Source organism: Rhinopithecus roxellana, chromosome 2 (assembly GCF_007565055.1).
Source record: "Rhinopithecus roxellana isolate Shanxi Qingling chromosome 2, ASM756505v1, whole genome shotgun sequence".
In the NCBI taxonomy this organism is placed as follows: Eukaryota; Metazoa; Chordata; class Mammalia; order Primates; family Cercopithecidae; genus Rhinopithecus; species Rhinopithecus roxellana.
This window is the reverse complement of record NC_044550.1, coordinates 37,423,787-37,491,662: the sequence shown is the minus strand read 5'-3', so window position 1 is coordinate 37,491,662 and position 67,876 is coordinate 37,423,787. Positions and strand designations below refer to the sequence as shown.

At 43.8% G+C, this 67,876-nt stretch overlaps 1 protein-coding gene across 2 annotated transcripts; it reads right to left on the bottom strand.

The window, feature by feature from the left end:
* Positions 1-21,342: 21,342 nt before the first annotated feature.
* On the bottom strand, positions 21,343-64,070 carry PPEF2 (protein phosphatase with EF-hand domain 2). 2 transcript variants are annotated; one of them, XM_030921281.1, is made up of 17 exons: positions 63,776-64,070; positions 58,317-58,429; positions 53,490-53,617; positions 53,278-53,335; positions 51,278-51,453; positions 49,228-49,342; positions 47,859-47,905; positions 45,875-46,041; positions 44,443-44,481; positions 44,205-44,354; positions 38,756-39,139; positions 35,909-36,094; positions 34,713-34,855; positions 29,432-29,538; positions 28,003-28,166; positions 26,269-26,356; positions 21,343-22,395 (listed from the first exon to the last, which is right to left on the bottom strand). In XM_030921281.1, the coding sequence occupies exons 10-17, from the start codon at positions 44,352-44,354 to the stop codon at positions 22,142-22,144; spliced, it is 1,476 nt and encodes a 491-aa protein (XP_030777141.1). In that variant the 5' UTR covers positions 44,443-44,481; positions 45,875-46,041; positions 47,859-47,905; positions 49,228-49,342; positions 51,278-51,453; positions 53,278-53,335; positions 53,490-53,617; positions 58,317-58,429; positions 63,776-64,070; the 3' UTR covers positions 21,343-22,141. The 2 variants fall into 2 exon arrangements, with proteins under 2 accessions (XP_030777141.1, XP_030777133.1); XM_030921273.1 differs by lacking the exons at positions 21,343-22,395; positions 26,269-26,356; positions 28,003-28,166; positions 63,776-64,070 and adding an exon at positions 28,290-28,330 and having other exon boundaries at positions 44,445-44,481; positions 58,317-58,371.
* Between the last annotated feature and the right edge of the window lie 3,806 nt (positions 64,071-67,876).

The following is a 67,876-nucleotide window of genomic DNA, read 5'->3' as shown; positions in this document are numbered from 1 at the left end:
TCCGGCCACTGCACTCCAGCCTGGGCGACAGAGCGAGACTCCGTCTCAACAACAACAAAAAAAGGATGGAGGGAAAGTTAGATGATATTTTAAGACTGGATTTCGGGAAACAGGGTTCTGGTTTCTATGACCCGCCTTGGAAAGAATGGTACTGAGAGACAGGAGGACAGGAGAAGGTCAGAGGAAAACTCGCTTCTGAGGCCTTCATTTTGGGATATTGTCTTCTGAGTCCCAACAGATAGTTATACAAATTTCGAACTATTCAGAACATCTCAACCTTATGTGAAAGAAAAATAAATCTCAAGACCCCAAAATCACTAAGCTGACGGGAAAAGTCAAGCTGGGAACTGCATCAGGCAAACCTGCCTTTTATTTTATTTCTAAATAAGATAGCTACAAAGATTTTAAAAAGCTACATACCTCCTTCACAATTTGCCCGTTAGGAAATTTCTTGTGGGTCCCAAGATCTTTACTCTAAAATGTTTCTGTTGAATTTTACCCTGGCAAGGTACATTGACAGCCTATCTTCACAGATGCAGGACAAAGGACAGAACTCTTAAGCCATCTCTGTGCTTACCTGAGACAAATGCATGTCTGATTGCTTCCACTGATGTAAAAATGCAGATTTGCTGAGTTAGACGAAGATGTAAGTAATTTTCCTCTACGGCCCTCTCATGTGTAAACTGTGTATTCGGTGATGTCCAAAGTCTCAAAAGAATGCAAATGTTTCTTTGTCTCTTAACCCATACCTTTTACAATTTCTTTCTCTTTCCCCAGTATCTGCCCTTTACCTTTTAAATATTGAAGCCCTTAAAATCATCTTTGGAGAAGGCACAGACCTGGCCCCTGGGCATGCATTCTTAATCTTGGCAAAATACATTTTCTAAAATTTCTTTTTTTTCCCCTAGGTGGGGTCTTGCTGTGTCACTCAGGCTGGATTGCAGTGGTACAATCTCAGCTTACTGCACCCTCCACCTCCTGGGTTCAAGCGATTCTCCTGCCTCAGCCTCCTGAGTAGCTGGGATTACAGGCACATGCCACCACGCCTGGCTAATTTTTGTATTTTTTGTAGAGACGGAGTTTCACCATGTTGGCCAGGCTGGTCTTGAACTCCTGACCTCAAGCGATCTGCCTGCCTTGGCCTCCCAAAGTGCTGAGATTACAGGCATGGGCCACAGCGTCCGGCTAAATTTTCTAAGTTGATTGAGGCCTGTTTCAGATACTTTTTGGTTCACAAATTGGCAACCATGGAGGAAGTCAGGTGGAGATGACTTTGACCTTTGGCAAATCTCCTATCTGTCCAGGACTATCTTTATTGCTCAAACTAGTAGGTCAATTTGCTGAGACCTGGGAGCTGCCTCCTCCAGATAATCCCTGATCTCCCAAAATTTGGTTGAAATCTAAGGTTTATTTTGCTCTACAACTCCTTTTCTGGAGTTTTACTCACTTTCAACAAGGAAAGTGAACTTTTCCTGCTTCCATAATGATGGACAGCAGGCAACTCCTTTCTGGAGTTTCAACTTGCTTTGAACAGGTAAGGCAAGTTTGAGGTTTTTTTCTGCTTCTAGGATGGCAGACAGCAGTCTTCAGCCTGAGCCCCATTCCTAGGTAAGTAGTTGAATTGGGGTTTTGTCTTGAAAATTCTCCTTAATGGCTAAAGTTAAGATTAACAATCAGCTGGTCTTAATTTCTCCTTACCATTAGAGCACTCAGTAATCTAATATAAATTATAAATCTAATATGTTAGATTTATTTTGGGTTTGATCAACTATCTGACTTGATCGAATCCAAAGGAAAGTTCCAAATTATGGGGAATAAGGCCTCTGAATTGGCTACATTCCTGCAGCTGAAAATAAAGGAAAAAAAAGGGAAAAAGTAAAAGCAGCCAGGCCGGGCATGGTGGCTCAAACCTGTAATCCCAGCACTTTGGGAGGCCGAGGCAGGCAGCCTAGGAGTTCGAGACCAGCCTGGGCAACATAGTGAGACTCCATCTCTACAAAAAATACAAAAATTAGTGGGGCATGGTGGCATGTGCCTATAATCCCAGCTATTCAGGAGGCTGAGGTGGGAAGATTGCTTGAGCAGGAGAAGGGGGTGGGGGAGGGTAGGGAGGTGAAGACTGCAGTGAGCCAAGATGGAACCACTGCATTCCAGCCTGGGCGACAGTGAGACCCTGTCAACAAAACAACAACAACAAAAGAAAAGTAAAGCGTGTCAAACAAATACATCCCTTATTGGGGCAGGGGAAAGGGAAAGTGTAAATGTGACAAAGTGGCCAGGAATTCCCAAAGTCAAGTTTTAATCCATAATCATTTTAAGCGATTTTGATGAAAGCATTAACATTTTGCCAAGTTCTGTTTTCTCTCTACTTCGTGGAAGAGCTAATTCTAAATTTATCTCCCAGGTAAAGATTAATTTAGGAAATTTCCTTGTATAGTTGAAATTGTTTTTATTTCAAAATTCAAAGGACCCAGCTGGTATTTGGTGAGCATTTCCTGCATGAGGCACACCAAACCCCTTTGCCCTCCAGGTCCTTCCCGGGACAAGTCAGCAGTCCACAGGTTCCTAAGGTGGCCCTTGGCCCTGAAACCAAGGGGTAAATTTGATCAGGTCTGTCTGACTTGCTTGCTTTCTGGTCACTTGCTTTTTGTTATCTGTTTTCCTTTTTCCATGAAGCTGAAGGCCAAGGTAGCTGGAGGCCTTGCCACTGAGTGCTGAAACTTAACCTTCACTACTTTGTGGACAGTGTTCATAGGTCACCATGGTAAGAGGAGCAAAAAAATCATTGTTTCTCAGGAATCTGGGCCAGCTCCTGTCCAGTTCAAACTGGTGGAGACCACCAACGCTTCAGCTGGGCCTGCGCTAGTACTCAAGAGGTGGCCTTTGATGTGGCAGGGCCAAAAACTCCACCCTCAGATCATGCTAACACCACCATTTTCTGTACATATGTCCTATGAAATGCCATGAGCCCTGACTATACTTGTGCAGAACAAACCTGTTAACATCTTTTTTTTCCCCCGGTGCCAATCACCTTTCCCCATGCCTTAGACCATCCCACTTCCCTAACGCATAAATATCCCTAAACTTTATCTTCGGGCAGGGGGATTTGAGAGCTGTTCTCCTGTCTTAGTGCTCGGGCTTTGTGAATAAATCTTTCCTCTTTTGTAAAACCTGTGTTACAGTGATTGATTTATTGCACATGGGCAGAATGGACCTGGGCCTGGCCAATAGTAGCCCTTGGTTCTGTGCTCTTACATAAGGGCAAATTCTCATTCTTGGGGTGACCATAATTCCAGTGGTTAAAACTGCTGCTTAGTTTCGACACAAGAGTTTTCATTTTGCTGGGCCGGACGCCGTGGCTCACGCCTGTAATCCCAGCACTTTGGGAGGCCGAGGCGGGCGGATCACCTGAGGTCAGGAGTTTGAGACCAGTCTGGCCAACATGGCGCCACTGCACTCCAGCCTGGGGGACAAGAGTGAGACTTTGTCTCAAAAAAAAAAAAAAAAAAGGAAATTTCATTTTGTAATAAAAACCGTGGTGTCTTATGATGTTTTGTGATGATTATAGCTGTGGCCTTTTTGTCTCCAAATATAATTTTTGCCCTGATTAAGTGGGGGAAAATTTTCTAAGTTAGAGGTTTACAATGTGATTGTACATTAGATTTACTTTTTTTTTTTTTTTTTTTGGTTATTTTGTTTGTTTTTGTTTTTTTTTTGAGATAGAGTCTTGCTCTCTTGCCCAGGCTGGAGTGCAATGGTGTGATCTCAGCTCACTGCAACCTCTGCCTCCCGGGTTCAAGCGATTCTCTTGCCTCAGCCTCCCAAGTAGCTGGGATTACAGGCACCCACCACTATGCCTGGCTAATTTTTGTATTTTTAGTAGAGATGGGATTTCACCATGTTTGCCAGGCTGGTCTCAAACTCTTGACCTCAAGTGATCTGCCCACCTCGGCACCCCAAAGTGCTAGGATAATAGGCATGAGCCACCATGCCTGGCCCTGTTAGACTTATTTTTAAAAATAATTGTTGATGCCTGGGTCCCACCCTCAGACATTTTGATTCACTTGATCTGGGATGGGACCAAAGCATCAATAGTTTTTTAAAAAACACTCACCTCCCTAGACCCCTCTAGTGTGGAGAAACACTGTTCTAAGGGACTTGAACCCTGGAGTCCATATCCTTTCATCTTTGAGTTTTGAGACCCCTGAGAGTTTCTGCTGCTGGTTTCTAGGGTACCTTACTATTTGTAGGGCCAGCGGCAGGCACTTTGGTCTCTGCAATATGGTTCCTTGTAAGAATGGGAATGTTGACAGGACGTTTTGCTCTTTTGAGTGCAGTTAAGGATGGTCCAGTGATCTTATACGTACCCCTAAAAGCTTAGGAAACAAACACATTACTGCAGGGCTACTGCAGACTCCTCTGAGGAAAGATGTACAATAATGACAGCCCAAAGTCTAAACTTGCATCAACATCCGGTACAGAAAACAACTGTTAGCAAAGAAACTCATTAGCATCCTATTTGAGCTCTCTTGCAGGGAATAATCTTTCACTAGGCTGGGAAACACTTTGAGAACTGTTGTTTTACGTGTGATGTTGACTGTGCAGCTCACACAGCATGGTTGAGAGCTCTCAGCTCTATTTCCAGTGGCTGGTAGGTAGTAGTGACAACTAAACAAAGACTAGAATTCCAACAATGCTGTCTGCCCCAACTCAACAGGCATGACAAAGCAGCTTTCGATACACTCTATCAGTAAAGATGGTAAATACACAGGGAAATATTTGAAATAGGAATACCCTACCCACTCCCAGAGTGTAAGGAAGACAGGCATCCAGTGGGCAAAGCAAATGCTCCCTATTTAGGCCGGAGAGCCTGTCTTTAGCCAGAACATGAAATAGAAATGGGGAAGGCGAGGACTACGTTGATGTAGTAAGCATTTACTTGGGAGACTTGACCTGAAAAAAGGAGCAGTCAAAACAGGAAAAAGTCAAGGACCTCTCAAATAACATCCTATTTGCTATAGAGAGAGACAGCCCTAATTTGATAGAAAGGGCTACTACCCAAGGTCAAGGTGTTGTCTGCAGGTGACTAAGATTTGCGTGGGCACAAAGACAAGGAATATAGAATGCCTATGTAAACTGTAAAGTGTAATACCAATTTGATGGTGGTGGTTCATTACCTAGAGGACCTTGCTACTCAAAGTGTGGTCTTTAACCAGCATCATCAGCCTCACCTAGGAAGTTGCTAAAAATGCTATTGAATGTGCTTTTATTTTTTTTTTAATTGTAGTAAAATGTGCATAACAAAATTTACTGTTTTAACCATTTTTAAGTACAGTTCTTCTGTGGCATTAGGTACATTCACATTGTTGTACAACCTCATTACTCCATCTCCAGAACTTTGTTAATCATCTGAAACTGAAACTCTGTACCTTGAATGTGCTTTTTTTTTTTGAGACCGAGTCTCGCTCTGTCTCCCAGGCCGGAGTGCAGTGGTGCAATCTTGGCTTACTGTAAACTCCATCTCCCAGGTTCAAGTGATTCTCCTGCCTCAGCCTCCCAAGTAGCTGGGATTACAGGCATACACCACAACACCCAGACAATGTTCGTATTTTTAGTAGAGACGGAGTTTTCCACGTTGGCCTGGCTGGTCTCTAACTCTTGATCTCAAGTGATCTGCCTGCCTCAGCCTCCCAAAGTGTTGGGATTACAGGCATGAGCCACCATGCTCAGCCCCACATGTGCTTCTAAACAGGATCTCCAGGTGGTTCATATGCACAGTAAAGCTGGGAAGCACTGTTCTAGAAGACTTCTCGCCATGGTAAACCTAATAGCATACTGTGTGGTAGACACTGTACTAAGTATTCTGCATGTTTTATCTCATCTAACCCTCCCAGCAACCTGATGAAGTAGATACTATCATGAACTCACTATACAGATAGGGCAACACGTAAGCATTGTACTTAAAGTTGTACAACTTGAAGGGATGGAACTGGAGCTGGGTCTGTGATTCCAGAGTGTGTGCTTTACTCCCTCTGAACTTTTTCTTTTACTTTTTCTTCTTCTTTTGTTTTTTTTAGACAGAGTCTTGCTCTGTCGCCCAGGCTGGAGTGCAGTGGCATGATCTCAGCTCACCACAACCTCCGCCTCCTGGGTTCAAGCAATTCTCTTGCCTCAGCCTCCTGAGCAGCTGGGATTACAGGCATGCGCCACCATGCCCGGCTAATTTTTTTTTTTGTATTTTTAGTAGAGACAGGGTTTCACCATATTGGCCAGGCTGGTCTCTAACTCTTGACCTTGTGATCCGCCCGCCTTGGCCTCCCAAAGTGCTGGGATTACAGGCGTGAGCCACTGTGCCCGGCCCTTTTTCTTTTTTTTAAGACAGGGTCTCACTCTGTCACCCAAGCTGGAGTGCAGTGGTGCAAACCCAGCTCACTGCAGCCTCAGCTTCTTGGGCTCAAGTGATCTTCCTGCCTCAGACTCCCATGTAGCTGGGACCACAGGCATGTGCCACCATGTCCAGCTAATTTTTGTATTTTTTGTAGAGAGGGAGTCTCACCATCTTGCCCAGGCTCCCTCCAGACCTTTTCTGTGCCCAGAAATATCCCAGCAGGTGTCTTGCGTTTGAGAATGTGCATTGAGGAAGAAAGATGCCTGAATATGGAGAGGGAAGAAGTAAAATAAGATCCCCACTGCAAATAAATGTTTTTTCTGTAGTTTTACATAGCTCTTGCATTCAGTAAAGAGATCTGGAGAATCTGGGACTGTGCTTTCACAGTATTATTTCATTTTGTCTCCCCAGAAATTCGAGTCTCCTAATCAAGATTTTCTTTCCTTTCTTAGGCATTTCAGCTGATCCTGTTTCTTTCTTTTTGGACTCTTTTGGAAAAACAGAGAAATCAAACAGGAATCTGCTGCTGGGGAATTCTGTCTTGGATGGGATAGGGTGGCCGGGCTCACTGTTCTACCACTTCAAACCCCAAGGTTTCAGCATGACTCAGGGGGTGCAAACTCCAAAAGGTCTGACTTGGAATGTGACTTAGGAACTCTGGCCAGTCTCCCTTGCTCAGATCTGAAACTGGGAAGTTTACAAAACCCAAAACCTTGCATAATCAGAAAGAATAAATCCCTATACGGAAGAGAAACACAATGGAAAATTCCACTGGAGATATCTGAAATTGCCTGACTCTTGTGTCAGCAATTGGGAGGTGAGATGGGGTCAGATGGCCACAAAGAGTACACAGTTGGACAAGATCTATCTTTCCTGGAATTTAATTCCTGGGGGGCACTTCTGGTCATTAAAAGTTGCTTGAAAACTGTAGAAACTAAGACCCAGTGTTGTGTTTGTGTGTGTATGTGCAGTGGCACAATCATAGCTCACTGTCACCTATTATTCCTGGGCTCAAGTGATCTTTTTGCCTCAGCCTCCAGAATAGTTAGGACTACAGGTGCACCACCACCACCACACCCAGTTAATTTTTTAAATTTTCTTGTAGAAACAGAGTCTCTGCGTTGCCCAGACTGGAGTTGAACTCCTGGCCTCGGCCTCCTGAAGTGCTGGGATTACAGGCATGATCCACTGTTCCCAGTCCTGGTCTTCTTAATGATTGTTTCAGAACTACTCATGATCAAAGATCAGTTAGACAAACGGTTCTCAATCCTGGCTAAGGCCAGAATCAATCACCTGTAAAATTTATTTAAGAATCCGGATGCGCAGGACCCATTCCCAGAGATGTGGATTTAATTGGTCTGGAGTGACCCAGGCCCAGGTATTTTCCAATGTGTGTCCAAGGTTGAGAAACACTGAATTAGACAAAGTAGGGCAAAAGTGTCATTTATTTTTGTATTTGCTATGCCTAACACAGTATCTGTCCCTTAGTTAGGTATTCCATAAGAGTTCATGGAATATGTATGTGAATAAATGAACTAGTGTCATTACATAAACAACTATTAGCACTTAGGTTGCACTTTATGGGTTTCAAAATACTTTTGTATGTGCTGCTCTCATTTTAGTCTGTTAAAAAGGTAAACTGAGGCACAATAAAAAAAAATCTTTTTAAAGTTTATTTGAGCAAACAATGAATCACGAATCACACAGCTTCAAACCAGAAGCGGTCTAGGGGCTTCGTTAAGGAAGTATGAAAGAGGGACAGGCTTTTTTTTTTTTTTTTGAGGCGGAGTTTTGCTCTTGTTGCCCAGGCTGGAGTGCAGTGGCACGATCTCAGTTCACTGCAACCTCCACCTCCCGGGTTCAAGTGATTCTCCTGCCTCAGCCTCCTGAGTAGCTGGGACTACAGGCACCCACCACCACGCCTGTCTAATTTTTGTATTTTTAGTAGAGACGGAGTTTCACCACGTTGGCCAGGCTGGTCTTGAACTCCTGACCTCAGGTGATCCACCCACCTCTGCCTCCCAAAGTGCAGGGATTACAGGTGTGAGCCACCGTGCCCGGCCCTAGGGACAAGCTCTTATACCATGAATACCTAAGTAACACATAGAAAAGATTTGATATGTTACAGCTATGAAGTTGCCTTATTTCTATACTACTGGAAAGTCCCTGCTTAGATAAGTTTGTTGGCTACTTCTGATTGGTGGAGCTTAAGTTGTGTTTTTCTTTAACACAGACATTTACAAGAAATAAGTTTTTCTTATGTCTGCAAATCAAGCAAGGTTAAGATCACTTATGAGGCCTAGCTGGCTTTGCCTGCTCAGTGATTCTTTAGGCCTGGTCTCTGCTCAATGATTCTTCAGGCCTGGTCTCCATTTTGATTTACTTTAATAGATTTCATGACTTCTCTGAAAAATATCATTGTATGACGCCCGTTTTACAGATGGGGAAGCCGAGGCTTAAAGAGATTAGGTGATTTCCACCTCCACCTCAAATCCAACAAAACTAATAAATGGAACTCTTTGTTTATTTAACTCTTTTCCACTCATAAGGTTTAAGGACTATGGATGGTTCTCATCTGGCTCCAGTCATGCCCTGAGAAAGTTTGTTTGCCTTGGCAAGTATGTCATTTATTCTTCCCAACTTGAGGTCTAAAAACTGCTTATTATAGAAAAATTCAAACAAAAAAGGTTAGAAAATAGTATAATTAACCTTCGTGTAATCATCACCCAGTTTCAACAGTGATCAACTCAGGGCCAGCCTCATTTTGTTCACACCCCTGCCTCTATTTTGAAACAAATCCCAGTACCTATTTCAGTATGTATCTCTAAGAACTTTAAAAAATAACCTCTGGCCGGGCGCAGTGGCTTATGCCTGTAATCCCTGCACTTTGGGAGGCCGAGGAGGGTGGATCACCTGAGGTCAAGAGTTCGAGATCAGCCTGGCCAACATGGTGAAGCCTCCTCTCTACTAAAAATACAAAAATTACTGGGCATGGTGGTGGGTGCCTGTAATCCCAGCTACTCAATAGGCTGAGGCAGGAGAATCGCTTGAACCTGGGAGGCGGAGGTTGCAGTGAGACGAGATCATGCCACTGCACTCCAGCCTGGGCAACAGAGCAAAAACTCTGTCTCAAACAACAACAACAACAACAACAACAAATAACCTCAATGTCATCACCATACCTAAAAAACACGAATAAATTCTTAATATCACCAAATATTCAGTGGGTATTCACACATCTCTTAATGTCTTTAAAAAAAAAAAAGTTTCTGGCCAGGGGCCGAAGGCTTACGCCTGTAATCCCATCACTTTGTGAGGTCAAGGTAGGCAGATCACCTGAGGTCAGGAGTTCGAGACCAGCCTGGCCAACATGGTGAAACCCTGTCTCTACTAAAAATAGAAAAAATGAGCCAGGCATGGTGGCGGGTGCTTGTAATCCCAGCTTCTAGGGAGGCTGAGGCAGGAGAGTCGCTTGAACCCAGGAGGCGGAGGTTGCAGTGAACCGAGGTCGTGCTACTGCACTCCAGCCTGGGCAACAAGAGTGAAACTCCATCTCAAAAGAGCGAAAACAAAAACAATTAGCCTGATGTGGTGGTGCATGCCTATAATCCAGGCTACTCAAGAGACTGAGGCAGGAGAATCGTTTGAACCTGGGAGGCGGAGGTTGCAGTGAGCTGAGATTATGCCACTGCACTCCAGCCTGGGCGACAGAGCAGGACTCTGTCTCAAAAAAAATTAATAAATAAAATAAAAAAATAGTTTCTTTGCTGTAAATTTGATCAGAAAAAGAAATAAAAAATAAACAGTTTCTTTGATTAGTGATCCAAATAAGTTTCCTACATTGCAATTGGTTGCTATGTCTCATAAGTCTCTTTTAATCTATAGGTTTCCCTTCGTCTCTCCCTGTTGCCTCCTTGTAATTTATTTGTTGAAGAAACCATTTGTCTTGCCAAGTCTCCACAGTGTGGATTTCGCTGACCGCAGCCTCCTGGCATCATTTAGCACATTCCTCTGGGCCTTGTAGGTCCTATAATTTAATAGGTAGATCCAGAAGCTTGATTCGATTTGGGTTAATTTTTTTTTTTTCTTTTTTCTTTTTTTTTTTTCTGAGACAGAGTCTCGCTCTGTCCTCCAGGCTAGAGTGCTCACTACAACCTCCGTCTCCGGGCTCAAGTGGTCCTCCTACCTCAGCTGGGACTATAGACGTGTGCCACCACGCCCAGCTGATTTTTGTATTTTTGTAGAGAAGGGGTTTCACAGTGTTGGCCAGGCTGGTCTCGAGCCCCTGAGCTCAAGTGATCTACCAACTTCGGGCTCCCAAAGTGCTGGAAATACAGGTGTGAGCCACCACTCCCGGCCAATTTTTTTTTTTCTCAAAACTTCCTAGGTGCTTGTAAGGTTTTACATAAAGGGACACATTTTGGAAACAAAACCAATTGTGAAGGCTAGGCAGCTAATACACATAAAATCATGGTCCAGAATTAAGGAGGGACCTGCGTGATTGTGACCATGAAGTGCCCAGTTTAGGCTGGGAGGACCCCTTTTCTAACTCTGGGTCCAAGTTTAGCCCTGCACACCCCCATCAGACATCCCGGCCCCTTCAGCTCTGTGTGTTTGCTCCTCTCTTGTCCCTGATTTGTACCATTTGGTGCCAGCATGGGCAGGCATTCATTCTATGGGGACTCTTCCCCGGGAGTCAGCATTTTCCTGTGACCCGGTAACATCGCTATTTCTAGCTAGTTGGTGATAAGGTATCAGCATTTTCTAGCAGCTACTGTTGCCGCACAGAGAATTTGCTCAGAGCGACACCTAGTGGCTCTTAAAAAATAATGTATTGAGGTGTAGTGGCCCTTTTCTTTTTTCTTTTTTTTTTTTTTTTTTCTTTTTTTTTTTTTCTTTTTTTCTTTTTAAGACGGAGTCTTGCTCTGTCTCCCAGGCTGGAGTGCAATGGCGCAATCTCGGCTCACTGCAACCTCCGCCTCCCGGATTCAAGCGATTCTCCTGCCTCAGGCTCCTGAGTAGCTGAGATTACAGGCCCCTGCCACAGCGCCCAGCTAACTTTTGTATTTTCTAGTAGAGACGGGGTTTTGCCATGTTGACCAGGCTGATCTCGAACTCCTGACCTCAGGTGATCCACCCGCTTTGGCCTCCCAAAGTCCTGAGATTACAGGCGTGAGCCACCATGCCTGACCATGGTCCTTTTTTAAAAAGACATCAAACTAGTTTGATTTTAAAATGTGTATTTTATCGTAATTTTTAATTACAAAAGTAACTCATCATCATAAGAAAAACCCCAAAAGATACTGAATAGTAATAGCTTTGGCAATCAGATTGGCTTCCAGAATTTCATTCAAGTCTTTCCTGGTGCACCATTTGAATACAAAATGAAAATCCCACCAGAACTCAAATACCAAGAGTGACCACAGTGAATCATAGATCACGCTTCTTAGTGGCTGCATAGTATTTCCTGGACCATAGGGGTGGGGATAATTGCTCACCCCATCTCTTATTAGTGGACTTTGTGGGTAGACTTCGGGTTTTTTGCTTTTACAAACAATGCTTCCAGGAAATATTTGTACATATGGCCTTTGCATTCTTGATAGTACTTCTGTAAACAGTCACATAGAAAATGGAATTCCGAGTCAAAGAGAATAAGCATTTTTTGCACCGATTTACACCGCTACCAATAATGTGCCTGTTTCTCTGTGTGCTTACAACCCCAGAATATTATCACTTAAATGAAAACCTTTGTGTATGTTGGCTTTTAATCTGTTTAAAAGAAAAAATGATTTTTTGTTGTTGCGGTGACTAGGTTGGGTTCTGTGTGGTGCAATTTTTTTTTCTGACCATTAATCTTCCCAGAGACATTTCATACAGAATTTGTAACTGGTAGCTGAGCGCGGTGGCTCACGCCTGTAATCCCAGCACTTTGGGAGGCTGAGGCGGGTGGATCACGAGGTCAGCAGATCGAGACCATCCTGGCTAACACTGTGAAACCCCGTCTCTACTAAAAGTACAAAAAAAATTAGCCGGGCATGGTGGCGGGCGCCTGTAGTCCCAGCTACTCCGGAGGCTGAGGCAGGAGAATGGCGTGAACCCGAGAGGCAGAGCTTGCAGTGAGCCGAGATTGCGCCACTGCACTCCAGCCTGGACGACAGAGCGCGACTCCGTCTCAAAAAAAAAAAAAAAAAAAAGAAGAATTTGTAGCTGGTGGTGGATTTTAACATAGAAACAAGGATATTTGGACCCTTATTAATATTTGTGAACTCGAATTATATTTATGGAGTGCCTACGGTGTGTCAACGCAGACACACGAAACCTTCCCTGTCTTCTGAGGGAACTCACAGAGCAGTGGGGGACGCCAGCTTGCACGCCAGTCACTTCAATGAGTGGATGATTCAGGCTCTAGCTCGAGGAACATAAGGCAAGCTGGTATCCGAAAGGAGGCAGTGAGGAGGAATCAGTCAAGGGAAGGCGGCACAGAGGGGAGGGCGCTGAAGCTGGGTCTTGAAGAGTAAGGGCCAGGCCCACAGGAAGGAGAGCCAATCAGGGAAAGGAAACAGAATGTGTGTGGAGTGGTGTGTTTGCAGGCTGCAGGAAGATCCAAGTGTCTAGAAAGAGTTTTGAGACTGCACATATGGCGCAGGCTGGCTCACAGAGTTTGTACTTTATCTGCAAGACAAAGAGATTTTCAAACTCTAGATACTTTTATTTTAAAAGAAAACACGGCCGGGTTCAGTGTCTCACGCCTGAAATCCCAGCACTTTTGGATGCTGAGGTGGGCGGATCGCTTGAGGTCTGGAATTCGAGACCAGCCTGGCCAACAGAGCGAAACCCTGTCTCTACTAAAAATACTAAAATTAGCCGGGTGTAATGGCATGAGCCTGTAATCCCAGCTACTCGGGAGGTTGAGGCAGGAGAATCGCTTGAACCCGGGAGGCGGAGGTTGCAGTGAGCTGAGATCACACCACTGCACTCCAGCCTGGGAAACAGAGTGAGACTCCGTCTCATAGAGAATATTACCTCAATACTCTAATAGAGAAATCAATATCATTTGCCATAAATATAAGCATAAAAATTAATTTACAGAACAGAAACAAAAAACCAAGTGAGTATATTTAAAACAGTTTAAAAATTAAATGAAATCCAGGCCGGGCGCGATGGCTCACACCTGTAATCCCAGCACTTTGGGAGGCCGAGGCGGGCGGATCACCTGAGGTCAGGAGTTCAAGACAAGCCTGGCCAACATGGTGAAACCCCATCTCTACCAAAAATACAAAAATTAGCTGGGCGTAGTGGCAGCTACTTGGGATCCTGAGGCAGGAGAATCGCTTGAACCTGGGAGGCGGAGGTTGCAGTGAGCCGAGATTGCACCATTGCTCTCCAGCCTGGGGGAACAAGAGCGATACTTTGTCTCAAAAAAAAAAAAAAAAAAAAAAAAAACCAAAAATTTAAAATGAAATCTAATAACTAATCTGTTTACAAAAAATTCATGTCCAAAATTATCTTCATCTGTGAGAAAAATAAACCAGTTTATGATCAGTCGGTAGTAATAAAGAGATTCAGCTCTGTATCATTTAGTTTAAGACCAAGATGAGGGTTATGGCAATGACAATTCTGTGTCTTTTTGTGTGTGTTAATTAGCACCAGCCTACCCATCCCCCAACACCCCCAGAAATCTCGACACACTGATGTAGGTAGGTAGAGCTTCTCCCTGCTCCTGAAAACCAGAGTCGCAGAAGCTCCAGGTGGCCACTGTCGCTCAGATGACCTAGATCCTAAAGCCAGGAACTGAAATCCAAATCTTCTGACTCCACATTCTTATACCAGGCCAATGCCTGGTATAAAAGTTAAAAGAAAAAAATCTTTCTAATTCATATATCTCTCCAAATACAGAACTAGGCTGCCTCTAGGAGCAGTGACCTCTACCCTGGAGCATTTCCACAAAGCCTGGAGGACACCCGTATCTTTCGAGGTTTTTCTCCAGGGAAATGCTTTAGAGGTTGTGCTTAACGTCCGAAATTCCTTATAATTCTTAAGAGTCTCTGGCCGGGCGCGGTGGCTCAAGCCTGTAATCCCAGCACTTTGGGAGGCCGAGACGGGCGGATCACGAGGTCAGGAGATCGAGACCATCCTGGCTAATACGGTGAAACCCTGTCTCTACTTAAAAATACAAAAAACTAGCCGGGCGACGAGGCGGGCGCCTGTAGTCCCAGCTACTCGGGAGGCTGAGGCAGGAGAATGGCGTAAACCCGGGAGGCGGAGCTTGCAGTGAGCTGAGATCTGGCCACTGCACTCCAGCCTGGGTGGCAGAGGGAGACTCCGTCTCAAAAAAAAAAAAAGAGTCTCTGAGTCTGTGACTGAGAAATATTTCAAGACACTTAACACAGGGATTAAAAACTTTATCCCTTTGTTTTAATAATTAAAATACAGATTAAAGGAGGTTTTGAGTTTTATGGAAATAAACACTCAAATTCAAAATAGTGGTCTTTATGGCTGAACGCAGTAGCTCATGCCTATAATCCCAGCAGTTTGGGAGGCTGAGGCGGACAGATCACCTGAGCTTGGGAGTTCGAGACCAGCCTGGCCAACACAGTGAAACCCCATCCCTACTAAAAGTACAAAAAAAGTAGCTGGGTATGGTGGCGGGTGCCTGTAATCTCAGCTACTCAGGAGGCTGAGGCAGGAGAATTGCTTGAACCTGGGAGGCAGTGAGCTGAGACTGTGCCATTGCACTGCAGCCTGGGTAACAGAGCAAAACTCTATCTCAAAATAAATAAATGAATACAACAAAACAATGTTCTTTAGAGAATTATGAAACCCTAATTATGTCTGCATGTGAGTTCTATGTCCAGCATTAGTAGTAATTGTTTTTTTAAAAAAAAAACAAACCAAGGCGAGGCACGGTGGCTCACGTCAGTAATCCCAACATTTTGGGAGGCCAAGGCGGGTGGATGACTTGAGGTCGGGAGTTCGAGACCAGCCTGACCAACATGGAGAAACCCTGTCTCTACTAAAAATACAAAATTAGTTGGGCATGGTGGTGCATGTCTGTAATCCCAGCTACTTGGGAGGCTGAAGCAGGAGAATCACTTGAACCCGGGAGGTGGAGGTTGCGGTGAGTCAAGATTGGGCCATTGCACTCCAGCCTAGGCAACAAGAGTGAAACTCTGTCTCAAAAAAATTTAATTAAATAAATTAAATGAATAAAAAACCAAAACCCAAAACACTAATTTACAACTTGAAGACATGTCAAAAATGCTAAAACAGAGAAATTCTTTTATGACTATTAGCATTTTCTCAGAAAAGATCGTTTCTGGGAAGTATGATCCCTTCCTGAAATTATCCTTCTCTTTTGATTAATACAACCAAACTTTAATTCCTTGGATTGTCAATGTTTTGAGTTATCTACTGCTGCATAACAAATAGTTTAAAAGTTAATGGTTTAAACCATCTATGATATTTCACAGTTCTGTGGGTTAGCTGGGGTGATTCTTCTGCCCCATGTGGTATCAGCTAGCCTCCCAAAGTGCTGGGATTACAGACATGAGCCACTATGCCTTGCCATTCTCAGTTTTAATTTCTAATACAATAAATATCAATAGATATAAGCCACATCAGGAAAAGTTCTTTGGCATCTTCAATACTTACTGGGAGTAAAAGAGGATCCTGAAATGAAAACATTTGAGAAGCACTTCAATAGAGGCAAAAGAAGAATTGGGGACACCGATGAGAAATAGTATGGACTAAGAAATAATTGGACTAATGATTTTAAGGTGGTAGCAATGGGGAGTAAAAAGCGGCTCAATTTTCGATGTATTTTGAAGGGAAAGTCAACAAGATGGATCAGATGTGGGAAATGAGGAGAGAAGTCAAGTATTATTCCAAGGGTTTTGTTTCAGTTTTTGCTTTTGTCTTTCACCTGAGTGAACTGGTAGGATGGCATTGATACTAATTAGGAAAGACCAGGGAGGAAGAGATGTAGGGGAAATACAGTAAACTTCTTCGGAGAATGTTAAGTTTGAGATGTTCATTAAATATTTAAGTGTTAGGGGAGTGGTCTTGGGTGGAGATACAATCTTCAGAGTCTTAATCATATGGATTGCTTTTAAAACCATGAGACTGGATGAGATCAACAAAGGAGTGAATGAAGATAGAAGAAAAAAGAGGTTGAAAGACTGAGCCTGGCAGGGCGCGGTGGCTCACACGTGTCATTCCAGCACTTTGGAAGGCCGAGGTGGATGGATCATCTGAGGTCAGGAGTTCAAGACCAGCCTGGTCAACATGGTGAAACCCCCTTCTCTACTAAAAATACAAAAATTAGCCAGGCGCAGTGGCGAGCGTCTATAATCCCAGCTACTCAGGAGGCTGAGGCAGGAGAATCGTTTGAACCCGGGAGGCGGAGTTGCAGTGAGCTGAGACTGAGAAAGCTGTCAGGTAGTTAAAAAAAAAAAAAAAAAAAAAAAAAGGAGAGAATGGTAATTTGGACTGTTAAATGCTACTAATAGGTCAAGTAAGATAAAGACAAATAGATCATTGGTATCTGAGGTACTGTGTGCCAGAGAGGGGAATAACGTGAGCAAAAGGCTCAAATCAGGAGCAGTGTGGTGTACTAGAGCGTAAGGGACAAGGATGAGATGGGAGAGCAGGCAGGAGTCAGCTTGTGAAGGGCCTGGCATTCCATATTAAAGACTTAGACTTTATGCTGTGGGTTTGGGGAAGCCACTTTAAGCTGAAAAGTGACACAGTCCAATTTGCATTTTAGGTAGATCATTCTGGATGCTTAGGAAGGGTGGGGAGGATAGAGGATGGAACTGAGCCAAACCGAGCAAGGGTCTCAAGGAAGTGGAGGCTGTAGCAGGAGAGGGCCAGAGAGAGTGAAGGTGTGCATTTCAGCCATGGATGTGGGGATGGAGAAGAGAGAGTTGATTAGGAATATTTAGGAAGCAGAATTCTCAAAACTTGGAAACTGCTGCGACTGGGGGAGTGAGAGAGGTAGAAGAATTAAGCTTGGGTAATAGACTGCATAGAAAGTGGGGTACCAACCTGAAATACAGAAATTAGGAGCTAAAACAGTTTGGGGGTGAAGAGATTGTCACATTTGGACATGTTATATTTGAGATGTTCATGAGAGATGTAGGTGGAGATGTCTAGAAGGCAGTTGGATATTCAGGTGTAAAAACCAAGGGAGAAGATCTTTAAAGAGTGGTACTGATGTAAAGTCTCAACCAGTAGATATGTCCCAGCTTTCTAAAGAAAAACTAATTATAGTAAATTTCCAGTTTAAAAAATTTAATAATTCTTGAAGAACTTTGTATGTTCTAATCTGTTTGCATCAAGAGTTCTCGGGTCTATTAATATAATTTGAGGGTATTTAACAGTTTAGTCATCGAAATCTGAAAATGTTTGGTTTTCAGTGCAGATAGCAGTAGGATGGTCTTACCAAATAATTGCCCTTTATGACTGCAGGGTAAACCAATTAGATTAATGGCACTAAGCCCGGCTGCACATTAGCACCACCTGGGGAGTATTTCAAACATACCAATAAACGTCTCTAATAATCAGAAAAATGCAAAGTAAAACCACAAGGAGCTATCACCTCACTCATGTTAAGTCAACTCTTATCAAAAAGATCAGTGACAAGTATTGGCTAGGATGTGGAGAAAATAGAACCTTTCCCGGGTGTGGTGGTTCATGCCTGTAATCCCAGCACTTCGTTAGCCCAAGGCAGGTGGATCTCTTGAGCTCAAGAGTTTGAGACCAGCCTAAAGCAGAAATTTTGTCATTTGTGACAATATGGATGAACCTAATTTAGCATAATAATTCATATTATGCTAAATGAAATAAACCAGACACAGAAAGATAAATACCACATACTCTCACTCATATATGGAATCTTTTTTTTTTTTTTGAGACGGAGTCTCGCTCTGTCGCCCAGCTCCGCCTCCTGGGTTTACACCATTCTCCTGCCTCAGCCTCCCGAGTAGCTAGGACTACAGGCGCCTGCCACCTCACCCGGCTAGTTTTTTGTATTTTTTAGTAGAGACGGGGTTTCGCTGTGTTAGCCAGGATGGTCTCGATCTCCTGACCTCGTGATCTGCCCGTCTTGGCCTCCCAAAGTGCTGGGATTACAGGCTTGAGCCACCGCGCCCAGCCTATATATGGAATCTTAAAGTCTAGCTCATAGAAATAGAGAGTAGAATGATGGTTACCACAGGCTAGAGACAGGGGGATAGATGGGAAAAAGGGAGGCACTGGGTCAATGGGTACAACATTTCAGTTAGACAAGAGAAGTTCTGGTGTTCCACGTACAACACAGTGACTATAATTGTTAATAATGTTTTGTATATTTCAAAACAGCTAAAAGATATTATTTTCAATGTTCTTACCAAAAGAAATTATAAACATTTGAAGTGATGGATATGTTAATTAGGCTGATTCGATCATTCCATATGTCTGCATGTAAGGAAAAAATACATTGTACTCCATAAATGTATATAATCATTATTTGTTGGTCTAGTGTGGTGGTTCACACCTTTAATCCCATGCTTTGGGAGACCAAGCAGGAAGGATCGCTTGAGCCCAGGTGTTTGAGACCTGCCTGGCAACATAGCGTGACCTTGTCTCTACAGAATTTTTTTTAAAACTTAGCCAAACATTGTGGAAAACGCTTGTAGTCCTAGCTACTCAAGCGGCTGAGGTAGAAGGATCACCTGAGCCCAGGAATTTGAGGCTGCAGTGAGCTGTGAGCTATGATCACACCACTGCCCCCCATTCTGAGTGACAGAGTGAGATCCTGTCTCTAATCATCATCATCATCATCATCATCATCATCATCAATTAAAAAGAAAGCAAAACTGAAACATACCAACATACCAGGTTCAAGCGAGCCTCTCACCTCAGCCTCCTGAGTAGCTGGGACTACAGGCATGTGCCTCCATGTGCAGCTAATTTTTGTATTTTTAGTGGAGACAAGGTTTCACCATGTTGACCAGGCTGGTCTTGAACTCCTGACCTCAAGTTATCCACATGCCTCGGCCTCCCAAAGTGCTGGGATTACAGGCGTGAGCCACCTTGCCCAGCAGCAAGATATATTTTCTATGCTGTGGAACACATTTACAATAAACTTAGTGGATAAAGAATCTGAGCATGGCTTTACTGGATCCTCTACTTAGGGTCTCGCAAGCTTTATTCAAATTGTTGGCCAGATTGCATTTTCATTTGGAGGCTCAACTAGGGAAGAACCTGCTTCCAAACTAATACAACTCATTTGAGAATGTATTTCCTTGTGAATGTATTTTTGAAGATCCTGGCTTTTTGTAGCCATTTGTCGGAGGCTTTTGGCATATCTTACAGGGCACCCATCATTCCTTATGCAAGTTTCCTTAACATAGCTGCTAGCTTGTCCAGCCAGCAAGGAAAATCTCTCTTGCTTCAGTCTACTAACATGGAATTTCATATAATGTAATATAATCACAAGAGTAACATCCCATCACCTGTGTCATGGTTTCTCAGTTAGAAGCAAGTCACAGGTCCCACCTACACTCACGGGGAGGAGATCACACAAAGGCACAAACACCAGGAGGTGGAAAATCACTGGGGTTAGGGATCACTATAGGGATAGGGTCTGTTTGTCACACAAGAAAGAGCTATAGATTGTGTATAGACAATTCAAACAGATAATATAGTCATGGGTATAACTGGAAAAAATCCTGGGTGGAGGCAGAAATCATGGGTTCCAGTCCTGGCTGTGTTAGTAACTTAGATCACACATATCCAGCAAGTTCTCTAAACCTCAATTTCCTTAGTTTATAAATAAAATGAGACAGTGGAGACAGTTTTGGATATTAATCACATAAATCCATAGTAAAATATCATGGAAGCACTATCATTCACCTTTAGCAGAAGTTAGAAATGATCCCACTAAAAGCTTATGAGTTTATGGTAAAATCGGTACCCCCAGTTCTGAAGAGCAATCTGGCAGTATGTATCACGCCATTAAAATGTTCATACTTGTGATGGTTGACTTTACGTGTCAACTTGTCAACTTGATTGAGCCACAGGATGTTTAGATATTTGGTTAAATATTATATGTGGGTGTGTCTGTAAGGATGTTTCTGGATGAGATTTAACATTTGAATCTGTAGGCTGAGTAAAGGAGATTGTCCTTACCAAGGTGAGTAGACCTCATCCAATCTGTTGAAAGCCTGAATATAATAAAGGGATGAATAAGAAAGAATTATTTTTCTCTGTCTCACTGCCTTTGAGCAGGGACATTGGTTTTTTCCTACCTACTCAAACATGAACTGAAACTGACTCCATTGGCTCTTCTGAGTCTCAAGCCTTTGGATTTAGACTGGAACTTACACTATTGGACCTCCTGGTTCTTCAGCTTGCCAGCTGCAGATCTTAGGACTTCTCAGCCTCCATAATCATGTAAGCCAATTATTTATAGCAAATACTTATGTAAATATCATATTGCTTCTGTTTCTGTGAAGCACCTAGACTAATACAACATCCTTTGTCAAAGTAACCCCATTCCTGGGATTTTATACCACTAAAACGTAAAATTCAAAAGATATGTGTAAAACAAGCTGTATGCACTATGTTATTAACTGCAGTGTTATTTCTTTCTGTTTTAATTTTACTTTAAGTTCTGGGATACATGTGCTGAACATGCAGGTTTGTTTTACATAGGTATACATGTGCCATGGTGGCTTACTGCACCTATCAACCCGTCATCTAGGTTTTAAGTCCTGCATGCATTAGGTATTTGTCCTAATGCTCTCCCTAGTGTTATTTCTAATAACGAAAAAGTGGAAATAATATACATGTTTAACAATCGGAGCATGGCTGCATAGATTATAGCACATCCACTTCAAAGAAAATTATGCAAGCATTAAACTAATAATCATGAAGAATACAGAATCACAAGGGAAACACACGGGAGAGGGTTTACAATCAGATATGCATTTATTTTTTTAAAAGCAGAACATAAAATTATATAAACACTACAGTAACAAGTAAGAAAAAGTAAATAATGAAGAAAATCCATATGTTTGGTTCATGGAATTACGATTTTTAAATAACTTTCCTTTACCAATATGACATTTTTAAGACAATAACTAAAAAGTACAAAATAGGCTGGGCACAGTGGCTCATGCCTATAATCCCAGCACTTTGGGAGGCCGAAGAGGGTGGATCACCTGAGGTCGGGAGTTTAAGACCAGCCTGACCAACATGGAGAAACCCCATCTCTACTAAAAACACAAAATTAGCCTGGTGTGGTGGTGCATGCCTGTAATCCCAGCTACTCAGGAGGCTGAGGCAGGAGAATCGCCTGGGAGGCAGAGTTTGCGGTGAGCTGAGATCGCACCAATGCACTCCAGACTGGGCAACAAGAGAGAAACTCCATCTCAAAAAAAAAAAAGAAAAAGTATAAAATAATAACAATGAGGGAGTTAAATTGTCAGTGGTTCTTAATTGAAGTAGACTTTAGAATTTAGAATTTAAAAACACTAAGTTCTACTTTGTGAAGATTGTGAGATGGGGTTGAGGCACTCATATACTTAAAACACATACATACACAACACCCCAACCCATCCCTCCACACTGAAATACACAGGTGATTCTGATGCATATAGATAGGTAAATTTTCAGCATAAAGTTTCACATGGAGAACAAGGGAGATAGTCTAGCAAGAAGCTGAGCATTGCCTATGAGGCACTTTGGGTGATGAAGACCAGGCTGTTCTTAGCATGCACCTGGACTGTTGCAGCCACTGTCTTTAGCATTTGTAGCTTGTGGGCATTCTGAGGTATCGCCCGCCAGGCAGGATTTCTCCACAAGGCGGAAGGCCTCCAGGAACTCATTAATATCGATGTGGCCATCTTTGTTGAAATCAATACTCCGGGCAAGGTCACAGATGCAGTCATCTGTAATGTCGATATTCATATGAGAGCTTAACAGCTTCCAGGTCTGCCTGAACTCGTCCAGTGAGATGAACCCTTATCAGAGGGAGGAAATCACTTCAGTGTGTTAGTCTATTTTTTAATATTCATTTTCTCTGACATTCTTTTTTTTATTTTTTTATTATTATTTTTTTTGAGACGGAGTCTCGCTCTGTCACCCAGGCTGGAGTGCAGTGGCCGGATCTCAGCTCACTGCAAGCTCCGCCTCCCGGGTTTACGCCATTCTCCTGCCTCAGCCTCCCTAGTAGCTGGGACTACAGGTGCCCACCACCTCGCCCGGCTAGTTTTTTGTATTTTTTAGTAGAGACGGGGTTTCACCGTGTTAGCCAGGATGGTCTCAAATCTCCTGACCTCGTGATCCGCCCGTCTCGGCCTCCCAAAGTGCTGGGATTACAGGCTTGAGCCACCGCGCCCGGCTTCTCTGACATTCTTACAAGGACACCTGCTCCCTACTGCTTAACAGAGAGACACCCAAAGCCTAGTATCTAATTTAAACTTCCAAGAGGATCACACAAACCATTGGCTCACCAAAGATTTTCAGCTGGGAACAATTTTGCTCCCCTCCCTCCAGGGGACATTTGGCAATGTCTGGAGACGTTATTGTTTGTTATGACTAAGATGGAGGTGAGGTGCTACTGACCTCTAATAAATAAAGGCCAGGCATGCTGCCAAACATCTTATAATGCACAAGATGGACCCCAAAACAAAGAATTATCTAGCCCAAAATGTCAACAGTACCACTATTGAGAAATCCTGCATTTAATCATCTCAAACATATACTAATTTATTCTGGCCATTAAAATCCTTTGGACTCCATACATCTATAGTCAATTGATTTTTTACAAGGGTCCCAAGATTATTTAATAGGGAAAGAATAGTTTTTTTCAACAATGATGGGGGACAAGCAGATATGCTCATGCAAAAAGAGTAAAGCTAGACACCTACCTAACACTATATAAAAAAAACTAACTCGATATGGATCAAAGACCTAAATGTAAGAGCTAAAACTCTAAAACTCTTAGAAGCAAACATAAGTGTAAATCTTTGTGACCTTAGGTTATGCAACAGTTTTATAGCTAAAAAAGCTATAATACCAAAAGCATAAACAACAAAAGAAAAAATAAATTGGACTTTTTCAAAATTAAAAACTTTTGGGTATCAGGCTGGGTATGGTGGCTCACGCCTGTAATCCCAGCACTTTGGGAAGCTGAGGTAGGTGGATCACGAGGTCAGGAGTTCAAGCCCAGCCTGGCCAACATGGTGAAACCCCATCTCTACTAAAAATACAAAAACTAGCCGGCCATGGTGGCAGGGGCCTGTAGTCCCAGCTACTCAGGAGGCTGAGGCAGAAGAATCGCTTGAACCCAGGAGGCAGAGGTGGCAGTGAGCCAAGTTTGTGCCACTGCACTCCAGCCTAGGTGACAGACTGAGACTCTGTTTCAAAAAAAAAAAAAAAAAAAAAAAAAACTTTTGGGCATCAAAGGACACTACCAAGAAAGTGAAAAGACAATCCACAAAATCAGAAAAAAAAGTTGCAAAGCATATGTCTGATAATGTCCTAGTACCCAGAATATATGAATAACTCTTACAACTCAAATAAAAAGACAAATAGCTCAATTTAAAAATGGACAAAGGATTTGAATAGACATATCTCCGAAAGAGATATACAAATGGCCAGGCCGGGCGCGGTGTCTCAAGCCTGTAATCCCAGCACTTTGGGAGGCCGAGACGGGCGGATCACGAGGTCAGGAGATCGAAACCATCCTGGCTAACACGGTGAAACCCCGTCTCTACTAAAAAATATGAAAAACTAGCCGGGCGAGGTGGCGGGCAGCCTGCAGTCCGAGCTACTAGGGAGGCTGAGGCAGGAGAATGGCGTGAACCCAGGACGCGGAGCTTGCAGTGAGCTGAGATCGCGCCACAGCACTCCAGCCTGGGCAACAGAGCGAGACTGTCTCAAAAACAAACAAACAAACAAACAAACAAATGGCCAATAAGCACATGAAAATGTTCAACATCATTAGTTATTAAGGAAATGAAAGTCAAAACTACAGTAGAACGGGTATAATAAAAACTAAAAAAAAAAAAAAACCCACAAAAAACAAAAATGGAAAATAACAAGCATTGGTGAGGATGTAGAGAAACTGGAACCCTCATACATTGTTGGTGGCAATATAAACAGGTACAGCTACTGTGAGAAATGGTTTGGTAATTCCTCAAAAAGTTAAACATAGAATCACCATATGACCAAGCAATTACACTCCTAGGTATACACCCAAGAAAACTGAAAACATATATTGACACAAAAAGTCACACATGAATGTTCATAGCAGCATCGTTCATAGTAGCCAAAAGTAGAAACAATCCAAAGTGTATCAACTAATGACTGGATAAATAAACTTCTGTCCACACAATGGAATATTATTCAGTCATTAGAAAGGAATGAAAAAACTGATACTGCTGCAACATGGATGAATCTTGAACACAGGCTAGGTGACAGAATCCAGACACCAAAGGCCATATTTTGCATGATTCCGTTTATATCAAATGTCCAGAATAGGCAAATCCATAGAGACAGAAAGTAGATTAGTGGTTGCCAGGGACTCGTGAAGGAGGGATAGGGAATGAGGAGTAATTGCTAATAGGTATGAGATTTCTTTCTGGGGTGATTAAAGTGTTCTAGGCCATGTGCAGTGGCTCACGCCTGTAATCCCAGCACTTTGGGAGATCTAGGCGGGCGAATCACAAGGTCAGGATATCGAGACCATCCTGGCTAACATGGTGAAATCCTATCTCTACTAAAAAAAAAAAAAAAAAAAAATAGCCAGGTGTAGTGGCACATGCCTGTAATCCTAGCTACTTGGGAGGCTGAGGCAGGAGAATCACCTGAACCCAGGAGGTGGAGATTGCAGTGATCCAAGACTGTGCCACTGCACTCCAGCCTGGGTGACAGAGGGAGACTCTGTCTCAAAAAAAAAAAAAGTTCTAAAATTAGATGGTGATGGTTTTACAGTCTTGTGACTTTACCAAGAACCACTAAATTGAATACTTTACACAGGTGAATTATGTGGTTTGTGAATTAGGCCTCAAATGAAACCAATAATAACATTGAAAAAAGCCTTTGGACCATTGGGGGAACAGGATGTGGGGGAACAGGATGAGGATGTACAGGACCTCACCTTACATTTTTTTTTATAACTTCCCGTGAATCTATAATTATTTCAAAATTTAAAGTTAAAAAAAACTTTTGGGAGTGAGGTTGCCAATGCTTTTCTATTCTAAGCACTTTTCATTACTGTGTGGCTATCTTTGATGGTACTGTAAAGGATATCACATCTTTCTTTTGTCTTTTCTTTTTTTTTTTTTTGGTGACAGAGTCTGAACTCTGTCACCGAGGCTGGAGTCCAGTGGCACAACCTCGGCTCACTGCAACCTCTGCCTCCTGGGTACAAGCGATTCTCCTGCCTCAGCCTCCCAAGTACTTGGGATTACGGACATGTGCCACCACACCTGCCTAATTTTCGTATTTTTAGTAGAGACTGGGTTTCGCCGTGTTGGCCAGACTAGTCTCGAACTCCTGACTTCAGGTGATTCACCCGCCTCGGCCTCCCAAAGTGCTGGGATTACAGGCAGGAGCCACCATGCCCAGAGGATAGCACATCTTCTAATAATTATTCTTCCTATAAGAAGCTCTCATTCAGTTTGTCTTCATTCTTCTCTGCCCCACTTCTTTCTCTATGGGCTGCTTATACTACTCAAGTACTTTCCTAGTTTCTGCCATTTACAAGCACTAATCTTCTTACCTTGCTCTCCAAATGCCTGAGTGGAGATGAATCAGGAAGGACATTAAGGGTTTGAGGTAAAATACTTGCAGTGCGTTAAAAGTGATAGAATAATGAGTGCCTTTACCTGAATGATCACTGTCTATGATCCTAAAAATGGTCTCCAGGTTGGATCGGTTTCGGTACAGTGTTTCCAGCAAACTTGATTGTATGTTCTGCAAGAAAAAATTCATTTTCCTTCTTTGTCATATGTTTAGGCTTGTTCCAATATATAATTAACACACAATCAACCCTGACAGTCACACATTCTTGAAAAAATCTGAAAATATTTTGCCATCCCTCCATTCCCTCTACCCAGTTCAGCCCACCAAATAATCTAGTGGTTTAAGAAGCACCTCACCCATGATGAAAATCTTCCAAAATTGACTGTGGTGATGGTTGCACACACAGGTTATGTATGCCTTGTCTAAAATGCTTGGGACCAGAAATGTTTTGAATTTTGGATTTTTTCGGACATTGTAATATTTACATGTATATAATGAGATATCTTGGGTATGGGACCCAAGTTTAAACACAAAATTAATTTTTGTTTCATATACACCTTATACATCTAGCCTGAATGTAATTTTTGTTTGTGTGCTTTGAGACAGAGTTTTGCTCTTGTTGTCCAGGCTGGAATGCAGTGGCCTGATCTCAGCTCACTGCAACCTCCACCTCCTGGGTTCAAGCGATTCTCCTGCCTCAGCCTCCCGAGTAGCTGGGATTAGAGACATGCACCACCACGCCCGGCTAATATTTGCATTTTTAATAGAGACGAGATTTCCCCATGTTGGTCAGGCTATCTCGAACTCCTGACCTCAGGTGATCTGCCTACCTTGGCCTCACAAAGTGCTGGGATTACAGGCACGAGCCATCGTGCCCGGCCGCCTGAAGGTAATTTTATAAAATATTTTTAATAATTGTGTGCATGAAACAAAGCTTGCATACATTGAACCATCAGAAAGCAAAGGTGTCAGATGTGGAATTTTTCACTTGTGGCATCATGTTGGCACTCATAAAGTTTTGGACTTTGGAGCCTTTCAGATTTGTTTTTTTAATCAGAATCTCACTGCGTTGCCCAGGCTGGAGTGCAGTGGCATGGTCTTGGCTCACTGCAACCTCTGCCTCCTGGGTTCAAGTGATCCTCCCACCTCACCTCCCAATAGCTGGGTCTACAGGCATATGCCACCACACCCGGCTAATTTTTGTATTTTAAGAAGAGATGGGGTTTCACCGTGTTGGCCAGGTTGGTCTCGAACTCCCAGCCTCAAGTGATCCACCCTCAGCCTCCCAAACTGCTAGGATTACAGGAGTGAGCCACCGCACCCAGCCGAATTGTACACTTTAAATGGATGAATTGCATGGTATGTGAATTATATTGTAATAACACTGTCAAAAGAAGTACCTAGCCCAAGGTTGCACATACATTACATATTCTATAAGTAGTTATTGAATAAATACTTTTTTAAGTAGAGTAAGCACCATGGTGTTGAGGAAAGAAAATGGGCCTTGAGGTAAGACAGACCTTGGCTTGAGTCCCAACTCAGTCGTTCTATGACCTCAGGCAAGTTGCTAACTGCTGTGGGCAGTAATGGTGCTGATAATATGTATCTCTTGGAGTGGTTTTGAGGATTAACTGAGGCAACGTATGAAAACCACTTAACACAAAGCCTGACACATAGAAACTCAAGAAATAGTTATTCCCCTTTCTCACCCATCCAGCTTTTTGGGTTATTACTAATTGGTTGTTTCTGACTCAAGTTCTCTCTAAGGAGTATCATAGTCCACATGTGCCTCTCATTCACCATTACCACACCATTACCTCGTGGCTCACTTGTTCCTTGGCCAAGTTCTTCAGCCAAGACTTGTACTCTAGCATGTTGTCTGCTGAGCTGTTCACCAGCTGTGACCTCAGCATCCGCCATGGCAGTCCTAAATGCAACACAGACTCCACCGCTGCTGCCCAGTCACTCAAGGTGATCAGACCTACAGGTGAGAGCGAACTTGACTTGTCACCTAGAAGTCTAGTTTCCTGCCCAATGGTGTGTATATTTTTATCCTGACAGCCTTCTTACTATCTGCAGGTAATAGAAATAATGGGCACGGGCACTATTTTTGTTGGTAGTGGCAAAGTTGTTTGGAAGCTAGGCTTGCCAGATAAAATACAAGACATCCAGTTAAATTTTATTGAAGACAGACCATAAAGTACATAAAAGTGCCAAATATTGCATAAAAATTATTTGTTGTCTGTCTGTCTGCAATTCAAACTTAATTAGGCATTTTACATTTTTGTTTACTGAATCTGGAAATACTTCTGCAAGCCACATAAGAGTCTTGTGAATAATATCATAAAACATTATGTGGCTGGGCGCGGTGGCTCAAGCCTGTAATCCCAGCACTTTGGGAGGCCGAGACGGGCGGATCACGAGGTCAGGAGATCGAGACCATCCTGGCTAACACGGTGAAACCCCGTCTCTACGAAAAAATACAAAAAACTAGCCGGGCGACGAGGCGGGCGCCTGTAGTCCCAACTACTCGGGAGGCTGAGACAGGAGAATGGCGTGAACCCGGGAGGCGGAGCTTGCAGTGAGCTGAGAGCCGGCCACTGCACTCCAGCCTTGGTGGCAGAGCAAGACTCCGTCTCAAAAAAAAAAAAAAAAAAAAACATTATGTACCTATAGCATTGGTTATTTAAAAAAATTAAACCACCTAAATTCCTTAGAATATATCATTCACTGAAACTCTTGGAAGGCTACAGTATGTGTACATGAAAAGATATTACTATTAATTCATAAATGTTACTGCTGTTTTTAAATAGGGATATATTTAGTCAATGTCTATTAGAAATTCCATTAGTTGAGCAGACAACATTTTTAGCTTGGCTAATAAATCGTGAAATAGGCAAGCACACACTCATCTTCAACAAGTCAAGTCATTGATCTTTTGCCAGTCTTATACTCTTATAATTTCTCCCACTTGTTCTTTGCTTGGTTCTGGCCATGTTACCCTTCGCTGACTCTGTTTCTTTTCACCCTCTCTATTTGGCCAAGTTCATATTTTGTTAAAAGCTTAGAATTTTAGAATTTAGTTAGAATAAATGAGACATTAAGTGGAATAAAATGGAGGATATAGCCAAAGGGGACTTTGAGTCACTCATTAAAGCAACAAATATTTATTTGCTAACTAGTGTAAGACAGAGATTTTCTGGCTAGCTTCCCTCCTCTGTGAATCTTTAACTTGATCATTCTTACCGACTTTATCTGCATCATGCTTCTTAAATTCACTGAGAAGATCTGAAGAATGAGCAAACAGCTTCTCCCTCAGAGCTCTCAGAGCCGACTCCTCCACTCTGCTAATCCTGGGACAGGAGATGAAAAGCAACATTTTAACACACTGGTATAGAAGAAATACTTGGAGATTTTACTATATTTCTACTCTCTGTTTCTTAACTTATCAGTCTCCCAAGAGCTCAGTTTTTGAGGGAGAGCTCCTTTACTCTTCCCTATTGTACACAAACAGGATGAGCATGGGGAATGCCGCTGTCCTTCCTGGTATGGGACAGTGGTTAGAGAAGTTCTGGAGAAAGATCACCTCTGTGGTCAAGTTATCTCATCATCCTGTGCTTCAATTTCCCCACCTGTAAAACAGTGATTAAAACGCTACCTATCTCTACCACACAGGATTACTGTGAAGATTACAAGATTTCATGTACGGCACTTAGAAGAAAGCCTGGCACATAGAAAGCACTCACCAAATAGTATCTGTTATCACAATTATTGTGCATTCCTTGTAATTTATTATCATGTGAAACAGAAGGCAAAATTTATGAATAACAAAATAACACTAGTTTAGTTTTTTCATTCTTTTTTTTTTTTTTTTTTTTGAGACGGAGTCTCGCTCTGTCGCCCAGACTGGAGTGCAGTGGCCGGATCTCAGCTCACTGCAAGCTCCGCCTCCCGGGTTTACGCCATTCTCCTGCCTCAACCTCCCGAGTAGCTGGGACTACAGGCGCCCGCCACCTCGCCCGGCTAGTTTTTTGTATTTTTTCGTAGAGACGGGGTTTCACCATGTTAGCCAGGATGGTCTCGATCTCCTGACCTCGTGATCCGCCCGTCTCGGCCTCCCAAAGTGCTGGGATTACAGGCTTGAGCCACCGCGCCCGGCCTAGTTTTTTCATTCTTATTGGGTCAACAGAACAATGCTGGGCACAGTACTTGGCCTAAAGCAAGTGCTCAATAAATATCTGTAGTTGAATTAACAAGAATATAAAAAGAGGTTTGGTGTGGTGGCTCATGCCTGTAATCCCAGCACTGTGGGAGGCCAAGGTGGGTGAATTCTTTGAGCCCAGGAGTTCGAAACCAGCCTTGGTAACATGGCAAAACCCCTCTCTACTCAAAATACAAAATAAATAAATAAATAAATAACCAGGCATGGTGGCGCATCCCTGTAGTCCCAGCTACTTGTGGGGCTGAGGTGGGAGGATCACTTGAGCCCAGGAGGTAGAGACTGCAGTGAGCCAAGATCGCATCACTGCACTGCAGTCTGGGTGACAAAGTGAGACCCTGTCTCAAAAAAAAAAAAAAAAAAAAAAGAATATAAAAAGAGATAAAAGATAAAAGGTAAGCGTACGTTACTTGTAATATCTTATTGAGGAACCAATCATTCTATAAATAATGACCAGATAACCTATCTTTTCCAGTGTTAAAAGTTAAAAAAAAATAAATTATGTTTGATGAAAATCTTACTGCAGTTGAAGGCATTTAACATGACAGTCTTTAACTGGGCTACACAGACCCTTAAAAGAATGTGAACCAGCTGGGCGCGGTGGCTCATGCCTGTAATCCCAGCACTTTGGGAGGCTGAGGCCGGTGGATCACCTGAGGTCGGGAGTTTGAGACCAGCCTGACCAACATGGAGAAACCCCATCTCTACTAAAAATACAAAATTAGCTGGGCGTGGTGGCACATGCCTATAATCCCAGCTACTAGGGAGGCTGAGGCAGGAGAATTGCTTGAACCTGGGAGACGGAGGTTGTGTTGAGCTGAGATCGTGCCATTGCACTCCAGCCTGGGCAACAAGAGTGAAACTCCGTCTCAAAAAAAAAAAAAAAAAAAAAAAAAATGTGAACCTAGCCTGGCATGGTGGCACTTGCCTATAGTCCCAGCTATTTGGGAGGCTAAGGTGGGAAAATCACCCGAGCCTGGGAGGTCGAGACTGCAGTGAGCCAAGATCGTGCCACTGCACTCCAGCCTGAACAACCAAAGTGAGACCCTGTCTCAAAAAATAAAAAAAGCTGTGAACCAGTTAGGCATGGTGGCTCATGCCTATAATCCCAGCACTTTGGGAGGCTGAAGTGGGAGGATCACTTGAGGCCAGGAACTCAAGACCACCCTGGGCAACACAGCTAGGCTGGGTTTCTTTACCAAAAAAAACTTTTTAAAATTAGCCAGGCATGGTGGTGCATGCCTGTAATCTCAGTTACTTGGGAGACTACGGCAGGAGGATTGCTTGAGCCCAGGAATTTAAGGCTATGATCACGCTACTATACTCTGGCCTTGGTGATAGAGCAAGGCCCTGTCTCTACAAAAGGAAAAGAAAGTGTGAACCACCTAAAACTCACCCCAAATTTCACAGGAATGTGAGCATATGTGATATTTTGTAGACAGCTTGTTGTTTTATCAGAGGCTAACAGAAGTATGGGACTCCTAAAAAGTTTAAGAACCACTAGTTAGACAAAGCATTTAAGCTGCTCCTGGTAATCTGTAGTCATGGAGAGTTATGCAGGGATGGAGTAGGGCAATGCCCTTGAAAGCTATTTAGATGTAGAAGGCTTTCCTGTCCGTACGTCAAGCAGCACTTAGTAAACACTTACTAAATGCAGAGCTCTACATGGATTATCTCATTAATCCCTCAACACTCATTGAAGAAGGAACGATAACATTAAGTCCATTATGCCCATTACGGCCAGAGATAGTAATTAGGTCGAGGTCACATAGCTACCAAGGAGTGAGGCCAGATATCCAACTGGCTGTGATGGCTCCAAGCTGGCTCTGCTATTATTGTGAGAAGTGGATTGAAACAAAAAGTAAATGAATTCTGACTGAGGATTCCTCTAAGAAGAGCATGTTATCAGGCCAGGCATGGTGGCTCACACCTGTAATCCTAGCACTTTGGGAGGCCAAGGCAGGAGGATCACTTGAGCTCAGGAGTTTGAGACCAGCCTGGGCAGAATAGTGAGACTCTGTCTCTACAAAAAATTTTAAAAATTAACTGGGCGTGGTGGCGCATGCCGGTAGTCCCAGGTATCAGGTAGCTGAGGTGGGAGGATCTCTTAAGCCCAGCAGGTCAAGGCTGCAGTGACCTGTCATCATGCCACTGTACTCCAGCCTGGGTGATAGACCTGTCTCATTAAAAAAAAAAAAAAAAAAAAAAAAAGCATGTTTTCTTGAGTTTATGGACATTGAGACATCATCAATTATGGCTGCTCAGCGACATTTCCCTCCTTTTTTCTAAGTTCTCCACTGTGCTCCTACAGTTGAAATCACTGGATAAGTGATAAATCAGGTGATGTTGTACTTATTTAATGCAATCAATGAAGGTTTCAAAGAGCTGAATGCTTTTTGACTATCTTATTGGGTTTCAAAGAGCTGAATGCTTTTTGACTATCTTATTGAAACACACTATTTCCAGGATTCTCTACAGTGACTCTTTTTGCAGTGACAACCCCTAAATCCTATGGGATCATAGTTCTGCACTCCAGGTACCAGGGCTCACCCCTGGAGATTCTAATTCGGTAGGGTTGGGTGAGGCTCAAATGGCTGACTTTTTATAAAGCTCCACAGATGATTTTGCTGCACAGTAGGTCTGACATTCACTTGGTGAGTTTTTATTTTTACATAATTCTTCTTTTTAAGTGAGGCTGGCCTATATTTAATAACTTGAGAATGATTTAAAATAATGTACTTTTATAGCACTCACACAAGGGCAAATGCTAAATACTAACATGTCCTCTATCCACCTGATTCATGCTAACTTTGCCTATCTTAATTTCTAGTTCTGTTAGGCTGAATACTTAAAGAAGCATGTTTAGTAGCACTAAAATTGTATCTGTTAGCATCTTGTATACTCTGAGGCCATCTTTGCTGTGGGAGGCAATATTGCATAGACATTAAAAGTGTGGGTTCTGAAATAGAATTGCCTCAGTCAAGGACTGCCTTCACTCAAGGACTAGCTGTGTGGCCACAGGTCAGCTGATTTAACCTTGGTTCTTTAATAATCTCCTCTACAAAACCGAAATCAATAACAATATCTGTTGCATAAATTCACTGTGAGACTACACATATAAATTCTTTATAACATTTTGTGGTGGTAATCTCTCAACTAAGAACTCAGAATCATCTCAAAAGCTACCATTTATTTATTTATTTATTTATTTATTTATTTAATTTTTGAGACGGAGTCTCGCTCTGTAGCCCAGGCTGGAGTGCAGTGGCGTGATCTCGGCTCACTGCAACCTCTGCCTCCTGGGTTCCAGCGATTCTCCTGCTTCAGCCTCCCGAGTAGCTGGGATTACAGGTGTGTACCACCATGCCTGGCTAATTTTTTTGTATTTTTAGTAGAGATGGAGTTTCATCATGTTGGCCAGGCTGGTCTCAAGCTCCTAACCTCAAATGACCCACCCGGCTCAGCCTCCCAAAGTGCTGGGATTACAGGCGTGAGCCTCAACGCCTGGCCAAAAGCTACCATTCAAATAATATTATATGCTTCCTTCCAGAAGGAAAGGGGCCTCATTAACAAATCTGTGCACTGAATTTCACCTGCCAAATCTCCAGACAGTGAAAGAACCTCTGGCTGTGGCTTGTAGGGGTAACACAAACCCGTTAAAGATGAGAGAAAATAGAAGAGTAACTTTAGAAAGACTTAGTGGTTTAGTAAGCAGACTTTACCCAAGACGCAGCCATGGAGAATAATTTCTTCTTTTTTTTTTTTTTTTTTTTTTTTGAGACAGTTTTGCTGTGTCACCCAGGCTGGAGTGCAGTGGCACAATCCTGGATCACTGCAAACTCCACCTCCCAAGCTCAAGCCATCCTCCCCGCTCAGCCCCCCAAGTAGCTGGGACTACAAGAGCACGCCACCACATCAGGCTAATTTTTGTATTTACTGTAGAGATGGGGTTTTGCCATGTTGCCCAGGCTGTTCTGGAATTCCTGGGCTCAAACTATCCTCCTGCCTTAGTCTCCCAGAGTGCTGGGATTACAGGCATAAGCCACTGTGACCCACTGAAAAGAATTTCTGCAGAAAACAAATTTGTTGCTCCCATTAATGATGGGTAGATAGAGCTATTAGGAGTGTGTGGAGGAGAAGGAAGAGACTCCTACTGTAATGTCTATCATATTAATAGAACTTCATGTGACATAGCCAAATTCTGAATTCGTACGTAGAGTTTGGATAAATATAATGCTGGACACTTCATTCAAAGTTTCTGTAAACACTATGATTTTTTTCTGAAAACCACTCATTGAAAAGTCTTGCCTTTGCCTCATGGTGAGTGTGTTGGTCACCTTGTTAGCTTGATACTGCACGATATGTGGGGTCAGGGCTGGCCCCAGTTTGACATAGGCCCCTCTGTTGCTGCCAACTTCATAGTAGTTGGAGGCAGAAAAGATTGTTAATACCTACATCAAAACAGAAGAGAGAAAGGCATTCACATTCACTGAAGAAACCCTCACTCTCAGTCCTATGTGGCCCAACTCAACTGCAGAGGCTGCTTTTTCTCCTAGTGCTCATCTGGGAAACCTCTTCCTTCCCTCTCTCCCTCCCTCCCTCCCTCCCTCCCTCCCTCCCTTCCTTCCTTCCTTTCTTGTCATCAATGCTAATAGGGCAAGAGTTGTGACTCAAGTCATAGAAATTTGAATTCCAATAGTTTCACAATGTATCTTCTTCACATTTTTATCCCAACTGAAAATAGCAGGGGTCACAGAAAACACCATATTTGCTTCAACTTTGAGGCGAGCTGGGGCTGATAAAACAGGATGGCCATTGCAATGAGCAGGAAAATTAGTTCTGAGAGTTGATGTGGTGCCTTAAAGCAGAGTTTCCTACGGACGGTTGTGGCTCCTCAGATGCTATATGAAAAAAGTTTTCACAGTCAATACCTTGGGAAATGCTAGATACTGTATCTCTTCCTGAAGATTTACAGTGGTAGGAAACTAAAGGTTCTTAGAAGTCCTGCAATAAAGAAACTTGTACAGTATAACCTAGTGGTATTAGGAGAGACAAATATTGTAGGATTTGGAGATGTCCAAAGATCAGTCAGGATGTTAATTGTGCTCCTGAGAAGACAAAATGATCCTGAATCCCTGCCTAGGGAGCAGTGCAGAAATCCAATTACCCTGTAGGCTTTTTTGAGACATGTGACAGTGAGCCACAAGACCTGAAGAATAGAGGTGTGGCTGGGAAAACACAGGCCTTGTATTTCCATTCATAAAACGGGACCATGTCACTCAGGCTATTGGTGGACAGTGGCCTCAATCAAACTTTGGGTATTAAAGAGGCTGTAAGAGTCAAGGATAAACGACTGTAAAGGACCTAGTTGCTTTGAGCAAGTGGGTAACAAATATAAGGTCTGTAGGTTGTTAGAAACCGAGAGCCTTTGCTCATCCAGGCCTGAGCCCTTTGGACTACTTCGGTGACACACAAGCCTGTGCTGCTGCAGAGGGAGCACCCACCTTGCGGTTGTGACAGAATTCATAGCCTTCAGGTTTACATTCGTGTGAACGGATCAGGAATTGCAGGTTGTATTTTTGTAGCAACTGTTGTGTCACATCAGGCCCAAAATAACAGCCTCCTCCTCGAATAGTGTTGGCCTTGCAGCCCTCTTGAGCCATGGGATCACTCCACAGGATATCTACAACCTGAGAAGACCAAGAGATGTTTTCCTTCCCCAAAACTAGATACATATTCATCCACAGGCATTCAAATGAAAAGAAGAGGAGGACGAGGAGGAATAAAAATAAGTGAATAAATGTCCATGCAAGAAATGTTTGACATACATTTATATTTCGGACCTCTAAGGGTCCAGAATTTCTTATTGCTCACAAAATGAATGTGTGCATGTATACATATTCATTGACAAGTATATACCCACTTTCTTGAAAATAAATCTGATATGAAAGTTCAATATGTAAAACAGATGAAGTTGCCCTGCTAGAAGCTTTGATCATGGCCAGTAGTCTTCAGTCAGTGCCAATGCTCCAGACTCCTGGACGTTTGCCCTAAAGAGAAGGCACAAGTCCTGGGACTGGCAAGAGAGCCTCTTGCATATTCACAAGATCCCAGATGTGGTCCTGGGAAAGCGCAATTGACATTTTATTTCTTTAAGTAGTTTAAGAATTTTTTTTTCTTTTTTACAAATTGCAGAGAAGGCGAGGCTGTAATCCCAGTACTTTGGGAGGCTGAGGTAGGTGGATCATTTGAGGTGAGGAGTTCAAGATCATCTTGGCCAACATGTGAAACCCCATCTTTACTAAAAATACAAAAAAATGAGCCAGGCATGGCAGTGCAACACCTGTAATCCCAACTATTGGGGAGGCTGAGGCAGGAGAATCACTTGAACCCGGGAGAGGGAGGTTGCAGTGAGCCGAGATTGCAGTGGTTACACCACTGCACTCCAACCTGGGCGACAGAGCGAGACTCCACCTCAAACAAACAAACAAACAAACAAACAAATAAGTAATTGCAGAAGAGCTGAGCAATTTTTCTAACACTTCAGATTCTACCCTATTATTAATACTCAGGAAGACAGTAACTGCCAGTCATACACTACTCAGATGAAATAACTGAATAATTTTGGTTATTGACATTTAATACTTTCATTTTTTTTTTTTTTTTTTTTGAGACAGGGTCTCACTCTGTTGCCCAGGCTGGAGCGCAGTGGTGTAATCTCAGCTCACTGCAACCTCCGCCTCCCAGGTTCAAGGGATTCACCTGCCTCAGTCTCCCGAGTAGCTGGGATTACAGGCATGAGCCACCACGCCTGGCTAATTTTTGTATTTTTAGTAGAGACTGGATTCCACCATGTTGACCAGAGGCTGGTCTAGAACTCCTAACCTCAGATGATCCTTCCTCCTCGGCCTCCCAAAGTGCTGGAATTACAGGCATGAGCCACCACGCCCAGCCAACATTTAATGCTTTCTAAAAGTACTTTTGTAAAAGAAAACCTTCATTTGATTTGTAAATATCAAGACATTATCACTGAGTCAGTTTGCCAAAGGAAAGACCTACACTTTACAATTTCAATTCTAAATTGGTGTTAAAGCCCAGATCAATAACTCTGAGAGAACATAACCTAAATTCACCATCTCTTTTTCTGAGGCTTCTAGACTCAGAGTCAGCTGCAACTTCTCTTTCTCACTACCCTCCATCCAATCAATCAGCAAGTTCTGCTACTTTTAGCTCTTAAATAATTCTGAATTCATTTCTTTATTGGGTGAACTATATGAGATTGCCATTCTTATGAGTCAGAAATGGTTGAATACCAGCAAGTTCCCATAATTCTGTTAACAGTACTGCAGGCCAGGCACAGCGGCTCAGGCTGGGTGCAGTGGCTCATGTCTGTAATCCCAGCACTTTGGGAGGCCAAGGTGGGTGATTGCTTGAGCCTCAGGAGTTCAAGACCAGCCTGGGCAACATGGTGAAACGCTGTATCTTCAAAAAATACAAAAATTAGCCGGCCATGGTGGTGCACACCTGTAGTCCCAGCTATTGGGGAGGCTGAGGTAGGAGGATCATCTGAACCTAGGAAGTACAGGCTGCAGTGAGTCATGATCATGCCACTGTACTCTAGCCTTAGCAACTGCAGTGACTTTGTCTCAAATTAAAAAAACCAAAAAAACAAAAAACAACAACAACAACAAAAAACAAGCTCACCATAATCATCTCCCACCTGGATGGCTACAACAACCTTTTCAGGGCTCTCTCTGCCATAGTCTTCGTCAGTGAAGTCGGCTGCCTGAGCCATCTATTTTGGCAAGTAATGTTAGCGCCTACTCAATATCCATTATCCTCTTCCTTCTTCCATACTGACAGAACTCTGGGTTTGGGATGGCAGGGTGCCTCACTGCATATGACTTACTCCCCAAGTCTCCCCTGCAGCTAGGGGTGGCCATGTGACACAGATCTAGAGATCTGGGGACAGCTCTTGCCTGGTAACAGAAGAGAAGCTGCTGCCTAGCCCTTTTGGCCTTGAACTACGGCAGCTATATTGCTGACACATTAAGAAAAAAAAATAACACACAATAGCATCCAACAAATCATAGCTTATCTTCTTACCTCTGGTGCTCAATCACTAACCGAGGTATTATCAGGCAATAGAGCCTAACAGCCACACGTCCCCATCTTTTATAAAACTCTAAAACATATGAGTCATTAGGCAAATACTAGTGTCCTTCTAGGGTATTGTAACTCCAGAGAGAGACAGAAAGAGGGGCCTCAAACATACCCTGAGTTTCCATGGAAGGAACGGGTTTGACCTGTTGGCAGCCACATGCTAGGAAGCAGCGCCTGGCCACGCTCACCTGCCTCCACTCCTCCTGAGTGGGCTTCTGCAACTCTCCGGCTTCAGAGTCTGCTTCTGAGGCAGAGCGGGAGGGCTCCTCTTTCTGTCCGGTCACCAGGAGGCCTGCTTGCTGCCGGCACCGCTCCAGCTCCAGTTCCACCGAGCTCCGCACCTGCCGGGAGAGCTCTCGCCTGTCCAGGCAACCGCCGCAGGGGATGCTGGAGGACCTGCTGGTTTTGTGGGCCTTGTAGGAGCTGAACCGAAGGGGTGAAGAGGGAAGAGAGCGGCTTTGTGGGAGAAACCACGGGATGGGTTCCTGTGCAGAACTCTTCCGGTTGGCTTTTCCCTTCTCCATCTGCTTCTCATTCTTCCGTCTCGTTTTGCATCTCATGGTGGAAACTATCTAAACATGCCAGAAAGACATACAGACCCTGGAATGAAACTGTAGGCCCAGTCGGGTGTGGTGGCTCACTCCTGTAATCCTAGAACTTTGGGAGACTGAGCCCGGCCGATCACTCAAGCCCAGGAGTTCAAGACCAGCCTGAGCAATATGGCAAGACCCTTTCTCTACAAAAAATACAAAAAACGAGCTGGTCATGGCGGCACATGCCTGTCTCTACAAAAAATACAAAAAATGAGCTGGTCATGGCGGCACATGCCTGTAGTCCCAGCTACTAGGGAGGCTGAGGCAGGAGGATCACCTGAGTCCAGAAGTTCAAGATTGCAGTAAACTGAGATTGAACCACTGCACTCCAGCCTGGGTAACAGAGGGAGACCCTGAGGAGAGAAAGAAGAAAGAAAGAGAAGGAAAGAGGAAGGAAGGAAGGAAGGAAGGAAGGAAGGAAGGAAGGAAGGAAGGAAGGAAGGAAGGAAGGAAGGAAGGAAAAAAAGAAAGAAGAAAGAAGAGAAGGAAGGAGGGAGAGAGGGAGGGAGGGAAGGAAGGAAGGAAGGAGGGAAGGAAGGAAGGAAGGAAGGAAGGAAGGAAGGAAGGAAGGAAGGAAGGAAGGAAGGAAGGAACTGGAGGCCCTTTGAGAGTGCCGTTTTGATACTCAGATGAGTCCTAAACACTGGTGCCCACAGACGAGTGCTGGTCTGTTCACTGTTTGTTCCTGGCTGAGGACAAGGTAAGTGCAGCACTGAGAGTAAGTCTGAGAAACATTTATAGCAATATGATATTGTCACAACAGTCAAGCACATGATCAGCGGGCTTGTATCTTTTATTTGTATTTCCTTTTTCTTTTTTATTTTTTTACTTTTATTTTAGGTTTGGGGGTACATGCGAAGGTTTGTTATGTAGGTTCCCACATGTCATGGGGAATTGTTGTACATATTATTTTATCATTTTTCTAATAATTCACATTTATTGTATTTTACAAAAGTACTGATCTGCAACAAATTGGAAGTTTATAAAACCTGGTCCTTCACATATAATTTGAGAAACACTAACCTAGGTCATCATTTCTGTCTAGGAGACCAGTGATTTTTTTTTAGACAAGGATAGGAAAGGGCAACTCTCTCTCAGGCCAGTCCTCATTGACTTTCCTGTCATTCCACAGATGCTAAAACAAAGAAAAAGAATCAAAGTATATGGGTGAGAATTAGGAAGAGGAAAAACTTGACTCTTGCTGCAGAGGAGGCAGCACTTAATGGTACTTTAGAGGAAGTGCTCTTGTACCCATTATCTTACCTGTTGGGGAAGGACAGGGGAGGGGAGGGAGCTCCTCTTTTCAGCCTGGACCTAATCAGAAAGACACTCCTTGCCACAGGGGATTGAATAGTCCCTCTCACTTGTGGTCATCATGACACCGGAGCTGGGTTGAGGACATAAGTGGCATGAATTCTGATCACAGGAAAGAGAGGGGTCAGGCCACAAAGTAGATTGGAGCAACGAGCAAAAAGAGAGAGCAGCCATTCCTGGTGTTCCTGAGTGCTATGGTGAACCCCGAGGGGGAAGACTTCCATGGGATATCCACAACAAAGGGCTTGTTCACAAAGGGAACTCTGTATGAGCTCAGCTCGTAACCAAAGAACAAGAATTTTCTGCAAATAGATCTACGGACTGTGATACAAGAAAGTCATGTCCCAGCGTGGACTGGCTTAGGGCAAGAACAAAGAAGGACACCCAGAGAGGGGCAGCAGAGCTGACTGATGTTTGAAGGACAGTCCAGAGTGAAGAGAATAGAACAGAGCTATTCTCTGATATTGGACAAGTGTTAATCACTTTCTAAGCAGCTCCAGTCTTGGACATAGTGCAAATCCACAAAATGTAAACCAACTCATAACCACCTCCTCGCTCCTTGTTGGCACACAGTGAGGGCCAGTCCACCAGTCCTACCTCTTCCGACTCTCAAGTATTTTATTATTATTATTTTTTTAGATGGAGTGTCGCTCTGTCACCAGGCTGGAGTGCAGTGGTGCAATCTCAGCTCGCTGCATCCTCTGCCTCCCAGGTTCAAGTGATTCTCCTGCCTCAGACTCCCAAGTAGCTGGGGCTATAGGCGCGTGTCACCAAGCCCAGCTAATTTTTGTATTTTTAGTAGAGACGGGAGTTTCACCATGTTGGCCAGGATGGTCTCTATCTCTTGACCTTGTGATCTGCCCTCATCGGCCTCCCAAAGTGCTGGGATTACAGGTATGAACCACCGTGCCCGGCCCAGGTAATTTTATTTTAAGGATGTTATTATCTGCTTCAAGCAGCATCCCTAACTTAAGGAAATTAATAGTGTTACTATGTTTTCAGTCTTTTCCAAATAGGCGCTGTTCTGGGCACTTTCTGTAAATTAGTTGATTAACCCTCATACCAATCCTATAAGATAGCATCTTTTATAGTACAGATAAGAAAACTGAGGCACAAAATACTAAGACTCTTCCAGGACTGAATCCAGATAGTCTGCCTCTGGAGCCCATACCTCTCTGTACTTCTCTCCCGAGTAGTCCTTGGACTGTATCATTTGCTGCATCATCCTCTCTCCAGAGCTTTGCAAACCAAACACTGGGAAGTTAGCTTTTTGCTAAGCCACAGAAAATAAACTTTTCTTTAGCATTCTTTCCCAGAGTTCCTTCTTCTCTGTTTACAAAATTAAACATGATTCTTCCCATGAGATAATTTGCTCTGCTGTGGCTTGCTGTCTCTGCCTCCAGACATACAAGCAGCTGGTCAGAACGTTTGAGCTGAAAGTTTGTGAGAAACATCAAGATACAGCTGATGGCTAAGGGTGGCCGCTCATGCCTATAATCCCAACACTTTGGGAGGCCAAAGTGGGAGGATTACTTGAGCCCAGGAATTCAAGACCAGCCTGGGAAACATAGTGAGACCCCATCTCTACAAATAAATTTTTTGAGACGGAGTCTTGCTCTGTTGCCAGGCTGAAGTGTAGTGGCGTGATCTTGGCTCACTGCAGTCTCTGCCTCCCGGGTTCAAGCAATTCTCCTGCCTCAGCCTCCCGAGTAGCTGGGACTATAGGCGCGTGCTGCCACGCCCAACTAATTTTCTTGGATTTTTAGTAGAGATGGGGTTTCACCATGTTGGCCAGGATTGTCTTTATCTCCTGACCTCGTGATCTGCCTGCCTCGGCCTCCCAAAGTGCTGGGATTACAGGCGTGAGCCATGGTGCCCGGCATAATTTTTTTTTTTTTTTTTTGAGACAGAGTCTTGCTCTGTTGCCCAAGCTAGAGTGCAGTGGCACGATCTCAGCTCACCAAAACCTCTGCCTCCAGGGTTCAAGCGGTTCTCCTGCCTCAGCCTCCTGAGTAGCTGGGATTACAGGTGCGCGCCACCATGCCTGGCTAATTTTTGTATTTTTAGTAGAGACAGGGTTTCACCACGTTGGTCAGGCTGGTCTCAAACTCCTTACCTCGTGATTCGCCCGCCTCCGATTCCCAGAGTGCTGGAATTACAGGCATGAACCATCACTCCTGGCCCTCTACAAATAATTTTTTAAAAAATTAGCCAAGCATGATTGTGTGTGACTGTAGTCCCAGCTACTCAGGAGGCTGAGGCTGGAGAATTGCCTGAGCCCAGGAGGTCAAGGCTGCAGTGAGCTGTGATCATGGTACCACACTCCAGCCTGGGTGACAGAGTAAGACCCTGTCTCAAAAACAAACAAACAGAAAAAGATAAAACAGATGTGTAAGTGAAAACACTGAGTTTGGGTGTACAGGGACACACAGAAGTTTCTAGTTGCCAAACCACAAGGAGTCGTATCCTTACTTGCTAAATAGTATCTAAGTCTAGAAACCACACATTAGGGTGGCAGAGTAACAAGAAACCTGGGTCTCTGGACAACTTCATAGAACCAAACCACCATTTCAGCCAACAATTGCCTATTCCAGGATTCAAACCCCGGTCTGTCTGACTCTAAAGCCATATTCTTTCATTTCATATACGTCTCATATACATAGACTTTCATATCCATATCCATTAGAATTGCCCAAAGTTGAAGTAGACTGATTGTGTGGTGATGAGTTCCCTGTCTTTGGAACTTCCCAGGAAAATGTTGTTATGGATGTTGTAGCAGCATTTCCTGTGTGGGATGAGTCAAGTTTAAGAGTTAAGTGAAAGAAAATAGAACCTTTGCTTTCTAGGTTTTCATTTCCAAAATGAAATGGGAAATAGAAATCTATTGTTGTTGGTAAATCATACATTCTGTCTCACACTCTTCCACCCCCAACCCCAACGCATTCTGGTTATTGTGTGTTCCTTTAGGGCAGGCACCATCTCTGTTTCATCTTTTTATCTCCCTAACACTTTCTTTGCACATAGTAAGCACTCGAAACATACTTGTTGAGTTTAACTGAAATTGATCTTCATCTTTTTCTCTGCCAACTAGCACCCTCTCTGAATGTAGTAGTAGGCACTAAATACATATTTCTTGACTTTAATTGAAGGTAATATGAATTATTTGGGAAACATAGGCTCTTTAGGTGACAATGATTGAGAGGTAGTGTTTAGAATTATCTAGATCCAATGGCAGATAACGCGGCACTGGTTGCTACTCCCCACTAGCATGTACATGGTAGACATGATAAAGTGACTGCAGCACACTTGCCCCCTAGCCCAACTGCAGATTGTCAATCTTTTTTTTTTTTTTTTTTTTTAGAAATAGGTTCTCGCTGTGTCCCGGCAAGATGGAGTGCAATGGCAATCAGAGCTCACTGCAGCCTCCCAAGTAGCTAAGATTACAGGTCCATGCCACCACTCCCAGCTAAGTTTTTAATTTTTTTGTAGAGACAGCGTTTTGCTATGTTGCCCAGACTCATCTCAAACTCCTGGTCTCAAGCAATCTTCCTGTCTTTTAAAAGTGCTGAGATTATAGGTAGGAGCCACTGTGCCCAGCCTCCACACTCTTAACAGCCTCCACACTGTCAGCCATGATGAGTTTGACTGCAGTCAGCATGTAAGACAACATTTATGTTGGCAATGAGACTGGGCATTATGGTGAAATTTGTATTATTTCATTAACCACTACCTTGTTCCTCTCTATTTTGTCCAAAAGCTCCAGATCAGTTATGTCTGACACCCCACCATGAAGAATTAGAACTTTCTCATCTATCAGAGTGGCCAGTGGAAGCCAACAGAAAACATCTTTCAAGGTTCTTAGTATTTCCTTCCCATGCATCTGGAAAAAATGAGATGAACAAAATGTCATCAAATAATTCACTCAACTTATCTGAACTAAGAGAAACTTTTGTCTTTAAAGGCAGCACACCTTGTATTTGTTCATCACTTCCTTGGTGAAGCCATATCTAGATTTAGAAGCACAAATAGATATTAGAGTAAATTGGGTGACAATAATCAGGGTATAATCACATTTTCGGAAGAATGCATATTCTGGGTATATGTACTTAAGTACATAGAAAAGGGACTGAGGAATAATCACCAAAATGTTTACAATTATTATCCCTGGGTAGATAAATTATGTGATATTTTAATTTTCTTCCTTTTGCTTATCTGTATCTCCTACTTTACTATCATGAATCTCTATTGTTTATATGATAGAGTATGTGTATGCAAAAACAAATTCAATGGTTTCATTGGAATAGTAAAATAATGTGTAAATTAAAAAAAAAAATTCTGGGCCAGGCACGGTGGCTCACGCCTGTAGTCCCAGCACTTTTGGAGGCTGAGGTGGGTGGATCATGAGGTCAGGAGATCGAGACCATCCTGGCTAACACGGTGAAACCCCGTCTCTCCTACAAATACAAAAAATTAGCCGGGTGTGGTGGTGGGCGCCTGTAGTCCCAGCTACTCGGGGCGCTGAGGCAGAAGAATGTTGTGAACCCAGGAGGCGGAGCTTGCAGTGAGCTGAGATTGTACCACTGCACTCCAGCTGGGCAACCCAGTGAGACTCCGTCTCAAAAAAAATAAAAAAATAAAAATTCTGGGCTGGACGCGGTGGCTCATGCCTGTTATCCCAGCGCTTCGGGTGGCCGAGGTGGGCGTATCACTTGAGGTCAGGAGCTCGAGACCAGCCTGGCCAACATGGTGAAATCCCATCTCTACTAAAAATACAAAAAAAAAAAAAAAAAAAATTAGTCGGGCACGGCGGCGGGTGCCTGTAATCCCAGCTACTTGGGAGGCAGAGGCAGGAGAATCGCTTGAAACTGGGAGGTGGAGATTGCAGTGAGCCAAGATCACGCCATTGCACAGCCTGGGCAACAAGAGTGAAACTCCATCTCAAAAAAACATCTGACTGTGTGCAGTGGCTCACGTCTGTAAATCCCAGCACTTTGGGAGGCTAAGGGGGTGCAGATCACTTGAGGTCAGGAGTTTGAGACCAGCCTGGCCAACATAGTGAAACCCTGTCCCTAATAATAATACAAAAATTAGCTGGGCATGGTGGTGCATGCCTGTAATCCCAGCTACTTGGGAAGCTGAGGCAGGAGAATCACTTGAACCCAGGAGGTAGAGGTTGCAGTGAGCTGAGATCATGACTGCACTCTAGCCTGGGTGACCAAGGGAGACTCTGTCTCCAAGAAAAAAAAATTTTTTTTAATGTTATATATTGTGTATTCTGCTTTTTTAAAAAATTGGAAAACTAGTTTTAAAGTCATTTAACAAATAAGAAGTTCTGGAGGAATAACATTTTACAATCACAACAAACAAACATCAACTACCCAAGCATGTTTTGACTTGTACCGTAAGTTCACCATATGGTCCTCATGGTTTCCTCTGTTAAGATGGAACTCTTTGGGGTAAACCAGCATGAAGGCAAAAAGAATCATCAGGATCTCTACTGAATCTTTGCCTCGATCCACAAAGTCACCGTTGAACACATAGGACCGTTCTGGTGATGGGAGGCCATTCTTTTCAACAAGGAGACCAGTCAAAGAATGAATGGGAGGAAGGAAATAGGAAATTAGGTTAAAACCAATAGGCATTTGACAATCACATCATGTCTAACACCAATTCTGTGCTTTCTAGGTCTCCTCAAGCATGAAACATCAGTAAATGATGGAAATAACTTCTATGGATCTTATATTTCCTTTTCAGAGAGGCTAAGGTTATGAGATGCTCCTTTAGACAAAGCCTGAGTGTTGCCATGTGGTGTGGAGCAAAGGGCACCAAACTTGTGATGCGAAGGCCAGTTTTAAGTTCTGGCCACACTATCTTTAACTAGAAATAATAATGCCTGCCATAGATTTCTCAGGATTAAACAAGATAATGCATAGGAAAATGCTTTGGGAAATGTAGTATGTGTAGAAAGTAATATTCCATTAAAAAAATTATACTCATCTCCCTTGTTATATGTTCTACACATTATAACTAAAATATATATGAAAATAGCCTTTGGTTGTTTTGATAATAATCAGTTTTATTTATGTGGAAGAAAGAAAATCGGTTGCTGAATAGTTATTTATTTATTTATGTTTTAAGAGACAGGGCCTCACTATGTTGCCCAGGCTGACCTCAAACTCCTGGCCTCGAGTGATCCTCCCACTTTGGCCTCCCAAAGTGCTAGGATTACAGGCATGAGCCACTGCACCTGGCCCCTTCTAGTTATTAATCGAACATTTTATATTTGTTAAATAGATTGCAAAAATTTACTAGAATATAATACAGTGCTGACTTTTCTATTATGTATTTGCTGCAGCAGAGTAGCAAATATTATTAAAAATAGTATTTTAGGCTGAGCGCGGTGGCTCACACCTGTAAGACCAACACTTTTGGGAGGCTGAGGTGAGTGGATCACTTGAGCTCAGCGGTTCGAGACCAGCCTGGCCAACATGGTGAAACCCTGTCTTTATAAAAAATATAAAAAATTTGGCCATCATGAGACAAGTTAGTTTTACCCTACTGATGATCTGTTGCTGCCAAACCCGCAGGTTCAGACATTTGGTGTATGTGCTTGGCTCAGGAGCCAATGGGGTGAAGCTACCATCTGTGGGATTTTGACTGAATGCCTCTAAGTCAGAATCCCGCCCAGGTGGAACCATAGGGCAGAGCTGCGGGGCCTCGGTTGGCCTCGGAGCCTCTGTTGGCCTCGGATAGCCAGTCTCCCAGTGGCCTCGGATAGCCGGTCTCCCAATGGCCTGGGATAGCCGGTCTCCTGCCGTCCTGGCCGGCGGGCAGTTCAGCCCCGCAAGCGCACAGGGACCCGGGGCCAATCTAGAGAGTCCCTCCTCCTGGGAAACCGGGTGCGGCGGGAAAGGCGGCAGCCCCCTAGCTCGTCACGCAGCGCACATTCGTGGGGAATCTGACATTAAACCATTCGTAGATGACCTGCTTCTGGGTCGGGATTTCGTACTGGGCAGAGCAGCTCCCTCGCTGTGATCTACTGAAAGTCAGCCCTCGACACAAGGGTTTGAAAAAGAAAAATAAATAAATAAATAAATAAATAAATAAATAAGGACATGGTGGCATGCACTAGTGGTCCCAGCTACTCGGGAGGCTGAGGTGGGAGGATTGCTTGAACCTGGGAGGCAGAGGTTGCAGTGAGCCTAGATCTCACCACTGCACTCCAGCCTAGGTGACAGAGTGAGACCTTCATTTCAAAAATAAAAATAAAAAATAATATTTTAAAAATTCAAGTAATATTTAAGCATTTGTTCAATTGATACTGAATTTGAGCTTCTACATTAAGCTTCAGAGCAAGAAAGCAACTTAATTTGAATATTCATACCTTATAAAATATAAATATTAAGTCATCCAATTGGCCATGTAAGTCTCCTAACAAAGATAGAAAAAGAATATCAGTTCTGATTGTTCCTTACCAGTGCTTCTAATTTTTATTATAAGAAAGAAAATACCCAGAAGAATCTGACAACAAGACCCTACAGTTACTAAGTTTTCCATATACAAGATAAGGATAAATATAACTTCTCCTTATTGCAGAGAGAGTATTGAAAGCAGAAGGCGGCCGGGCGCGGTGGCTCACGCCTGTAATCCCAGCACTTTGGGAGGCCGAGGCAGGTGGATCACAAGGTCAGGAGCTCCAGATCATCCTGGCTAACACGGTGAAACCCCGTCTCTACTGAAAACAGAAAAAATTAGCCGGGCCTGGTGGGGGGCGCCTGTAGTCCCAGCTACTCGAGAGGCTGGCGCAGGAGAAAGGCGTGAACCCGGGAGGCGGAGCTTGCAGTGAGCCCAGATCGCGGCCACTGCACTCCAGCCTGGGCGACAGAGGGAGACTCCGTCTCAAAAAAAAAAAAAAAAAAAAAAAGAAAGCAGAAGGCATAATATTTTTTCTGCCTGATTATTGTAAATAGTAAATGAACTACATTTTTATTGAAGCAAAGGTGGGACAGAACAATGCAGAGTTGCAAACCTAGATGAGAACCGGAGAGATTTTGCCCATGTTAAAGTAGGAAGCAGCTACTCACTTATGAGCCAGTGTTAGAAGATTTTTCAGAAGACTTTTAAAGCAAAATCTAGACCTTAATATAAAATCCTACAAATTTCAAATGTTGAAATACCATTTTTAAAAGTTTATGAACATTGCAAGGCAAGCAAGACCTATCTGCAGGCTGCAGGTGCCCCCAGCAGTGCCAGTTACAATCCCTCGTGCACTGGAGCCTCCCTCCACTAGGTTAAGGTGTGGTACGTCAGTCTACAGTGGATGTTAAAAATCACTGGAAACATAAGATGGGGAAAGCAGCCATTAACAGGACTTCTTTCCAGGAGAGGAATGTGTGTGGATGGGAGGAATAATTTGCTAGTCATCGGGGCTTTCTCAAGTACCATTAAATAAACCATCTTCTAACAAGGAGGGTCTGGTTATTTGCAGAGATTTTGTTTTGAATGAAGAACATGAGTTTGAGTCAATATGAATTACTTGGGAAAATAAAGCAGAGGCTGGGCCCTGAGCTCCGTGGTCCCCTTCGCTGCACCATCACCTCTTCTTTAAGTAAATGTGGAGTGAATATGCAAATCATGAATCTGAAGGGGTTAAACTTGGCTTATCATCACATCTCCCTCCTCTTGCATCCCCACACAGGTAGAGCGTTCTTGTTTGAGTCTAGCACGGAAAGCTATTTCTGACTGGCTCTTACCACACACTGTGATCTCCTCGCTGTAACAGGTTGAGACCCGGTTGATGTTTGGCAGTTGCACCAGATGTTTCTTGGTTTCATACAAAAGGTTCAAGACGTAGCGAGCATGGAGCTGCTACTGGGAGGAAGCGGAGGGAGGGAAGAAAACCACGCTGATATTCGTGAGGGAAAATGGTCCTTACCTTTACTGCTTAACAACCCCAATCACCCAAGACTCCAAAAGTAACCCCAGTAAACTGCTCCTGGGACTATGCACGGATTCTTCCTTTTTCACCCAACTTCTGCCCTTGTTTCTGCTTTTCATCATCCCCACTTGTTCCTCCTGCAAATATTGAGCTACTTTTCTCTTTCCTGTCTACTCTATTAAACCCTTCCTTGCCTTTAGCATGGGAGGACCATGTGATTGTCTCAGTAAAGTATGACTAAGTGCAGGTGTGTTGATGGTACTGATTGATCCTGTCATTACTGGAATTTATCAGCTCAGCTCCTCCTGCAATGAGTTACATTCATGTGGAAGAGGGGAAGGATTGAATTCTGACATAGAGCCAGAAACTGACTATCTCTCGCCACCTCTACCCTACCATCAGAGTTCCAAGCCACTATCGTCTTTCGCCTGGACTATTGCAGTAGTCTCTTGACTGGTCTCCCTGCTTTGGCCCTGGCCACCTACACTGTCTTAACACAGCAACCAGAATGATTATTTTAAAAAACAAGTCAGGGCTAGGGGTGGTGGCTCATGCCTGTAATCCCAGCATTTTGGGAGGCCGAAGTGGGGAGATCACAAGGTCAGGAGGTCGAGACCATCCTGGCTAACACAGTGAAACTCCATCTCTACTAAAAATATAAAAATATTAGACAGGCATGGTGGTGGGCACCTGTAGTCCCAGCTATTTGGGAGGCTGAAGCAGGAGAGTCGCTTGAACCCGCGGAGGTTATAGTGAACTGATCTTGCACCACTACACTCCAGACTGGCTACAGAGCGAGACTCCATCTCAAGAAAATAAAACAAAACAAAAAAACAAGTCAGGTTATGTCATTCCTATGTCTGCTGTCTCCCTGTCTTTTTCAGAAGAATAAAAGTCCACCCCCCTCACCTCCATTACTCTTCCCCGGCTCCCTCTTCTGCAGCCACAGTGGCCTCCTGAGGTTCTTGAACAGTCCAGGCAAGTTTCTGCTTCAGGGATTTTCTATGTGTTCCTCCCTCTGCCTGGAATGCTCTTTCCCCTGCGCATTCCTCACCACCTTAGACCTTTGCTCAGAAATCACCTTCCCAGACAACTCTATAGAATACTATTTCTAGGCCGGGCGCGGTGGCTCAAGCCTGTAATCCTAGCACTTTGGGAGGCCGAGACGGGCGGATCGCGAGGTCAGGAGATCGAGACCATCCTGGCTAACACGGTGAAACCCCATCTCTACTAAAAACTACAAAAAAACTAGCCGGGCGAGGTGGCGGCGCCTGTAGTCCCAGCTACCTGGGAGGCTGAGGCAGGAGAATGGCGTGAACCCGGGAGGCGGAGCTTGCAGTGAGCTGAGATCCGGCCACAGCACTCCAGCGTGGGTGACAGAGCGAGACTCCGTCTCAAAAAAAAAAAAAAAAAAAAGAACTGCTATTTCTTCCACCCACAACTTAGTTTGTTCTTTTCCATAGCTCTCATCACCTTCTAATATACAGCATAATTGTCTTATTTATTGTTCATTGTCTGCCTCCCCGATGGATAGCCAGCCCCATAAGGGCAGAGATTGTATCTGTTTTGTTCACTGCTGTATCCTCAGAGCCCAGAGCAGTGTGGGGCACAAAGCAGTACTCAGTAGTTATGTGTGGGATGAATGAACAATGAGAGATTATGCGATTAGGAAGAAAAGCTTTCAGTCGTCAGAACTGGCTGATTGACCGCAAGATCCTGGCTAAGCACAGCAGGGGTAGAACCTCTCTAGTGGACACATGACATGAACATCCTAAATCTGGGGCCATTCTTTCTGTGCTGGGTTTGGTCTCCCTTTACACATTTCATGGAGTTGGTTCTGACCCAAGTTCCCCAGGTGAGCTTACTTGTTTCAGTCTGAATGCTTCTATCAGGGCAGTTGCATGGTCAGGCAGGAGTGGGAAGGAGAGGCGTGGCCCCGTGTAACTGTCGGGTACCTCTATGGACTCATAGTCACTGCATTTCTCCATCTCAGAGTCCTGGGCGAATCTGTCCTCAGTGAACATGCGGGTCAGGAAGTCCCCTAGTCCCGATAGAAAAGGTGGATCAGCTTATGATCATCTGATCATGCAGTCTGCGGATGCTATAGAATAGTCGTTGGCTGGGCACGGTGGCTAACACCGCTAATCCCAGAACTTTGCGGGGCCGAGGAGGGAGGATTGCTTGAGCCCAGGTGTTTGAGAACAGCCTAGGCAACATAGGGAAACTGTCTCTACAAAAACATTTTAAAACTTTAGCCAGCCATGGTGTCGCACACCTGTAGGTCCAGCTACTCAAGAGGCTGAGATGGGAGGATCACTTAAGCCTGGGATGCAGAGGTTTCAGTGAGCTGAGATGACACCACTGCACTCCACCCTGGGCAATGGAGTGAGACCCTATCTCAAAAAAAAAAAAAAAAAAAAAAAGTCCTTCCCTGGACTGTTGAAGCAGGACATGGTTAATCTGGCTTCAGCTTCAGCTCCAGCACAGAAGAGGAAAAAGGAAGGAGAAAGTGACAACAGACTAGCATGGGCAGGAGGAAAAAGTCATGCTTTCTACTTTTATTCTAAAAGATCAAGATTTGTCAGACTTAGAGAGTACGGAAATGTAGGGACCTGGATTTGCAAGCAGAAGGAAAGGGGAAAGCCAGGGTGGAAAAATCATTCACAGGCATTTATATTGCATTTAGTGAGTGCAACAGGTGCATCAGACCTGGCAGTGCCTTCCAGCAGCTTCCAGCTGCCAGCATCTGCATCTCTAGACTGAGGGCATATTTCCTGGATCTGGGTGGCAGGCCAGAAATGCTATGGAATTAACAGCCTCCTGGCTGGGCCCAGAGGTTCACGCTTGTAATACCAGCACTTTGGGAGGCTGAGGCAGGTGGATCACTTGAGGCCAGGAGTTCAAGACCAGTCTGGTTAACATGGTGAAACCCTGTCTCTACTAAACATACAAAAAATTAGCCAGGTGTGTTGGCACACCCCTGTAATCCCAGCTACTCGGGTGTCTGAAGTTCAATCACTTGTAACCGGGAGGTAGAGGTTGCAGTGAGCCAAGATCATGCCACTGCACTCCAGCCTGGGTGACAGAGCAAGACTCCTTGTCTCAAAAAGAAAAAGAAAAGACGGCCGGGCGCGGTGGCTCAAGCCTGTAATCCCAGCACTTTGGGAGGCCGAGACGGGTGGATCACGAGGTCAGGAGATTGAGACCATCCTGGCTAACATGGTGAAACCCCGTCTCTACTAAAAATACAAAAAACTAGCCGGGCGAGGTGGCGGGCGCCTGTAGTCCCAGCTACTCGGGAGGCTGAGGCAGGAGAATGGCGTGAACCCGGGAGGCGGAGCTTGCAGTGAGCCGAGATTGCGCCACTGCACTCCAGTCTGGGCGACAGAGCAAGACTCCGCCTCAAAAAAAAAAAAAAAAAAAAGAAAAGAAAAGAAAAAGCCTCCTATTCTTCCCTCCCACCTCCCCAGCTGCTTTCAACCAATGACTCCCTGGAGTTGACACAGAAAAACTCCAGTTCCCTCTGCCTGCAGCGGGGATAATTCTGAGGCTTGTGTTTTGCACTATTTCCCAGGCACACTGAGTTGTTGGACTGGCTGCCGTTCCTTTCCTGAATCCCTTCCCCACCCATCCCCAGAGTTTCTTGAACTTAATAAATGAACTCCTTGCACTCAAACTCTTCTCTCCAGGTGTGTGTTTGGGAGAACCTGGCATGAAACCCCAGTCTGCCTTTTACTTGTCAGTCCCTTGCTTATTCCCTGGCTGTCATCAGATTCACGGTTTCACTCCCTGAGCATCCCCCACCTCACCCTGCAATCTGTGGCCTTGGGACAGGAGGACATGACATGTGGCAGTTCATACTCACTCTCATTGTGGCTGCTGGGGATGAAGTGATCCATGAGATAGCTGAAGAAGTCATGGAGCTGCAGAAGAAGCCAAGGAGATGTGGCTTTAGAGGTGAGGGAAAAGAGAACCCACAAGTGGTCCGGCTGGCCTCACCTTCGGAGCACCCGAGCCCTGCTGCCCAAGGGCTGAAAGGCAGAGCAGGAGGTGGCCCCGTCCCACATCTCATTGTACCTTGACTTGGTCTTGCTGCCCAGCATATTCTATAGACTGGAAGATGCTCCAGGTGCAACGCCGCCTCATCTCCAGGCGGGCCGTGTAGCGCCGGTACCATCTCTGGATCAGGGCTGCTGCCTTGAAGGCTATGACACCGATGGAGAAGCAAGCCTGTGAGGTGGGACTCCCTGGGCCAGGGGATTGGGGGTAGGGAGAGGAAGCTGCTCAGCCCTCTCCCACTGTATATGTGAGGAGAAGATGGAGCGGAAGCACTACCCATTGAGGCCCATAAGAAGTATCTCCCTTTCTGCTGGCAATAGTGTTTTTCCCCATTTCCAGCCCCTCCCCTTCATTCCTGCCTGATAGTTATACTAATATCACTGTAGGTTTATTAGAATTCCCATGTCTTGATGAAAACATTTCTGTGTAGGGATGAAAAGGTTGGACTGCCAGGATTCTGAGAAGGAGATGTAAACTCTCCTGCAAGGATGCAGCATCCCTGACAGGTTATAATGCGGGAATGGGGTGGATATTTTGATATTGTGACAATAGACTGGATGTCAGGACACCTGGGTTTTAGACCTAGAACTGCCCTGACAAGCTCTGTGGCTTCAGGTAAGTCATCTGGGGCCTCAATGTCCTCATCTGGAAAAGGGGTGGGACCAGATGAAGACTGGGAAGAACAAACAATAGACAGATATGCAAATGAATGCATCCTACGATGTCAGGGGGCAGCAAGTGTTTCCCAGCTCCCATGCTTGCCACCCCCAGTTCCGTGACATCCCTGCAGGCTTTAAGCACCCCCATCATAAGATAGAGAGCACTGACCATGCAGTCCCCCACATGGCCCTGGGCCTCTCATTTTTGCCAGGACCTATGCCAGGTGACCAGGTAGGGCAGGTTAGGGTGTAGAGTTTTGGTCTTTATATAAGGTTTAGGAACTGTGGTCAAGTATTGTTGCCAGAGAAGGGAACAGCTGTCCACATAACTAGATTCTTTTTAAGCTCCAAGGCCTAGATACGTTGCTGGTGATGAATGGACTATTTGTGGATAAAGCTGGATTAGACACCCTGCAGGCTGACTCAGGTCAACCTCATAAATAGTAGACAGATTGATTTAATACATTTAGTTTGCATTAGAGAGATAATAGAATTCTTGCTGATTTTCCTAAGAGGAAAGATGATGGTGACGTGGCAAAAGAGAAGCTGGGAGGAATTTAAACAAAGCTAAGCTTGATTTCCTATGAAAACAAAATTCGTACTACTAGTATTTCTCAAAGGCACTCGCTAAATAATAAGAGATGAGGTTGAACCCCACTGACTGACTTATGTAAAACCATGTTCAGAATAGTGAATGAGGCCGGGCGCGGTGGCTCATACCTATAATCCCAGCACTTTGGGAGGCTGAGGCTGGTAGATCACCTGAAGTGAGTTCAAGACCAGCCTGGCCAACACGGTGAAACCTCATCTCTACTAAAAATACAAAAATTAGCTGGGCATGGTGCAGGCATCTGTAATCCCAGCTACTTGGGAGCCTGAGGCAGGAGAATCGTTTGAACCTGGGAGGCAGAGATTGCAGTGATCCGAGATTGCACCACTGCACTCTAGCCTGGGCTAGAGACTCTGACACACACACACACACACACACAAAAGAGAATAGTGAATGAGAGGTCCAGGGCTGGTGCCACAGATTCTTTAGAGATTCCTGGTAAACATGCAGGTTGCTACACCTCACCCTGGACCTGCAACATCAGAATCTCTACGGGTGGAATCCAGGAAGGAATCTGAAGGTTTAACAAGCTCCGTACTTAATTCTTACTTGTGCTAAAGTTAAGGACTACTGAGGAAGATCATGGACATCAATGTTGTCTGCTAACGCCTTGCCCTGAGCATTCTAAGGCCAGTGTTGCCAATGATGAGACATACGTATTATATGCTCAGTCTTGCTTTGGCTACTCAGGCAGCAGAAGCGGGCAACACCTTTCATTCTCCCTCTTCTTTTCTTCCTCCCAGTTGGCTATCTGGTAGGGTGTGGCGGGGAGCTGGCTTGCTTTTAATTGAGATGGGCTCTGGATCTTTTAAAATCCTTTAACCTATTATGTATTTTTAATAGCACAATGCAAAAAGGTATAGGCCCTTCTTACTTGGGCCATGTGTAAACTAAATTATTAGGGTACAAATTACAAATACACCTGGGCTGTAAAAACTCTACATGTAACAACACTGTGAGAAAATTGTGAACCAAGGCAATGCACAGTAGGGTGTGGGAGAACAGATAAATTATTTAAGAAAAATAGAACAGAGAATTTTTTTGATGGTTACCCTCTTATTTTTATCATCTTGTCAAGAATATTTATGTCTCTATATACAACACTGATTTAAAGGGGAAAAACATGATGCCTTTAGGAAGAAGTACCTTTCTCTAATGGAAGTATAAGCTTGCCAAAAGGTAACCAATAAAAAATTAATGAATCATGACATCCCTTTAAGGAAAATAGCCTAATATCGACTTCCAACGGCATGCTTAAGCAGATGTAGAACTCCCTCACACTCCAACACATTAAAAAAGCTGCATAAAATGAGCTAAATTTCTTTTTTTTTTTTTTTTTTTTTTTTTTTTTTTTGAGACGGAGTCTCGCTCTGTTGCCCAGGCTGGAGTGCAGTGGCGCAATCTCGGCTCACTGCAAGCTCCATCTCCCGGGTTCCCGCCATTCTCCTGCCTCAGCCTCCCGAGTAGCTGGGACTACAGGCGCCCGCCACCACGCCCGGCTAGTTTTTTGTATTTTTAGTAGAGACGGGGTTTCACCGTGTTAGCCAGGATGGTCTCGATCTCCAGACCTCGTGGTCCGCCCGTCTCGGCCTCCCAAAGTGCTGGGATTACAGGCTTGAGCCACCGCGCCCGGCCGCTAAATTTCTTTTTAACTGATAGTTGAAATCAAAAGCATTGAAGGGAGATCTCCAGGTGCCAGAAATGAAGATAGAACCCATAACCAAAGGCAGTTACAGGCATTGAAGTCAGGCAGGCCCCAGGGGAATCTTGGCCAGACACATGTCTCAGGAGCTGCGGGTTTAACACCCACATGGGGATGGGAGTGAGTTCTTGGATTCTGTGCATGGCAGGGAGTGGTAAATGGACTGTCTGTGAAAAAGCAGGAGCTGGGGAAGTTTCTGTACCTTGCGCGATCTAATACATCTCTGCCTACCAGCCCCTGTGGTAGCAGAAGGTGAGCTGGCCTAGAACTCAGTGAGATAGGAAGTCTCAACCTGTGGCATGTGTGGGTTGAATTCGTGTTATTCACAAGATAAGGAAATCCTGAGCTGAAGCTAATTCCAAAATTAGTCCAAACAAATGACAAACTGGGAAAAAATATTTGCAATTTATATCGCAGTTGATATCCCCACCATATTAGAAATGGTTTCACTCAGTCACCGAGGCTGGAGTGCAGTGACATGATCATAGCTCACTACAGGCTTGAACTCCTGTGCTCAAGCACTCCTCCCACCTCAGGCTCCCAATTATCTAGGACTACAGGTGCTCACCACTACACTCAGCTAATTAATTTTTTTTTTTTTGCTGGGCGTGGTGACTCATGCCTGTAATCCCAGCACTTTGGGAGGCCTAGGCAGGCAGATTACCTGAGGTCGGGAGTTCGAGACCAGCCTGGTCAACATGGTGAAGCCCTGTCTCTACTAAAAATACAAAAAATTAGCTGGGCGTGGTGGCACCCGCCTGTAGACCAAGCTCCTCGGGAGGCTGAGGCAAGAAAATCGCTTGAACCCAGGAGGTGGAGGTTGCAGTGAGCCAAGATCCTGCCATTGCCATCCAGCCTGGGCTACAGAGGGAGACTCGGTCTCAAAAAAAAAATTTTTTTTTTTAGGTCGGGCATGGTGGTTCACACCTGTAATCCCAGCACTTTGGGAGGCCGAGACGGGCGGATCACAAGGTCAGGAGATCGAGACTATCCTGGCTAACGCAGTGAAATCCCGTCTCTACTAAAAAATACAAAAAACTAGCCGGGCGAGGTGGCGGGCGCCTGTAGTCCCAGTTACTCGGGAGGCTGAGGCAGAACAGCTTAAACCCGGGAGGCAGAGCTTGCAGTGAGCTGAGATCGCACCACTGCACTCCAGCCTGGGCGACAGAGCGAGACTCCGTCTCAAAACAAAACAAAACAAAACACACACACACAAATTAGCAGGGCGTGGTGGCAGGCACCTATAATCCCAGCTACTCGGGAGGCTGATGCAGGAGTATCACTTGAACCCAGGAGGCAGAGGTTGCAGTGAGTAGAGATCCTGCCACTGCACTCCAGCCTGGGCAACAGAGAAAGACTTTGTCTCTTTTTTTGGTAGAGATGGTATCTGGCTCTGTCGCCCAGGCTGGTTTCAAACTCCTGGACCCAAGTGAGATTCTCTCATCTCAGCCTCCTAAAGTGCTGGGATTACAGGTGTGACCCACAACTCCTGGTCTATTTGTTTTTTAAAAATTGTTAGATTAGCCACTAGAGGGAGCTCATGCTTCCTTCTTCCCACCTCCTGACCTTCGGACATGCTCTACCCTCTGCCTGGAATGTTTCATCCCCTTTTCTTTCATTCGTTTGTACTTGGGTAGTTTGGGATCAACCCCAATGGACAACACTAACTCCCTGAGCAAATTTTAATTCTGTCAAATATACTTCAACTGGACATTTTGGTGGGCATGTCACAAGAAGGAGAAGTTGACCTCTAAGAGTTAGCCTGAGGAGAAATGTAAGGGTTTTCTGCTTCTACCTTGAGAACCCCCAACCCTCTCCATGCAATATGGGCTTTGTGGTACCCACAGCTGGTTTGGAACGTGGGAAACACTTACCTCTCTCTGCATTCTGGAAAGCAAAATGATGTCGGGTGGAGGTGCCGCTTCCCATAGTTTAAGCGCAATGCTCCTGTAGGACGCAGCAGATCCAGAGGACAGTGAGCTGTTTGCTGACAAAAAGAAGAGAGAATCTGTAATAGGAGATTCAGGCAGAGTATTAAATCGGGTGGGCCAAATTGTCCATGAATCATGTGAGATCATCCTCTCTACCTCTCCAGTCTCAGTGCATAAGATGTTCCCCCCCGAGAGTTCCCTCCATTTGTCATTCCCTAGGTCTCCCATTTTCAACCTTTCCACTGCCTTTTCCTTTCAGTCTAGAAATATACTGAAATCTCTTATTTTGCATTCTCAAAGCAATTCATCTGCCACCTCCTCCTCCCTTGACCTCCTATATTCCTCTGTCACCCAACCTCTCTTCTCTTCTCATCCAGATTTATCTCAAGGGTAGACTACAGATTTTCTCTTTACTTCCCCTCAAAATCACCCTTTTCATCCTCACTGTTGATCAAAGCCTTTCCTGATGTCTCTAATGCCTTCATCTTTTCAGTCGTTACCTTGCCAGAACAGCAAGGCCATTTGTCTCCATAGGCCACACCTTTCTTTCTCTTTTTTTTTTTGAGACGGAGTCTCTTTCTGTCGCCCAGGCTGGAGTGGCGCGATCTTGGCTCGCTGCAAGCTCTGCTTCCCGGGTTCACGACATTCTACCCCCTTCAGCCTCCTGGCTAATTTCGTTTTTGTATTTTCAGTACAGATGGGGTTTCACTGTGTTAGCCAGGATGGTCTCGATTTTCCGACCTCGTGATCGGCTCGCCTCGCCTCGCCTCGGCCTTCCAAAGTGCTGGGATTACAGGTGTGAGCCGCCACGACTGGCCAGACCACACCTTTATTTCAATTCTACACCTTGAGCTTCTGTGATACCAGACTCTTGTGTTTGCTCCCATCTTTCTGATTAACTTATTCTCTCTGCTTCTTGAGCTCACTTTCCTCTGTCTGTCCCTTAAATGTTGATTTTCATTTGCATTCTAGTCTCAAATATCTGTTGATCTCACTTGGTATATGCTCCCTGGCTGGTTTAATTAACTCTCACATTTTCAGCTATCACTTCCTAACTCTTAGATCTCTGTCTCCATCCCAGATGATCCCTCAACTTCAGCCCCACATACTCAGCTCCCTGAAATTTCACTGGGGTGTCTCAGACTCCAAATAGAACCCATCTTCCAGGCCAGGTGTCATGGCTCATGTCTGTAATCCCAGCACTTTGGGAGGCCAAGGTGGGCTGATCACTTGAGACCAGCCTGGCCAACATGGTGAAACCTCATCTCCACTAAAAATACACAAAAATTAGCCAGCTGTGGTGGTGCACACTTGTAATCCCAGCTACTTTGGAGGCTGAGGCAGGAGAATGGCTTGAACCTGGGAGGCAGAGGTTGCAGTGAGCCACGATATGGAACCACTGCACTCCAGCCTGGGCAATAGAGCAAGACTCTGCCTAAAACAACAACAAAAACAACAATAACAACAAGACAAAACAAAACACACATCTTCCCCAAAAGCCTCATCTCTCTTCTCCCCTTTCTTCAAACTCTGTACTTTAACTACCATGACCTCTGTGTTTTTGCTCTTACCTGGAATGTTCTTTCTATCCCACTTCTCTTAAGCTGGCTAACTGTATTCATTCCTAAAGGCTCACTTTAAGCATCACCTTCCTTAAAGAAGCCAGCTTGACATGCCCCTCCTCTGAGCTCCTGAATATCCTGTTCACATTTCCATCACTGCAATACCATATTACATTTAATCTCCTATCTCTGTACTATTAGACTGTGAGTTCCTTCAGAGAAAGACTGTAAGCAAATTCATCATTTTAACCCCAGGATTTAGCACAGTGCCTGACATATAGTAGGGATTCCATGAATATTAACTGAATAAACTTTATACCTTATTTATTTTTTACTGACACATAATAATTATACATATTTATGGGATACAATGTGGTATTCTGATACATGTATACATTGTGTGATCAAAGTATGGCAATTGGCATATCCATCACCTTAAATATTTATCATTTCTTTGTTATGAGGACATTCAAAATTCTCTCTTCTAACTATTTGAAATATACAACGCATTATTGTTAGCTATAGTCACCCTACTGTGCAATGGAGTGCCAGAACTTATTCCTTCTATCTAACTGTAACATTGTACCTGTTAACCAACTTTTCCCATCTCCTGCTTCATTCTATTTTCCCCAGTCTCTAGTAACCATTATTCTATGCTCAACTTTCATGATCTCTTTTTAGCTCCCACATATGAGTGAGATCATGCAGTATTTGTCTTTCTGTGCCTGGCTTATTTCACTCAACATAATGTCCTCCCATTGTGTTCACCCATATTGTCACACAGAACAGGATTTCATCCTTTTTGTGGCTGAATAGTATTCCATTGTGCATATATACTACATTTTCTTCATCCATTCATCCACTGATGGGAATATAGGTTGATCCTATGTCTTGGCTATTGTGAACAATGTTACAATAAACATGAGCATGCAGATGTCTCTTCAAAATACTGATTTCACTTCCTTTGAATATACATCCAAAGTGTAGTGGGATCATTATGCTATATTTCTTTTTATACAACAAAGATGACACTTTCTCTAGTTCTTCTTCAGGAGGTAATGTGAGATGTACTGACTTAACATCAAGAGTGAATTCCACTTCTTTTATGCTTTTCTCTACCTCATTTCTACCCCACTCTCCTCCCCTATTTTTGAAGGTTGTGGTATTGGGGATTATCAAAGAGTTGTTGTCTTTTTCTTTGCAAATCAAAATTAAAGTCTCACCTTGCTTATGTTGGCTAGTTTATTTTGAATAAATAACCAGAGGAAAAAAGACTGTGATCTCTTTTTGTGTGCCAAATGGTTCCCAGTTCTATGAGATGTCATGAAACCAGAATCTGAGTTTGGGTTAAAGTGAGAAGCCATCATGTCCAAACCAACAAAACTGCTCCTAAATATTTGCACAGTTTTAGAGCTAGAAGGGACTTCAGCAATGATTCTGCTTGTCAGTGACTCACAAGTTGCTTTGATACATTGGTAACTTGCCTGCATAGCCAAGTTGTGTATTTAAGAGTTTTTGATGTGGGTGAGAATTTTTGTTCACCTTCTCACTCAATTTTGGGCACTTACACTCTCAGAGACTCAGGTTTCTCATCTATATATCTTCAAGGATCATAAATAATATATTTAAAGTGCTTAGTATACAGTAAAACCTCAATATATGTTGATGGACTGAATCTGATACCATATTTATCTTTAAATATCAACAATCAAAAACATGTTCTTGGAGGCAGTAAAAGGCATACTATTTCAATGCTACATGAATCAGCGGGATGGATAGTGATTATTGCTGGGTCAAAGATTCTTGTTAAATAAATCCTCTTTTGCCCTTAGGCAACTTTTTCTCATGAATTTATGAATTCAAAAATAGTGGCAGAATAAGATGAATAAGATGACCTACAAATAATTTATTGGAGACAGAAATATAGCATTGCTCTAGAGTAAGGAAGTTGATATCTATCATGGACCAATAACTATTTAGAACAACCACAAGAGATTAAAGAAATGAAGTCTCCCATCAGGTGGTTGTAACTAACTCTTGGTGACCTTTTGTTACCAAGGACAAAAAGGATATGTTTTCCTAGGTCATGTGGAAGGGGGAAAGGGGTACCCAGCTACCATTATAACAACAAAGGCACATGTGATCCCTGCCTTGGGGTTCCATGGTCTCATCTGTTTCTCTGTTATTTATGGATAATGGTAACTTCATTACAGGGTTGTTAGGAGCGTAAAGTGAGGTTATATATGAGGAGTACTTTGCAAATGTTTGTCATCATCATGAAAAACATAGATAAGGAACTTTCTTAAACGACATCCTCAAAAATCTCTTAAAGTCCTTCTCCTCCTCAAACAAAAAGCACCTTAAGAAATTATCAGTAAAGAATCGAAAAAATACATCAAGATGCTTTAAAAACAATGGAATTGTATTCCACCATGACAAAGAACAAGGCAAGTCGATATGCAATCATGTGAAAACGGTCCCAAGATATATTGTTACATGAAGAAAAGCAAATTCCAGAAGAGTATGCCTAGTGTGATACCATCTGTATAAAAAAATCAGTAAGTATATAAAAATAAAAGACTATACACCAAGCTATTAAGAGTAATTACCTCTGAAGAATGAGGTTGGGTGAGAGATTTCCATTTTTAACTTATATACATCTTTTACAGCTTTTATAATTAAAAATCAATAAATATTTTTCTAAAATTTTTACACATAAGAAAAATTAGAAAGTGGCTCTGACTAGGTATCACATATGGCTGCTTAAGAGAAGAAGATGGAGTCATCTACAGACAAGCAGAGAACATTCTAGAAATCAATAAGAAAAATGGCCAGGCGCAGTGTCTCACACCTGAAATCCCAGCACTTTGGGAGGCTGAGGCGGGTGGATCACCTGAGCTCAGGAGTTTGAGACCAGCCTAGCTAAGATGGTGAAACCCTGTCTCTACTAAAAATACAAAAAGTAGCTGAGCATGGTGGCACGTGCCTATAATCCCAGCTACGTTATTCAGGAGGCTGAGGCAGGAGAATTGCTTGAACTGGGGAGGCGGAAGTTGTAGTGAGCCAAGATCTCGTCACTGCACTCCAGCCTGGGTGACAGAGTGAGACTCCGTCTCAAGAAAAAAAAAAAAAGAGAAATGAATAGAAAGGGGAAGTAGAATAATTCTCAAGGGAAAAAAACTAAAAACGTGAAATCGTCATAAGGTCAGCCATGGAAAATGAGCTTGAGGGAGCCTGAGATTGTTGAATCAGCACCTTTGGTAATCACCAGCTGTCTTCTCCCCCTTGTGATTTCCCAAGCTGAGCCATCTCTCCAGGTGATTAGCACATTCACCCAAAGTGGGTGAGACCCTTTCTCCTTCTAAAATTTGACTTAGCATCATCAATGCCTTACATTATCATGAAAAACAAAAATTAGCTGGACGTGGTAATGTGGCATGCCTGGGGTCCCAGCTTCTCAGGAGGCTGAAGTGAGAAGACTGCTTGAGCCCAGGAGTTTGAGGCTGTAGTATGCTATGATCACACTTAGGAACAGCCACTGCACTCCAGTCTGGGCAACATAGTGAGACTCTGTCTCTTAGGAAAAAAAAAAAAAAAAAAGTGTTAATCTGTCCACTAAGTGAGCCCAAGAAATCCAGGGCAGAATGGTCACCCAGCACTTGAAGATCTCATCACACAGATAGCAAAGACCCCATCTGGATGAGATGATAGATAACAGAGGAGCTGTCTTTGACCTTTGTCGCCAAAACAACTCTGTATTTATTTCCTAGGTAAAAACATAAGTTTGTCGCCCTCCTGGTCTCACTCATTTCTACTTTAGGCTAGATAGAAAGTTCTTACCTTCTTTGCTGGGTTTTTTATTTACCATGAGACACAACAAGACAGAAATCTCTTTAACATGCGGGCGTGATCCCCATCCTGTCTTCAGAGTTGGCTGAGGGATCCCAGGCTGATCTGATTTCTTTTAGACCTACAGAGCCAATAAAGAAGGTGCAGCCCTAGTCTGGCATGTTTTCTCCCTGAAAAGCAATGGTGACATTCACAGCCCTGGCGAAGCATTCACAGTGACAGGGAAGAAAATTCAGGCTTCCTGCCTCGAAGCAGTAGGCACCCCCCGATGTCAGTCAGATCAGGCTGCCAAGGAGGATTTGAAGGGGGCGATTACATACATAGTCGGGTGGTTTCTCTAACCGCACCCACGTCAGTCCTTAATCTTCTTACTCTCCTGGATTAGAAGACTGTGTTTCCCAGGCCACGTCTGAGAAGCCTGAGCTCCTTAGCCCCAAAATAGCAGAGTGCTGACAAGACACAGGGGCCTAGGGACTCTTGAGTCCAAGGGGAGTCCTCAGCAGAAGCCACATAGGAGGCATTCTTTGTTGTGGCTGGCTTTTCTGTTTGCAAAGCCTGCTTGAAATATCCTGCCCTTTCTATGGACACTTTCCTTAGGATATAACCTAAACTGTGGTTAGTCACTATTCTTGGACAACTTACTTTTTCAGTTAATCTAAGATGCTTGTGTGTGTGTTCTGGTAGGTACTAAATGCACCATGGAAATTCTCAAAGAAAGTGATACTCTGTTTACTTGTCTATATCTAGTAGGTCATGTTTGTTAATTATTATTATTATTATTTGAGACAGTCTTACTCTCGCCAGACTGCAGTGCAGTGGCACAATCTCAGCTCACTGTAACCTCTGCCTCCTGGGTTCAGGCAATTCTCATGCCTCAGCCTCCTGAGTAGCTGGGATTATAGGCACCCTGAGTAGCTGGGATTATAGGCACCCCCCCCCACCACCACATCCGGCTAATCTTTGTATTTTTAGTAAAGACAGGGTTTCTCCATGTTGGCCAGGCTGATTTCGAACTCCTGGCCTCAAGTGATCTGCCCGCCTTGGCCTCCCAAAGTGCTGGGATTACAGGCGTGAGCCTCCACACCCCGCCTAAATTTGTTAATTCTGTTAACTCAAACCCTCTTTATCTTTATTTATTCTTCCTGATCTGGCCATCTTTGAAAGAGTTATTTTGAAGATTTCTATAACAAGTACAGATTTAGTAAATTATCCTTGTATTTGTCTTTGCATTATATGTTTTGAAGCTATATAATTAGATATTAAATTTAAACCATGTAAAATTGCCACTCTGCCTTTTAAAATTCTTTTTGCATTAGATTCTCTTTTGTCTGATATTAACATTTTCACATTAGCTTATTTATTTATTTATTTATTTATTTATTTATTTATTTATTTAGAGACGGAATTTCACTCTGTTGCCCAGGCTGGAGAGCAGTGGCGCAATCTCGGCTCACTGCAAGCTCTGCCTCCCAGGTTCACACCAGTCTCCTGCCTCAGCCTCCCGAGTAGCTGGGACTACAGGCGCCTGCCACCACACCCGGCTACTTTTTTGTATTTTTAGTAGAGATGGGGTTTCACCGTGTTAGCCGGGATGGTCTCCATCTCCTGACCTCATGATCTGCCCGCCTTGGCCTCCCAAAGTGCTGGGATTTCAGGCGTGAGCCACCACGCCCGGCCTAGCTTAGTTTTTGCTAGTGGTTGACTGCTAACATTCTTTCTCCAAGTTGACTAAAAGACTGATAAAATCCTGTATTACTGAGAGTATGAGAAAAAGGACCCTCTCCATATACTATTGCTGGGATCGTTAAAATGTTTCACTTTTTGGGAATTAAATTAAATTTTAATTGTAATTTATTAAATTACATATTTAAAATATGTAAACCCTTTAATCTAGAAATTATACTTCTAAGTATCTTACAGAATTGTACACCCATGCAAAAATCTATATAAGGATTTTTACTACTGTATAATTTGTGATCAGGAAAAGTTGGAAAATAACTGAAGAGATTTTTTTATGTGGTATTACCCACATTTTCTAGTTTCCATATTGATGCTTTGACATTTTCAGGCCTTGTTGACCAGGGAGGGACTACCCCTCCCAGGATTAGCTGATCCCTAGAGATGCAAACTAACCAATCTAGAGCCCTACCGCAGAATCCCTTCTTTTCTAGACTTCTATACTCAAGGCCACTATCTCTCTACCCTAATCACCCTGACGTCATATATCAGACAACTCAGGGCACTCTACAGTCAAGAGTCAGCTGACACATACATCAGACAACTCAGGGCACTCTACAGTCAAGAGTCAGCTGACACTATTCCAACTAGCTAGTCCTCCACCTGCTTAGCCGCCTTACCCTGCCTTACCCATTCCTTCCCTTGAAAACCACAGTTCCCCGTCCTCTGCCTGTGACCAACCTTGGTGTTCTCTCCCGTGACTGTGCAGTGTGACCCCTCCTCTTGGGAACGAGGAGTAATATGCTATCTTTTAAATGGCAATTGTCCCCTGATCTGTTGGCCTCATCATACCTGAATAAAAATAGAATCTACATTTTAAAACGTTTATGCATTTTTAAATGTCTTAATGAGTACAGACAACAGTTATCACTAGGGGTACTCATGGGGAGAGTGCCATCTACAAGTGGGGAAGAGAGGCAGAGGATCACGTTATGTACTGTTTGGTTTATTTTTATACTAGAAATCTGTTACTTGTGTACCTTTTATTTTTCTGAGACAGAGTTTCTCTCTTGTTGCTCAGACTGGAGTGCAGTGGTGCGATCTCGACTCACTGCAACCTCTGCCTTCCGCGTTCAAGCAGTTCTCCTGCCTCAGCCTCCTGAGTAGCTGGGATTACAGGCATGTGCCACTACACTTAGCTAATTTTGTATTTTTAGTAGAAACGGGGTTTCTCCATGTTGGTCAGGCTGGTCTTGAACTCCCGACCTCAGGTGACCCGCCCGCCTCAGCCTCCCAAAATGCTGAGATTACAGATGTGAGCCACCATGCCCGGGCACTTGTGTACTTTTTAAAAACAGAAGATTTTGAAAATCAACTCTTTCCATCTTCCATGCAAGTTCTGTAGGCCCAGCCATTTTAATTAAAAAAAAAAAAAAAAAAAAAATATATATATATATATATATATATATATATATATATATTTTGAGAAAGGGTCTCACCTGCCCAGGTTGGTATGCAGTGGCACAATCACAGCTCACTGCCGCCTTCACCTTTCTGGACTTAGGCAGTGCTCTTGCCTCAGCCTCCCAAGTAGCTGGGATCACAGGCATGTGCCACCGCACCTGGCTAATTTTTGTACTTTTTTTTAGAGATGGGGTTTTGCTATGTTGTCTAGGCTGGTCTTGAGCTCATGCAATCCACCTGTCTCGGCCTGCCAAAGTGCTGGGATTACGGGTGTGAGCTGCTATGCCCTGCCAACAATTTTAAAATAATTTTTTTATTTTTTAAATTAATTAATTAATTAATTTTAGGCCAGCTGCGGTGGCTCATGCTTGTAATGTCAGCACTTGAAAGGGTGGATCACTTGAGGTCAGGAGTTCAAGACCAACCAGACCAACATGGCGAAACCCTGTCTCTATAGAATAAATAAATAAATAAATAAATACATTTTAACTTTTTAATTTAAAAAGTTTTATTGACTCTTGTTTTTAAAAGTATTTTATTGTGGTAAGAACACAACATGAAATCTACCCTTTTAATAGATTTTTTTTTTTCTTTTTTTGAGATAGGATCTCACTCTGTCACCCAGGGTAGAATGCAGTGACATGACCACAGTTAATTGCAGCCTCAACCTCCCAGGCTCAAGTGACCCTCCCACCTCTGCCTCTTAAGTAGTTGGAACTACAGGCACACATCACCACTCCCAGCTAATATTTTCGTTTTTTTGTAGAGGCAGAGGTCTCACTATGTTGCCCAAGCTGGTCTCAAACTCATAGACCCAATCAAGCTTCCTCATACAAACAGGAGACAGGGAAATACCCGGAAGTTGCCTGCCAAAAGCCCCACCCTCAAGCCTGGAAACCCGAGGCCCCAAATGGGAACAGGCATTCCTGTTTTCATGCCCAAACATTGCCT

Excerpts from the sequence above, each read along its gene's own strand:
- PPEF2 (XM_030921273.1), bottom strand. The coding sequence starts at position 58,371 with ATGGGAAGCGGCACCTCCACCCGACATCATTTTGCTTTCCAGAATGCA. Across the intron at positions 53,618-58,316 it reads TTTCCAGAATGCAGAGAGAG|CCTTCAAGGCAGCAGCCCTG; the intron begins GTAAGTGTTTCC and ends TCGGTGTCATAG. Across the intron at positions 39,140-44,204 it reads ACAAAATAGAGAGGAACAAG|ATAGTTTCCACCATGAGATG; the intron begins GTAGTGGTTAAT and ends TGGCATGTTTAG.